This window comes from Trichomycterus rosablanca, chromosome 7, assembly GCF_030014385.1.
Source record: "Trichomycterus rosablanca isolate fTriRos1 chromosome 7, fTriRos1.hap1, whole genome shotgun sequence".
Lineage (NCBI taxonomy): Eukaryota > Metazoa > Chordata > Actinopteri > Siluriformes > Trichomycteridae > Trichomycterus > Trichomycterus rosablanca.
This window is the reverse complement of record NC_085994.1, coordinates 9,352,165-9,424,253: the sequence shown is the minus strand read 5'-3', so window position 1 is coordinate 9,424,253 and position 72,089 is coordinate 9,352,165. Positions and strand designations below refer to the sequence as shown.

Genomic DNA, 72,089 nt, shown 5'->3' with positions numbered 1-72,089 from the left:
CCATCTTTCTGAATGTGGATTTTAAACAAAGTGGGTAGAAAACAGCTACAAGGTTTAAATAATAGCATTTCTGTAAACAAACAACATTTCCCACAGATCCACAGTGTGATTTTAACATGCATTCCTTCTTTTTACTGATACAAAATAGCTTCAGTTTGGTACTTGAATACATAATAGTACTGTTTACAATCTAATGATAGAAATGCCTAATGTTTTCCTGTTCAGGTTAGAACTGCAGAAAGCTCTGTAAAGAGTTGTAGGGGCTGGTAAGGGTGAGTCGTGAATTAAAATTGCACCTGCGCTCTGTACCGCACTGGCATCTGTAGCTCCGCCATGGATTCAAATGGACCCTCAGCTGTTTGAAATGAATTTCAATTACATTCTACAGTGAGCGGCATTTTACAATGACTGATGTGTCAGTTATCGAACAGTCCTTAACATCCCCAGTCCACACAGTTGTGACAAGTATTTACACACAGTACCTAGTAGGGATGTGACGATACACTCTACCCACGATGCAATACGATTCATGATACTGGGTTCACGATACAATTTTGTCCTGATTTTTTAAACAAAATTAAGTTGCAGACAAATGATGACAAAGTTTCCTTTTATTATTTCTCTCTTTAAAAAAATAAAATAAAATACTGTATTTGTGCTCATCTTTTATTTATCTAAATAATGAATGCCCTTTTATTTCCTAAGGTAGGTACAAACTATGCAAAACAATGCTGCACATTTCCCTTTTTGTGTAAAAAAAAAACTGAAATAAAATTTTAAAACAAATCCCACATTAAATAAATGAATAATACACATAGAAAAATTTGGCTGGAAAATTCAGAACCTGGCAACCCTGTAGTGATGTCAACAAGGCAAGGTGAATAGTGCCAGTGCCCTCTGCTATTTAAAGTGAATATCGATTTGAATCGTTACACATGTGGATCGATTTTTAACTGTCTTGTGGTGCATCGTTACATCCCTAATACCTACAATATTATTATAGACATTTATAAGAATAAGAGAAAGATATTTTAGCTGATATTTTTCTAACATTTCCTGTATAACTGATGTTACATATGTGTTGCACAGTGGAGGTTTAGGTCAGAAGATATTGGTTTGAATAAAACAAACCTGCACAGACAAAGCCTTGCCTAAAATAAGTCCATAATATCAAATACAGAGCCCAGGAGAAAAAATTTTTGGGTAAGCATTAAAAGAGTAAGCTGGTAATTCCTGTAAAACAAATGTAAATACATTTCATTTAAACGAAAATGTGAAATTCTAGAGTTCTTTTTTCAAGAAAAGTAACGTATGCACTCCAACCCCATCATGTTTTTACCAGAAAGAAATAAGCAACACAGAAGGAAACTCAAAGCATTACCTTTCTCACCACCTCCTCTTCTTCCTGGCGTTTCTCATAGTGTGAGAAGTCGTCAAAGATGGACGTGGTGTGCTTATAGGTGGCGATGATCTTTAACACCTGCTTGGCCTTTTCCAGTGGCACTTCCTGTGTGTCGCGAGAGTTGGTCACAGGCTTGTTGTCATTGTTCTCCAGGCGGATGTGGCGCAACTGGCTGTTGGGCACATCCTTGACGAAAAGCCAGTCCACGTCGAATTTGCCCTTCCACTTGTCCTGTGCCCAAACGCCAGCACTGGTTCCGTAGTCCACAGGTGAGCGCATCTCAGCTACGCCACAGAAATGCCCGCTGCCGTTTACGCTAAACAGCAGATAGACGGGGCCCCGGCCGTTAAGAGAGCGGAACGCTGCGTCCAGACGCTTGTTGCCGTGCTCTGTGCTGCACCAGATAGAGTACTTGATAGAACGGTGGATGTCGTCCTCAGAGTAGCTCTTGATGATGAACACGCGTCCATGCTTGAGGTTCCAGTCGAAGTCTTTCGGATTGTAGCTGTGCGATGCACGCAGCTTCTCCAAGAGCGGGTGTGGGTCTCCTGTCCCTATGCTGCAGCTGTTGCCCACCATTCCTCCGCCTCCATTGCCCATACCACTACCACCAGAAAGACCACTGCCATCCACACAACCCCCTCCACCATAACCAGGGTTCCTATTACGGGGTGCTACCCATCGGGTCTGAGGGGGTGGAGCTGGTGAATGATTCTGGTATGGCTGTGGAGGGCCAGGAGGAAGTGGAGCCTGGAGGGCCATGTGCTGAGCTAGTGACTGGGCCGCAGGCATGGGTGCTTGAGGATGAGGGGGCAAGTGACCATGAGAAAGAGAAGGCTGCTGCGGTTGCTGCTGTTGGTGTTGCTGCAGAGGCAATGGTGACTGCACTTTGCACCCCTTGTTGTCCCAGGTCCCAATGTCCATGTTATGTTTAATGGGAGGTGGTGGTGGTGCACCCCCTGCCATTGGCATCCCTGCTTTGCTTTTGATCTTTAACTGTTGCGCTTTGGCAGGCTTACTTGCAATGGCTGCCCACGAGGTGGGTTTAGGGGGTGGCATGCCCACCGGTGTTCCCCCATTGCCAGTGGCTACTGCCCCACTGGCACCAATCACTGAGCCAACAGTCTTGACAGCTGAGCCAGTGCCTGTGACGACATCACCGCCAATCTTTAGGCCCAGCATGCCCTGATCCAGACTGTTCATACCTGGTGCTTTGTTTAGGGTGTCACTGTGGAATCCTGTCTGACCATCAGGTACCAGTGTGCCACCCAGGGAGCTGGGTGGGTAGCTGTAGCTGCCACCATAGGCAGAGCTTTGAGTCTGCTGCCCCTGGGAGCCACTGGTGCCCCAGGCTGAAAAGGCAGGGTTCTCTGGGAAAAAGTTAAAACGGTGGGGATAGATGCTGCTACCCAGCCCCCCTGGCTGTCCAAACACAGTGTCATGCATGAAATGATGGTCTCCATTGCTTAGTGGGGCATAGGGGGCGAGATAAGGGATTGGAGGGTCACCGCCAGTAGACCAGGGAGCCTCGCTAAGGGGGTAAGGAAACCCAATGGATGGCGCATAGTAGCTGGACAAGTAGGGGTCAGTCATGGATTGGTAGCTGTTGTTCTGAAATGCAAAAATGACAGTTTGACTTTGTAGTTACATCAGTATATACAAACAATACAAAAAATATTCAGCCTATAAATGAGTAATAAGATTCTTTTTTTGATGCATTTCCCCCAATTTTCTGTCCAATCTAGTTGTATCCGATTACTTAATCACACTTCCTCTACCTGCTGCTGATCGTCACTCCTGGCTGAGGAGAGCTGTGACACTCTGACACGTGCAGTAGCCGACTCTTCTTTTGGGTTCATGTGGAGATTTGTATCATTATCAATCTCCATTATGCCCTGTCTCTATGCAGGCACCAGCCAGCAGACGTTGTAATTGCAGCAGTCATGAAGGATCCCCTCAGGCAATTACACCAGGGGATGAGCCAATCATGAGTATAGGCACCAAGCCTGCCATAATAGAATGACTTTATTTATCATATATACATGTACAACAAAATTCTTTCTTTGCATATCCCAGCTTGTTTGGAAGCTGGGGTCAGAGTGCAGGGTCAGCCATTGTACGGCACCCCTGGAGCAGACAGAGTTAAGGGCCCTGCTCAAGGCCCCAACAGTGGCTGCATGGCAGAGTAGAGATTCGAACTCTCAACTTTTCAGTTGCTAGCCCAAAGCTCTACCCACTAGGCTACCACTGTAGGATTCTTAACAGTGTTGAATAAAGCTGTTTGATTCTAGTCAGCATATTAATTTTCCTTCACATTATTTGATGAAACTGAAACTAGTTTAGTTTAACTTGTGCCACGTTAACAAATCACTTAATATACACTGATCAGCCATAACATTAAAACCATCAGTATATACAAACAATTACAAATATTCAGCCTATTAATAGTAATAAGATTCTTTCTTGTTTCTACACTCACTGTCCATTTTATCAGCTCCACTTACCATATAGAAGCACTTTGTAGTTCTACAATTACTGACTGTAGTCCATCTGTTTTTCTACATACCTTTTTTAACCTGCTTTCACCCTGTTCTTCAATGGTCAGGACTCTCCCAGGACCCCCACAGAGCAGGTATTATTTGGGTGGTGGATGATTCTCAGCACTGCAGTGACACTGACATGGTGGTAGTGTGTTCGTGTGTGTTGTGCTGGTATAGACACAGCAGTGCTGATAGAGTTTTTAGACACCTCACTATCACTGCTGGACTGAGAACAGTCCATCAACCAAAAACATCCAGCCAACAGCGCCCAGTAGACAGCGTCCTGTGACCACTGATGAAGGTCTAGAAGATGACCAACTCAAACAGCGGCAATAAATGAGCGATCGTCTCTGACAGTCGGTGTCACTGCAGTGCTGAGAATGATCCACCACCCAAATAATACCTGCTCTGTGGTGGTCCTGACCATTGAAGAACAGGGTGAAGGGGGGGCTAACAAAGCATGCAGAGAAACAGATGGACTACAGTCAGTAATTGTAGAACTACAACGTGCTTCTATATGGTAAGTGGAGCTGATAAAATGGACAGTGAGTGTAGAAACAAGGAGGTGGTTTTAATGTTATGGCTGATCAGTGTAGAATTTTGTGTAAAACATTAAGTCGTCTCACACAATGCATTCCTAATGCAAGCTTTTGATGACATGAGAAACACTTTGGGTATTATAAACAAGAACTGTTGGTAATAGAATTTTTTCTAAACAAAATTACTTTATTCACTTTTACACCATGTTTGCTAAACAAACAGGACAAATTCTTACCGGATTAGACTGGCCAGTGAGGTACGGTTCAAAGTCATTGTCATGGACAGTTTCCTTTTGGTGAAGCGAGCCATTTTGCACTAATGGAAAAAAACAAAAACAAAAAAATGTGAGCAATTAAAATTTACGGCCATGGTTACACTAGAATATTCAGCGCTAGTCTAAACAATTTAAGGTCCTGAACTGTCTGCGCAAAAGAACAATGCTCCACTGGAGAACCATTACTAGATTTGTAGTCACATATTTAATGGTAAGTTTCGAAATGTACAACTGTTGTTCATTCGTTTCCACTAATTGCTTTATTTTGTGCAGGGCTGCAGTGCCTCACCGCATATTGTCTATTCCTGTTACAGCATGAATCAAAAGATACACAAAACAGCTATTCCTCAAATAAATCACTGCTAATGGGCCATTCGTAATATCTCTAGTAGTGCATGGGCATGTGCATCCTTTCAGTCTAAGATAGTTTATAGCTGCTCGTATCTGCAGACTAAATGCATTACAACACCTCAACAAATGTTTCATTTACCTAATACATGAAGTTCAAATAACTGAAACCAACAAATAGGGATGTGACACAGTAACGTTTAGTTTCTCTTGTATTTACTGTCTAAAAATTTAATTAATAATAATTGTGCAATTGCCTGATAATGCTCCTTCAGCCTTCTCAATGGTTTGCACATTTATCAGTGGATGAATGATACACCAGTTACTTCCACAGGAACCTGGCTTATTTTATCCTATCTGCACAACAACAGCATTATAGATCATTTTAATAAAAACATTTCTATAGATGTCCCTACTTGAGTAAGTAAATGTGTATCCAATGTCCCCATGAGTAACCCATATGGACACAGAGAGGACCTGCCAACAGTTTTACAAAAACCGGAGGCAGAGATCACCCGATCCCCAACACCCACGCTGCTGTGCAACATTTACTTTACTAGCTATGGAAAATAATTCCAGCTGTCTGCATGTGATGCCTGAAAGTACTACCAATTAGAAATACAGGCAATGTTAAGGTTTTCATCTACTGCTAGGCTTATAAACATTTTAGCTGTTTCTTTATATTGCTGCTCCTCCTTCATAAAAATGTAGTTTTCTCTTTGTTAGGAAAAGAGGAACAAATCATTTATCTTTCTATTTTAGGATTAGCATGACTGGCTGTGTGATGTCTCAATAAATATGGTCGCTTGAACTAAGCAAAGCTTTAGTTGCATTACAGACAGACACACTTACATCCAGCAGTTATAAAGCGTAATACTTTCCATTCATAATTTAAACTGTATTATTTATTGATTTTTCTTAAGTGCTTCATTCTGGGTTAATTTGCGATGGGTCTGGCGCCACACGAAAACACTGGGTGCACTTCATGTTGTCCCATCACTCATTTTCATATATATGCTTTGTGTTGGCCTTTTCAATCTGGACATTTACAGAAAAGATAAAGTCTACACATCCCTGTTACAATGCTAGGTTTTTGAATTGTAAAAATCAGACAGAGATAAACAAAGGAATTTGCAAGGAAGAGTGGGTAAACATTGCCATGTCAAGATGTGTCAAGATGATAGAAACCTACCCAAAAACACTAAATTATGTCTAGGGCTGCTGTGATTGGTCGACATTTAAAATCGATGCATCGTTTTTAAAACTATGTTTATAAATTATTCCTTTTCATTTCTACGTCTCCATTCATATAACCATTCATATGATTTCCCACAGCACTACTTGTTGCGTACTACACAGCAGCACTAGCGCGATGTTGCTCAACTATATTGTTTCATTAAGCTTCTTAATTGCGAGATCTTGGGATACCGTATTTCTTAGCGAGTTCGGTTTAGACCGCATACACGTGAGAAGCAACACACGCCGCGCACTTTTGCTGTGTTGGGCTCGCGATTTTTGCAGTTGCCGCGACGCTCAAAGCGCAGAAAGTTTCTCTTGTGAATGTGCCCTAACACTTACCACTTTGTTTACATCACTTACAATTTGAAGTAAGTTTTGAGTGAATGTGTCGGTTAGAATCTGGGCTCATTCTGTATTTACTGTACGTTGGACTTAATAAAGCGTGCCTACCTCTAAGTATTTTATTTCTGCTATAAGTTTAAGCACTTTGCTTTGTGTACGGAACACCATAAACACATGTTGCACTTTTGTTTAATATGGAGCACTTGAAAATTTTATAATGTGGACATAAACCCTGTGTACATTTAGTTTTGTGTCATATTATTATGCCGTACAGTTTGTTGTTAAAATAAAAGAAGCTTAAATGAGATTCTAAATTAATTTTTTTGGAGGAAAATTAATCTAAAGTTTAGATTAATCAACTAATAAATAAAAATAGTCTATAGGTTACTACTAGGTAAAATAGTCTACAGATTAATCGATAGAAAAATAGTCATTAGTGGCAGCCCTAACGATGTCATGAAATCAAAAGGTTATTCAACAAAGTATTACTTTAGGGGTGTGTATATTTAGGCAACCACAACGTTTCGTAATTACACCATACCTCATAACCCCTGACTAAAAGTAATAAATGAAATATGAGATTTTTCACTTTGAATGACTATTATTTCATTATTAAGTGACTTTAGAATGAATATTTGTCTGTCTCTGAATTGTACTGTATACCTAATATTAGCTTTATGTGAGCCATTTGGTTTTTTTCCCTGTTATTTGTGGCTTTCTATGGTCTTTCCTGAGATGATTATGTAACGTAAACACTGTCAGGCCTCGTTACACCCTTGACATTTTAAGACTCTGAAATGTCATACATGTCATGGATTTAATAATTGATTAAATTAAATTTATTAAACAAACCTCATGTTGCTGACTTAATTATAACCCTTCAGTACATGAATTAAATAGCATCTTGAAGTGTTCTTAAACTTTTTAAAAAAGTATCACCTTTAAGTCATCTTGATCTTGCAGGAAACCCCACACACACACACATGTGCAGTGAGTACTTATTTCAATAAAAGTAGTAAGCCTGTTAAGCATTATGACCCCTTTACTAATATGTAAGTCAAATTATCATTATTTATCTAAATTGTACCATCTTGTACTTATTTTACTTGTACCTACTCTTTACACTAGCAGAGATTTGCACCAAATATCTTTAAGCAGGGGCTTTTTTAAATAAACTGTACTTTAATAAACTTTCCTAATAAACCTCCTAATAACCATGTTAATTAAGGGTTTTTGGTACAGGAAGTTGAGATTTTTATTAGTCATGTATTGCATCTCTGTCCCTGATGGCTTTGCCAGACTTCAGGTGCTTTGGGTAAAAATTCTGACCATGCTATGTACACTGTAAACCACTGTGTTTTTCTTTTTAATCCAGAATGACAGTTAATTGGACAGACAGTCTGCCATGATTTCATTTGTAAGCAGTAAAGACTGTGGTGGAGTAAAGTAGTGGTTCACAAACCAAGAACGCCTTCATGTGGAAACAACAAATACCCATGAACCCCTGAAGATTTTTTGAACACAATTATTTAAACATTTATTACGAATATTAAGCAAATATGCATAATTGTGTTTGTGTGTTGACTGTCTTAATTTGTGTCTGCTCTTTTTTTAACTAAAGGCACCTAATAAATATGGCTTTGTAATGCACTCGAGCACTCATGTTTAGCAGGTGGAAGTTTGTTCACCTACGGCAGATGTTAGCATAATCTTAATTAGAGATGTGCCGATCGGGGTTTTTGGCACCGATTCCGATCTGCGATCTCCTTTCAGGGACATCGGCCGATAGCCGATTGCGATCGGGGGGAGGGGGGGTTGGGGGGGTTTAGCAGTAAATAAAATAAATAAACTTAAAAAGAGCCTCACAGTGAAGATAAACCGGAGCAGCTCGCACGCGCGCGTGTGTGTGTGTGTGTGTGTGCCCTTAGAAGATACGCTTTGTTCACAGTATCGCTATAAGTGATTCATTGATTCATGAGTCGATTCATTTTTCGCCAAGCGTAAGTTTCTCTTCTCAGTTATCTCTCCGTGTTTACTGTTATTAATTAAATGTCGTGGTTTTAAATAAACACCAGCTACTACAGAACTTTCTGTGTGACTCTCTTACATTAAAAAGCTTCATTAAAAAGCTTAATTAAACTGCTATTACCACAGATCTGTAACCGAGTCAGACTCGTTCCGTCTAAGGAGCTAAAAGTTCAGCAGATGATCCTGAACTAACGAATTTGGTAATGAATAAACTTTTGCCTCTGATTGGCTCTGTAACGTCTTCTGTTCTCATCTACATCACAAGTAAGAACCGCTTACGATTTACCAAAGTGAACCAGGAGTTTATATAACGTGCTGATAGAATCGACTCAGATGTGACCGGGTTGAATTATCTTTTTAAAGTAAATATTACAATCAGCAAAATTACATCGTAAGTATGATGCACAAAGTTAATGATGTTATTTTAGGTCACGATGGTTTCTGTACGATGGTTGATGAATGGTGATGTGATGGTTGGCGTCTGGATCAATCCACTGAGCTGTTAACTTAACATGGTCTTTATATATCACACGATCGGATCGGCTACTTTTAGGAGATATCGGCCGATCACCGATAGCATATTTTGATTAAAAATCGGCCGATACCGATTCATAGCCGATCGATCGTCCCATCTCTAATCTTAATGCATTTTGCTTCAGTGTCCTTCATTTATATTGTTTTAAAATTTCCACTTCAATTGACCAGCTGTATAGAAAGATTATAATAAGTGACGATGGTAATGGTATAATAATAATGGTACGATATTTAAGTCCTAAATAATATTTTTTTCCTTAACTTGTTACATTCTTGACAACGTGGGCTGCAACATGTTGCTTAAAACTGGTATGTCCTTAAATGCAGAGTTGCAACATATTGAAGCCACATTTTTGCTATTTGGCAGTATTAGATATTTCTCCATTTGCTAATCTAGCTTTTTAGAATCAGATAACTTTATACTTCAGGATTTACATGTGTGTGTACTGACCAGAGGTACAGATCATGTTTCTGTTGGCCTTTTCCCTTAATGTTTTGCTTTAGGAGGGAAAAATGCAGACCCCCAACATTACATTACAGAGCACCAGGGGGCCCTGGACCACAATTTGAGAATCACTGTAATAATATGACTAATATGTCTGTTTACTTCAAGTCTGCCTCTGTTTTATAATGTGCCCCATACATCCCCTTCTTTGCAATAATAATAATTGATGATTAACTGCTTATGACAATTGGAGAAAAATAGATTTTTACGACCGTGTTGCCGTGTGATTATTAAATGTTATTATTATATTTTTAATATATTTTCTTTATGCATTTTCTCCCCCTTTAATCCCCGATTGCACCATGCTTCCTCTCCACCAATGTCGATCCCTGCTCTGATTGAGGAGAACGAAGCTAACCCACGCCCCCTCCGACTTGTGGGCAGCATGCCGTATGCATCTTATCACCTACACTTTGATGACGTAATTGCACGAGTCACGAGAGAGAGTCCCCATCCGGCTTAGTCCCGCCCATATCTGAACAACAGGCCAATCGTTGTTCATGTGGCCGCTCAGCCTTAGACAACAGGCAGAGCTGAGATTCGATACGATGTATTTACAGAGCACCCACATGAACAACGTTCACATGAGATCCCACATGAGATCCCAGCTCTGGTTCCAGCGTGTGTTTTTACTGCTGCGCCACCTGAGCGGCCAGAAAAAAAACAAAAAATTTTATATCTAAAACGGCCATAAATCAGCAATTTACAAGCGTGAACACCAGACATGAAAGTGAAAATAAACGGTAGTGGTTGTTTGTTTTACTTAGTCTATCACAGGTTAATGAAGGTGTGCTTAAAATGTATTAATTTATTTATTAGGATTTTACCATAATGTTTTACACTTTGGTTACATTCATAACAGAACAAGTAGTTACAGGTTACACATGATTCGTTATTTAAGTTCATTATCAAACACCTCACAGGCAATGTTGTATCTCCAATTCACCTTTTGCATGTCTTTGGACTGTGGGAGGAAATCGGAGCTCCTGGAGGAAACCCACGCAGACATGGGGAGAACATGCAAACTACACAGAAAGGACCGGGACTACTTCTTGCTGTGAGGCGCCAGTGCCACCCACCATGGCGCCAGTGCTTATAATTAAGCAAACACTGGCAAGTTATTACAGTAAAGGCAGCAACGCTGTCCGGCTTCATCTGCTTGACTGCGCGTTTCTAATCAGCACAAGGCCTGCTGTGGAAAATTCAAACCGCTTTCATTACGAGTCATGAAAAAAAACACGGAATTCCCCACCAGGCCAGCGCAACCAGAAGCTTCTTATTTCAAACACCCCCGAGAAACGCAGCGTTTACCTCCACCGTGAGCATCGGCATCGTCTCCCTTCTCTAATAATACTGACCGTGCACTAGTTTATTAGCCCTGACAGCTAGTGTTAGCCGTGCTCGCTTACCTTTAGCATCTTGTCCTTTTGATGTCTTCAGGATGTGGCGGTGGTGAAGATAAGCAGGACAGACGCGGTGAAACAAACAAACATAACGTTTAATGGCTATGCATTAAAAAACAGACGCAAACTGCTAGCTACACTTGCATGCAAAACGCTAATTCAACAAGCTAAAGCTGCCATGCTAACGAGTCTACCTGACGTCACGGTATTCCGTACATCATTTACTAGCAAGATTTTTTTTATTTAATTTTTTTTTTTTGTGTGCTTTTTTTGCTTAGCAAGCTTAGCTAGTCGGTTTAGTTACATAAAAGAGCACTGGAAGCTCGGATATGTTAACTTTCGGTCAGCGAGATAAGAATTAAATGCGGTAATATTACTATTACCTCGCTATATGAAACGCTAGTTATGGTAACAGTAATCCGCACAACTCTGGCTAATCTTTCCCCCAAGATAAACACTCGCCTGCCTGGCTGCTGTTTTACTGCACATATGCACGCTGTGCACTTCAATTAGATTCAGAAAAACGGCTTTCAAACAGTATATCACAAATAAAACACGATAAAGATAAATTAAATAAAGCCACGAGGCAGAACGGAATACTGTGACCTTACGTCAGCGCTGGTTTTAATTAAACAGATATGCGTTCATGTAAGTAATGGAAAACAGCTAGCTATGTTTATAGTAAATGAACTTCTGTCTCCAGTATCTCAGTCGATATTTATCACTCCCAGTCTGGCAACCAAACCGATAGCAACGTGCTAGGTCTAAGCTAAGCTGCTAGTATCATTCTGGCGAACTTTGAAAGCCAGTTCCGCGGATTCGTCCGAGTGAGAAGCGAGCGGTGTGGATTTGCAGGCTGTCTGTCCGCAGTAGCTCTTGGCTAACGCTAGCTGAGGACTGGGAGCGCGTTCCCTGGACGAGCCGAGAGGCCTTACCTGCGCTCTCAGCTATCTAAGCACATAAGCACAGATTCCTCCTGCGAATGTATCGCACAGCAAGGCCTACCTGAGGATCAATACTGGTGGCAGACATAATTCATCAACAGAGCTCCTATAGTCCAGTAAGTGTGCAGTGGATGAGAGTAGCAGTCCGGCTTTTCCTCTGCGCTGTTAGCTACACACACACAGCCCGAGCGCTAGATTTTACACCACAAATCCTCAGCAACTTCCAACGCAAGATTCAACCGTTCCTCGCACTTCGGTAGCCTACAATCCGACTCCGGTTGCTTTCCGAGCTTTTAATAAAGTCCAGATTGGTGATCGGAGTCCAAAGCCGTTCGGCGGCGTTTTCTTTTTGGGATTTTTTCCTCACACTCTCCTGCCTTGAGTTATTGTGCAGTCCTGTTCACTTCCCCCAGCTCCATCCGGGATCTGCGCTCAGCGGACTGACGTCACAGGCCGCCGGCCGGCCACGCGGAGAAAGAGAAGCGAGAGCGCGAGGACAGTTAATTATTTAGTTAATTCATTTTAGGTAAAAGAACCGAATAAAGTATTTACACGAGTTTATCTGGTCGTTCTTGTGTAGAAATTTGTGCATTCGTTTGATTGGGTTGTAAAATAAAGATAAAACGAGGTCTTGTTCCTTCGTTAGTAGGAAGTGACACAGATTCCAGTAGATGGATGGCATTAACAGTAATGCATGCAATGCAGTAATGATGACTTGTCTAATAATACACGCACACATTTGCATTCAGGACACCAACCCCACAACCACCACCACTACTGCTGCTACTACTACTAGTACTACTGCTGCTGCTACTACTACTACTACTACTACTACTACTACTGCTGCTGCTGCTGCTACTTCTACTTCTACTACTACTACTACTACTTCTACTTCCACCACTAATTCATTTTTTTTTTACTTTTCACTGGCCCAGAACAGACATGGTGAAACTCCAGCCACAGTAATTGCTAACAGGTGTAATAAATCAATTATATAAAAAAATCATTTGCTTCCAACTTTGTTGCAACACTTTAAGGATGGCTCTCTAACATTAACATTAACAGTAATGCATGCAATGCAGTAATGATGACTTGTCTAATAATACACGCACACATTTGCATTCAGGACACCAACCCCACAACCACCACCACTACTACTACCACCACTACTACTACTACTACTACTACTACTACTACTACCACTAATTCATTATTTCTTTACTTTACACTGGCCCAGAACAGACATGGTGAAGCTCCAGGTTACATATCTGATCTTATTTGCCCCCACTCTACCTTTAGAATTCTAATATCTTCTGATCAATTGCTTTTTTATATATTATTTTATTTATAGTTTTTAAGAAGAAGAACAATAAGAACAAGCAGAACAACAATAACCCATACATAAATTTACACTAAAAGGAAAAATAAGTAAATCAACACATAGACAGCACACTTTAAAAAAAGTCCCTTTATGACCTCCTTACCACATCTATAAACTGATAGATTTTAAGTTTCTTGATGGAATCCTTTCCTCTTGGTTACTTTGCTGAGCTCGGTTTATTTGCTGAGCTCAGGAGAAGACAATGACACAGAGACACACACAGTCAGAGTACCAAAATCTTCTTTATTTGAGATTAACAATAAATAGCTAAAGAAAAGGGAGGGTTGGCAGACAATGAAAGCTGGCAGCTGTTGTACAAAGGTGTGCATATTTTCAGGATGGGGAAGTAACAGAATGATCAAAGGGACAGTAGGAGGAACACATACGTATGGTTGCAACATAACTCATGACTAAAAAGTTGACTATTCTAACATAAACGTACTTCATATTGACTCAGTACTTCAAAGTGTGGCTGCACTAGTACACCTCAACCGCTCCAGCTGAGCGATCTTCAGCATCTCACACAGTCATCTTTGAAAACAGGGGGGTTGGGGAGATCTCCAGCAAAGAAGTATTATCTTTTTACCAGCCACCATACTCGTCATCAAAATCTGTTGTTGCAATTTTGAAAGGATATTTATAGAACCACTATAAAGTGACATTAAAGTAGACTTGTCTGATCAATTGCTTTTTACTGTCCCACTCTCTCGGATGAGGTTCAGAGGTGACCGGGCTTTCTTTTTCAAAAGTTATGGAACAGCTTACCAATTTTTATTAACATGTCACCCACAACTGATAGTTTTAAATCCAACCTGAAGACCTAGTTGTTTTAACAGGCTTTTGGGTTTTTTAAAATTATTATTTTATGTAATTGATTTGTTTTATTATTGTCTTGATTTTACTGTACAGTGCCTTGATTGACACTCGATGTCTTTAAAAGCACTTTATAAATAAACATGACTTGACTCGACTCAACACACACCCTGGACAGTGGGCACAGCCGCAGGGCAACACATGCACATGCTCTCCCAAACTGGAAATTTGGATCAGCTAAGCCAGATCAGCTTTCATGTTTTGGGAGGTAAAGCAGAATAGCTGGAAGAAACCAATGCAGACAGACAGAAGCAGGAGATGAGGATCCCTGTTTTGCTGTGCGTCACCCACTCCACTAACTGTGCCACTGTGCTAACCATATTTAATTCAAGTATTTATTTTTTACCAACTTCTTCATACTAGTCTCAATAGGTCTAGTGCCACCTGAAAATACTGGGTGCAAGGTAGACACCCTGGACCCAGGGGCAATTTGAGACAGCCAGTTCACCTTGTGACTGTATTTGGAAGGTAGCACCCATGTTTCTGTGCACCACCCACTCCACAAGGTGCCAAATACATACATACATACATAAATGAATAAATAAATAAAAATGTATAAACAGCAATGCTTTCTTCACCTACTTTTTAAATTCCATGCGAGCTAATTGCAACGAAATTTCATTCTGCGTACACTCATATATGTATAATGAATGACAATAAAGTTTGTCTAAGTCTAGTTTGCATCACAATAATACAGTTCTCCTGTAAATGCCAGGTCCTGGGTTTGATTGTATTAATGTAACCAAAAAATGTAAAACATGATGTTAAAATCCTAATAAATAAAGTGTAAATGCCAATAACTTATCTATTAATTAATATTTAACCACACTATTCTAATCAAGTTCAAGTGTTAGTTTATCCCAGAGCAACTCGAACACATTCACTTACTGATTTACTCACACCTAAATGTAATTTAAAGTACCCAGGGTACTCAAAATCAACACTCGTTTGACTGTAAACAGTTTTTACACTGGCTAGTTGGCATGGTCACACATTGATTTATTACTGGTCCGTGTTTTATTATTTATTTTAATTATTTAAATATATTGTAAATATTGCCCCATGTTTGTCATCCAGATCCTCCTGCATAACTGGCATGTTAACATGCTGTTACCTGCCTGTTTCATATTTAGAAATAATATCTAGAAAATAGTATAGAAGTCAATGTGTGCTTTACTGCAATATAAATTTATTGTGCCCCACACACTTTTACAACATGCTCTCAGAACTAATGATAAGAAAGTTAAGAAACAAGTCATTATTTACTTCAAAAGAGTTGCTGGATAACTTCAAAACAGCAGGAACAACAGTTACACAAGAGCAGTAAAATGTACAGCAATCATCCTCGGTCCTATACCCTGCAAGACTACACAAGAAATTAAAATGAATTAGAACAAGGGTCAGATGAAACAAAACAAAATTCTTTGGCAATTCTTTGGCAATAATGTTTAGGGAAAAAGTAGAAGAAGCAAAGTGATGCCACAGTTTACCAAAGATCTCAAATGATCTTAAAAAGGTTCTCAAATAAAACATTTTTGCTGTTTAACTACACAGATTAGAAACTAATTCTGATCTACAGTGAACGTTTCATTAAGACAACAAGGCCAAAATAACTTAAGACTGGTTTCTATAAAAGAGAATGCTTACATGGCCCAGTTAATTTACCTGATTCAAATACTATTAAAATGTGTGGAGGATTTTGAAGTGTCTATCAAAGGGACCCATATGGTGTCTAAACACTTTTTTCTTTATGGTCAAAAGTATTGGGACACTAATTTTTGAACTGAAGAAAAGCTTGGTTTAAAGAAACTCCAGTGGCCTACACAGAGCCCTGACTTCAGCCCCACTGAACAGCTTTTAAATGAACTGGAACATTGATTTACACTCTCTTGATCAACATCAGTGCCCAGCAATACAAATGTTCTATTGACTGAACAAATTGCCACAAATATACTTCAAAGTTTTGTGAGAAGTTTTCTCAAAAAGTGGCTGCTGATATAGCTGAAAAGATCACATAGTGGTCACTCTAGGGACAGTGGTAGCCAGGTGGGTAGAGCTTTGGGCTATCAACCGGAAGATTGGCGGTTCAAATCCAGGCTCTGCTATGCAGCCACCGCTGGGTCCTTGAGCAAGTCCCTTAACCCTGTCTGCGCCAGGAGCGCCGTACAATGGCTGACTCTGCGGTCTGACCCCAGCTTCCAAACAAGCAGGGATATGCGAAGAAAGAATTACATTGTACTGTACAAACTGTATATGTATATATGACAAATAAAGGATATCTTATTTTAATGAAATTTGTTTTTGAAATGGGATGTCCAACAAGCTCATGACTTTTGGCCACTAATATAAGTAAAGTAAAATAGTAAAATAGGCATTGTGTGTACATTTTAAGTGGATATATGCCACTTAAAAGTAAAGTAAAAAGAAGTTAAAAATATCTTTGCTTGTCCTGATTGTCATTATTCTATGCAATACAAAACCCTAAGTCCATTGACAACTCCTGTAAAGTTTATGCCACATATGCTTTCCTTGCCTGTGTCTGCCACAATAACTACAGGAGCTTTATAGATTGGATTTTCATGACTGAGCTGCACACTATAAGATCACAATGAATTGAATGAAGCACACTGCCAATGGGCTCTCAAACAGTGGAAAAACCTCTTCAAAGAGACAAGTTCCATCGTGCAACTTGACCTCAGTCTTGAAATAAATCAGAATGTTGAGATAAATCGGAATGTTGACTGTGAGTCAAATCTTATCATCTCAGAACATTAGTGCAGTGATAGGGAGTTGTTGGTTAAAAAGGACATATACTCAAACACATTTCAGAAAGAGAAGAGAAAACAGCCATGATAGATTATTTTGAACTACATAAAGTCAGAGACCAAACCTTAATGTTTATTATGGAACACAGCCCATCTGCCACAGAAGTTGTGTTAATTAAGTTAATGTGGGCATTTGTTCATATGCTGAGTGAAGCACTTTTCAAAGTTTGCTCCTTCAACATTGTAAACCCAGCAAGAGTATGTAATGAAGTACCTGGAGAACTATCGTCCTTTGTTTATGTTGTTTAATTTCTCTAGAGACGAATGTGGGATTTTTTGGATATAAGACAGAACCAATGGAGAAAAGTGGCAATTATCCAGCACCGGATCATTTAACAAACAAAAAAAAACAATAAATAGTTATAAATATCACATAAAAAAAACTTATATAAAGGAGACAATGACTGCAGTGAATATTAGAGGAATGTAGGTGTTCTCGACTGAGATTTCACCAACTAATCAGAAACACAAGGAGGACAAGATTTTTTAAAAAGTTAATTAATAATTTTTTTTTAATTTAGTGCGTCCAATTGCCCGGTTGCTTCATGCTTCCTCTCCACCAATGCCGATCCCTGCTCTGATTGAGGAGAACGAAGCTAACCCACGCCCCCTCCGACACGTGGGCAGCATGCCGTATGCATCTTATCACGATCTTATTGACGAGTGCAGTGCAGCTCAGCATTGTGTACAGAGAGACACACCCTGAGAGCACTTTTATCTCATCTCTGTGCAGGCACCATCAATCAGCCAGCAGAGGTCATAATTGCACCAGTCACTGGAGAGAGAGACCCCATCCGGTTTAGTCGCACCCATATCTGAACAACAGGCCAATCGTTGTTCGTGTGGCCGCTCAGCCTTAGCCGGCAGATTCGATCGGATGTATTCGAGATCCCAGCTCTGGTTCCAGCATGTGTTTTTACCGCTGCGCCACCTGAGCGGCACAAGGACAACATTTAAACATACCAGTGTGTGATACAATTTGTTTACTGTGTTTTATTCGACAGAATCAGCCGTTCACTCTTTTTTAAAGCTATTTAAAATAAAGTCCATAAGACATCAGCAACTTCTAAATCTAAACACAGGAGCCAAGCTAAATACTAAACTAAACAAGAACTAGAATAATACAAACAGGACTTCAGAACATGAACCTTGACTAAACTATACTAAACCCTACGCTAAGCTAACACAAGACATGAGCAAGACAGGAACAAGACTAATCAAGAGCATGGACTGACTAACAAAGGCATGGACTACACTACAATAGCACGGACGGACAGATGGACGAACTAACTAACTAACAAGAGCAGATCAGAGCATAGCAAATCAAATTAAAATCCAAACAGAGTTCAAGGCAAAATAGTCTCTGCTTGCCACTGGTCTCCTTAAATGCCCTCAGCTTAAACAAGTTCAGCTGTGCCTAATTAGCTGGAGACCAATCAGAAAATGGGCGTTGGCTGGAGACTGAGAGTGCTCCTGGAGAGAGGGGCATGGCACATAAGCACTCTCCAGGAGTGATTCAAGGACCAGAGGGGCTGAATTCCTGACAATTATTTGTTATTATAAATGTCCCAGATCCACCACCACACTTATTAATAAGGATTCTTTTCTGTATTGCAGTCTGAGAGTTGCTTAATAGGCCTCATCACACCATGGAACCCTGATCTGGCAAACTCAAGCAAACTTCATGTGCTCACAACGCTTTCTTCTTACAGACCTTTCAACTAGCTTGTTAGCATTTAGCATATTAGCATATTTGCATTGAGGTAGCAATGGATTAAACAGATTTGAATACTTGGTGACCATCTTCAATAAATCCTTAACCATAATTATTGTTTAATCTTTTTACCTTTACCTCTCAATCTAGTTATATCCTATTACCAAGTTGCTTTTTTCCCCTGTATGAGGCAGGATCACACAGAGCACCATCAAACAGCCAGCAGATGCTGTAATTGCAGCAGTTGAGGAATCCCTTCTGGACACCCTTCCTCAGACATGAGATCTTAGCAGTGGTGGTATAGCATGTCTTTATTTGTCATATATAGACCTACATATACACGTGAACAGTACAATTAAATACTTTTCCGCATATCACTGTTTGTCTGGAAGCAGAGAGCAGAGTCAGGCATTGTACGACCTCTCTGGGGCTAAGAGGGTTGTGGGACCCAACAGTGGCTGAATGGCAAAGCCAGAATTCAAACTCCCGAGTCTACCGTTTAATAGCCCAAAGCTCTACCCACTAAGCTACCACTGTCCCTGTTTTACTGCCACTCGAGTGCCCAAACTACAATTCTTATCATCTCCCTCAATCTTATCATCTCCCTTACTGTGCTTGGATACAAAGTTTACTTGCGGTTATTTCCAGACAGATCAATTTATTTTGTTTTAAACATAAAATCTATAGTTGCCTTTACAGTAAATATGGACATTTAAAGGTACAGTATATTGCTATTTTAAAGCAATTGCTTCAATTACATTGGCTGAAACCATTTTGTCTCATTTCTGTACATACTATCTGAATCAACCTGGATTTGACCTTTAGCTGGAATTTAACCTAACAGGTAGAGTGGTTTATCTGAATTGTCCCTAGGTGTAAGTGTGTTGATGGGTGAGTGTGCCCACCCTGTGATGGTCTGACCCCCTTTCAAAGCTCCAGAACCACCCCAATGCTGATCAGGATAAAATGACTACTAAAGAAGAAGTGTAAAACACTGTTATTACAATTCAGGTTAATATAAAATTGCTCTTTAATAAATGTATTTAAAACATTTTATCGCATACCCAGGAACTAAAGAACTAGTTTATTTTTTATTTTGACAGACTGTATCCTGGGTGGCACGGTGGCTCAGTGGGTAGCACTGTCACCTCACAGCAAGAAGATCCTGGGTTGGATCCCCAGGCGTGGTGGTCCGGGTCTTTTCTGTGCGGAGTTTGCATGTTCTCCCCGTGTCTGGGTTTCCTTCCACAGTCCAAAAACATGCAGTCAGGTTAATTGGAGACACTGAATTGCCCTATAGGTGAATGAGTGTGTGTGTATGTGTGTCTGCCCTGCGATGGACTGGCACCCCATCCAGGGTGTTACTGTGTGCCTTGCGCCCATTGAAAAGCTGGGATAGGCTCCAGCACCAGCACCCCGCCACCCCCCGACCCTAATTGGATAAGCAGTTAAGAAAGTGAGTGAGTGACTGTATCCTTTGCATGTTCTCCCCTACATTAGTTTATTGTAATTCATAATGTGATTTCACATTATAGCACACAGTTAGATTTGTTTTTGTCCTATATTGTTTTGCAGCATGACTAGAAACCAGGGGCGGCTCGTTTCTTAGGGCGATCGGGCGACGCACCACCAAAGGTCGAAAGGGAAGAAATTTTTCTATCACAGCTGTGACTGTTCTGGACAGTCTGTCTTGCCTCTGAATATCGTAGTCCAATCAGCGTCGAGTTGTGTTCTGTACAGTACCACCCCTTTGTGGGCGATTTCAGTCTGACTGAAAATCGCCCCGGATTGCTCTCATAGACTCTCTTGTTAAGGCTCTTTTTTTCGAACTGCAGGCGCTGCAGTCCTGTCATTAAGGGAAATGCCATTCAGTCATCGTAGTAATCAGGATAAATTAGCAACTAAAGAATTAGGGCCACCCAGACCATATTTAAACATCAAGCATCTACAAAGGGGGGAAAATCACATAAGTTACAAGTAAATTACAAGTAAGTAATGTAATTTTTAAATTGTGAATTGTGATTGCACTTATTGTATCTCCCCAACTGTTTAATTGTACTTCTTTATTCATTGCACATCAGCCCCGATGCCCCAATCTTTATTCTGGATCTGCTGCACCTAAAATGAAATGCTATCTGATGAAGACTGAATTAAATTGTTAGTGTGAAGGCTTTACTTAATTTTATGATTAATGGTAAAGCTGGTCTCTCTTCATGTTCGAAGTTATTTGTGAGGGCAAACTGACAGATGATTTAAGATGTTAATTCTTTAAGCTTTAATTTACCCATTGAACGGGTCACCTTGGCCATCATCGCAACAATTGCCCCCCCCTGAGAGATTTGCAGGAAACTGTAGGAAACTGCTAGAAACTACGGAGCCCCTAAGGTGACCCCCCCCCCCCCCCCCCCCCCCCCAAAAAAAAAAAGCGTGGCCACGCCTTATTAACTCGTGGGAACGAGATAATTAAGTGGTGGCCACGACTTAATAAGGCGTGGGAACAAGATAGTTAAGTTGTGGCCACCACTTAGTAAGGTGTGGGAACGAGATAATTAAGTCGTGGCCACCATTTACATTTTTACATTTTCAGCATTTAGCAGACGCTCTTATCCAGAGCGACTTACAGAAGTGCTTCTATAGTGAACATTTTATTTCTTAAGTTTAGGTAAACAACAGTCGAAGAACATAAATCTGCTAAAACCTGTTAGAACCAAAGTTTTTTTTTATTTTTTTTATTTTTTTTTAGTAAGGTGTGGTAACAAGATCCTTTTATTTTCACAGCTTACACAAATCATACAGAATCGGATATATGCTGTAGGGGAATTCATGTACATGGCCATCCAAGAACGGTAAGCCTGGCTTTATATAAGCTAATACTTATACAGTTTCAAAACCTTTTTAAGTGTGGCCACGATCTCATTCCCACTCCTTACTAAGTCGTGGCCACGACTTAACTATCTCGTTCCCACGAGTTTTTTTTAGGGGATGTCACCTTAGGGGCTCCGTAAGAAACCCTCAGAATAGTGCACTAAGTATTGCATGGGGTGTGGTTTCGGATGGTGTTTTTTACACATCTGTTCATGTCTAAATCCTGCCTGGTTTCTTTCCACCACTAGATGGCGCACTTAACAGCGTGCAGTAAACAGCTGTCAAACGCGCAACTGGGAGACTGGGAGCAGGAGCAGGAACAGGCTGTGTGATACTAGCATCTAAAAGCGACCACGACCGCGAGCATTCCGATCCAGATCAACTGTCTTCCGAGCTGCTTTTGCCAGAGGAGCTGAAGCTACAGCGGAATGATGGCAGTGCTGAGAGACGGAGGTGATGATGCGGATGTCGGGCGGTTTATGGCAATTTCACGCAACCTGCAAGAGGAGCATTGATTATGGGCTGCGACCGCAAGTCACTACGGTTCATCCGCAACTAGAGGAAGAAAAGGAGGAAAAGAGGCGGACATAAAGCCGTAGATCCTGATTGAGTGAGTATGCAAGCTTCAGCGCTGTGTACTGGATTATCTTTCAGTTCTGGATGAGGTGATGGCGTCTGGTACATAAACAGCGCGTGTATTAATGCTCGGATGTGTGTGTATGTGTGTGATTGTGGCTGCAGGCGGAATTCAGCTCGCGGTGCTTTAGAGATCTCAGGCAGGCGGCGCACGCACGTGCGTATCCGCATCGGCCTTTGTGACGCGGCCACCAATTAACCGATTTCACCGTGGCGACCTTTGATGTGACAGCAAACAAAAAGGCGGAGACGCGTTCTATTTCAAAGCAACGGGCTTTATTACGTAACACAGGCGCGCGATTCCACCGACTTAACACTTATTATGATGTAAAGCGTTGCTTTTTCTGTGGTGACGCGACTGCACCGTGCGGACATTTTGACTTGAGCGTATTTGCAATGCAAAGAAGAGATGTGTATCCCTAGTCCCTAGTGTATTCAGCCCTAATGATGCATGCATGCTCTCTGTCATGCTACACAGAGCTGTATAGTCATGGTGCATGGTCTGTTTGTATCCTGTTGTGTGGTGCTAAGTGAAGAGCTGCAGTCCAGTACAGAACCAGTAGTGATGGTTGATACATGCCAGGGTCAGCTGTAAGGCCAGGGATGACAATGACCCATTCATGTTAAATATGGTATGGGCCATATATATATATAGGGGTAAAAACAGACAATGCTCTCTCTTTATGCGAACATGTAAAATTTAAACAAATGTCTTCAGTTACCAGTGTATTTGTGTAGAACACAGGAAAGCACTATTTTCCAACAACAGGTAAAAGAGAAACACAACCTAATCTGGTCCATAAGAGAAATAGAATGCACCACTATACCAGTGGCGGTTCTGGGGGGTGGGGGGTTGGGGGTTCAGCAGGGGCCAGTGCCCCTGTGACAACCAGCTTGCCCCCCCCCCCCCCCCCCCTCCTACGGCCCCCCTAGGAATACAGTATATGTAACTCAGATTGAATATGAAAAAGAATAAATGACATTTAAGCAGAGCAAATGGCTTAAATGGTGATTCTTTGTTGATCTGTTTACATCAAACTCAAGAAAATGTAGACTGAAAACTGCATAAATAAAATGTTGAATTCTATTAAATATCGACTGTTTCCTCTTAATGCCCACAATGCACATTTGGGCAGAAAGTAATTGGCCCCTCTAACATAGCCTCCGGCCCCTGCCTGGCCCCCCCACCTCACATGGTCTAGAACCACCACATACATGGAATGTATACTTAGCTATATTTTAGTATGTGGTCAGTGCACATAGCAGTATATACATTCGTTCATTTTTTTTTTTCTCCCTTCCTCTCCCTTCCTCCCTTCCATTCGCCCGTCTGTCCATCCACCTGTCCACCCGCCCATCCTTCCATCCATCCCTCATTTATTCAATTTTTTGTCTTCAGTAACAACGTTATCCTGGACCTATACAGGTGTCTTGTTTATCATGTTAGCCCAAATGAGCAATTTAAAGTATATTTATTGGGATTTTAACATCATGTTTTACACACTTTGGTTACATTCATGACAGAAACGGTAGTTAACCATTACAAAAGATTTATCAGTTCACAAGTTTTAATATCAAACACAGTCATGGACAGTTTTGTATCTCCAATTCAACTCATTAGCATGTCTTTGGACTGTGGGAGGAAACCGGTGCTCCTGGAGGAAACCCACGCAGACACTGGGAGCACATACAAACTCCACACAGAAAGGATCCAGACCGCCTCACCTGGGGATCAAACCCAGGACCTTCTTGCTGTGATGCGACAGTGCTATCCATTGAGCCACAATGCCGCCCTATTTAAAGTATATTTAATTTACCTGCTGGCATGTGTTTGAGAGGTTAAGAAAAACAGGGTTCCAGGAGAAAATCCAAATCAGAGGACACTTGAATTGTGAAGAACCACTTTGCCACCTGTGCTGAAATACATATTCATAGTCTAGCAAAATATGAGGATGGACACATGTTTGAGATACCTATTTAACAAACATTATGACAGTTAGTATAATATACCTGGAAGAACTGAAAATTCAACAGATGCTGTCAAATACAGACTTACTGATAAAGGAAGAGATGTGCTAGGCTTAAGTGTACAGCCAATAATGAAAAAGGCATTCATGTCAAACAATATTTACAGAAGCATTGTATAAGTACATTGATGGTTTTGTTTGTTTGTGGTTTTATTAGGATTTTAACGTCATGTTTTACACTTTGGTTACATTCATGACAGGAACGGTAGTTACAGGTTACACATTCTTTATCAGTTCAAGTTCAATTTTATAGACCAAGCAGTTTTGTATCTTCAATTTACCCAATTTACATGTTTTTGGACTGTGGGAGGAAACTGGAGCTTCTGGAGGAAACCCACACAGACACAGGGAGACCTTCTCACTGTGAGTGAACAGTGCTACCCACCTAACTGCCCTAGTAAGTTAATGGTGAATAGAGGAAAGGAACACTTTCTGATGTCTTCAAATTACTGGTCAATATAAGAAATCTATGGGTTAAATGTGTACCTATGTAATTGTGATAAGAGGTTAAAGGTCAGCAACACTGTGATTATGTAGTGTTTAGGTGTTCCATAAAAGTGGGTAGCCAGGGTACATAAAAGCTAATTTTTGGGCTAAAAAGTAATTTGTTTTTTGATTTTTAATAACTACTTTATTCTGAATCTAAAATCCGTCTGTAGTATACCGGGAAACACCTCTGGTCTATAGAGAGTATCCAGTCTTCCAACCAGCATATTTTTGGATGTGGATAAAAACTCTAGGAGTACCTGGAGGAATCCCATGCATACACTGGCAGAACATGCATTACTTTCCACAGCCTGGAGCTGGCTTTTCTGTTACCAGAGAGGTGATGCAGCTGGTAGAGTGGGCACTACATAGCAACCTAGGTCCTAGAGACCTGTTGTTGATCCATGCTTTTAGTCACTGTCTGTGAGAAGTTACGTACATTCCTCCCATGTCCAAATGGGTTTCTTTTAGGTGCTCTGGTGCCACTTTATAAGGTCGGAAGTCCACAAACACTATATAATATGTATTTAGCCAATTCTTGTTGTACGTGATAATCCTTATTACATTGACAATGGGTGAATGTGTTATGCTGTTTATCAGTATTGACATCATGTGTTATGTGTTGTTGTCTCTAAACACGTGTGCATTACTAAGTTAAGTTTATCTAGTCAAGGTTCCATGTTTCCTGTTTTTGGTATCTCTGTAATTTACCTTTCCCGACAACTTAAATCAAAATCTTTACCATCTTGATTCAAAATTTCTTGATCCAGAATTAAGTTCAAGCTATACTTAGACGTAGAGCATGATATGTTTATCTTTTTGTATTTATTCATCTATAATAACCACTTTATGTCCAGTCAATCATAGAGAACAACATGTTTACTCATTTACACACACAATCACACTTAGGAGAACTCAAACAGCCAGTTTACCTTCAGCATGATTGTGAAAGGTCAGAGGAAACATGTAACACCTGAAGAAAAAAAACCTGGCTCACAAGGTTAGAGCATGTAATCCCTTGTGCAGCACACACACTCTGCTGCACTACCATGCCGTCCTTATGGTACGATGTTAATTAATTAATTGTATCTTGAGATACACCTGTCAAAAAGCATCTGCATCAATTATGGATTAATGCAGTCTTTCTCGAGTTGTGGTAATGGGTTGGGTACTAATTATGGATTAATGCAGTCTTTCTCGAGGTGTGGTTATGGGTTGGGTACTAATTATGGATTAATGCAATATTTCTTGAGACCAGGTGGTACTCTAACTGACTGGAGAATTTGCTACCACAGGCACTAAGAATACTAACTGACTAACTAACTATTTAGTTCTTTACTACAACTATACGTCTCATGCCCATTATTTCTCAATCTTTGGCTTTCAATGACCTACCACTGTTTTCTAGAAAAAATCTAGCATTTTGTAATAGCTATAGGAAAAAGATGCCATAAGATGCCAATAATGCCAGCTTTGATGGATTAGACACCTTTTAGCTTTGCAACATTTGTTATTTTTAATTGTAATATTAACAAAATCAGAAACAGCTACATTCTAATCTGAGTTAGGAACAGTGGGATGGAAATAGAACTAGCACATTATGCTAAACAAGCACATTTAGACTACTTTGTATAAGTGTGTGTATGTGGTGTTTGTGTTCATGTAGGTTTATTTAGGTGGTTGAGGTAATTTAGATCAACATGAGTAGTGCGTAGCACTGTTGCCTCACAGCAAGAAGGTCCTGGGTCCTGGAAGGTCCAGGCAGGGCGGCCCGGGTTCCTTCTGTGCGGAGTTTGCATGTTCTCCCCATGTCTGTGTGGGTTTCCTCCGGGAGCTCCGGTTTCCTCCCACAGTCCAAAAACATGCAGTCAAGTTAATTGGAGACACTAAATTGCCCTATAGGTGAATGGGTGTGTGTGTGTGTCTGCCCTGCGATGGACTGGCGCCCCGTCCAGGGTGTTAATGTGTGCCTTGCACCCATAGAAAAGCTGGGATAGGCTCCAGCACCCCCCACGACCCTAATTGGATAAGTGGATAAGACAGTGAGTGAGTGAGTGATCCTATTGTTACTGCACATTTTTGTAACACACCAAGGCTGTATTAATAACAGTCTCTATGATGTAAAGGGTAAAATAGGTAAAGGTGGTAATTATGGGTGATAATTTAGTGGGTGGAAATCATACACTGATGAGCCAAAATATTATGACCACCAGCTTAATATTCTGTCAGAATAGCTTCGACCTACCAAGCCGTGGTTAACAAGACACAGTATCCCCATCAGTATCAAAATTCCTTGCAGTTTAAGCCACAGTAGCCCTTCTGTTGGTCTATTACAGAAGAGCAATATCCTTCATTGTCCTCTGGTATCAATGAATTTTTGATGCCCAACACCCACAGTTTGTGGTTTGTCTTTTCTTAGACCACTGTGGGTACTCGTCACGGCTGCCCATGAGCATTTTCTTGCCTTTTTCTGAAGTACTTTGACCCAGTCATTTGGTCATAATGATTTGGCCCTTGTCAAAGTTACAGGTCTTCACGCCTGCTCACAGACCCTGCTTTCTAAAAGAGGAAAGGGGGTTCACAAACTTTTGCCAGAAAGTTTAAGGGACATAATTAAATTTAAATTTTATTCCACTTTTAGCACATCCAGTTTCTACCCGTCAATCATCCTCTCACTAATGCTGGTCCCTGCTCCTGATTGGGGAGGACGAGGCTGCTCCACGCCCCCTCCGAAACGTGCACAGCAATCGAACATCTTATCACCTACACTTGACGAGTGCAGTGCGGTACAGCACTGTGCACGGAGGGCCACACACCCTACCGCACTCTTTCCCCATCTCTGTGCAGGCGCCACCAACCAGCCAGCAAAGGTCGTAATCGCACTAGTCTGAGAGAGAGTCCCCATCCAGTTTAATCCCGTCCCCTATCTGAACAACAGGCCAATCGTTGTTCATGTAGCCACTCAGCCTCAGCCAGCAAGGCAGAGCCGAGATTCGATACGATGTATTCGAGATCTCAGCTCTGGTGAACAGCACGTGTTTTTCTAATTTATATACCCAATTTTTAGGATAGTTAATAAGGGTGTCCACCTTCTTTTGGCAATATAGTGTACATTATTTAATTTAAGTATTGCAATGCACTAGATAAAGATTTAGTGATGTAAATTAGTGATGCCTATATCCTGTTTGTTTTCTAGCAGATTCTGATGCCAAAGCTTTGACTAAATTCAATAATAACGTAACACAAGCACCCCCACAGTAACCAAGCTGACGTACTGCAGGAAAGTTATTGAAATGTTGAAACAAAGTGTGATGGGGGTGTTCGGTTTGTTTCCTGTGTTTATGTGGGTGAGCTGTGTCATACGAGTTGAAAACACATACATTTAAAGCTTCATCATTACCAGGCCTGTAGGGGGTCTAATTCCTTTCAGAAACTTTGGGAAGCACAATGTGCTGGGTGCCAATTCGTTGCAGGGCTACACACACTCATATACTTACTCACTCACACATAGGGTCAATATGCAGTTGCCATTTGATCTTGTTTTTGGTAGGTGTGATGGTGCATACCTGAAGAAAACATGCATCACAGACATAAAAGGTGATTAAACCTAGGTTCACAGGACCCACATACAAGCTGTGCCATAGTGTCACCCAGAACATCCCTATTTTAATTACACATCAACATACATTGATCAGCCATAACATTGAAACCACCTCCTTGTTTCTACACTCACTGTCAATTTTATCAGCCCCACTCACCATATAGAAGCACTTTGTAGTTCTACAATTACTGACTGCAGTCCATCTATTTCTCTTCATACCTTTTTAGCCTGCTTTCACCCTGTTCTTCAATTATCAGGACCCCCACAGGACCGTGTCCACTCACTGTCCACTCTATCAGACACTCCTACCTAGTTGGTCCACCTTGTAGATGTAAAGTCAGAGACGATCGCTCATCTATTGCTGCTGTTTGAGTTGGTCATCTTCTAGACCTTCATCAGTGGTCACAGGACGCTGCCCACGGGACGCTGTTGGCTGGATGTTTTAGGTTGGTGGACTATTCTCAGTCCAGCAGTGATAGTGAGGTGTTTAAAACCTCCATCAGCGCTGCTGTGTCTGATCCACTCATACCAGCACAACACACACTAACACACCACCATCATGTCAGTGTCACTGCAGTGCTGAGAATGATCCACCACCCAAATAATACCTGATCTGTAGTGGTCCTGTGAACAGCATGAAAGGGGGCTAACAAAGCATGCAGAGAAACAGATGGACTACAGTCAGTAATTGTAAAACTACAAAGTGCTTCTATATGATAAGTGGAGCTGATAAAATGGACAGTGAGTGTAGAAACAAGTAGGTGGTTTTAATGTTATAGCTGATCGGTGTAAACTCCTTCATACAACACTGCTTATACAAAAAATTATAATAGGGCCTCAAGCTGTTTACATTTGTACATACAACATAGCTGGGACCTTAGGGTGGAAGAATGTGCTTCGTTCTATTGGTATGCAACAGGAGCAGGCAACTTTCCCACTGTGGGATTATTACACTGTTTTTTATACTCATCAGATATAAACGTATGAATGGATTCCTGTTCCGTCCTTGGACATAGACACTACAATTACAATCAAATTTTAAGTGGAATGCAGCTGGCTGTTTGAGTGACATTAGGATTACATATATGGGAGTATCCACGCATTTACAAATTGTGCATCCTAAACCATCCAAACGACCTGAAATCAAGAAAACACATTTGATCTTTATATTCAGCAAAGGCAACACAAGCACGACAAGCCCAGCTGAGACATGTCTGACCTTAACAAAGGCAGAGAACTGCTACAGCATCAGCATATCTGATTTGTTTGCTGTTTGCAGTTGTCTGAGGCGTCCAGCCCTAGGGATAAAGCACTTTTCTCATGCCTAATTGTAGAGTTGCAGTCTATAACAAATTAAGTCTCCAATCAAAGTGCGGTAAATAGAGTAAAATCCGTTATTCTTTTGGCCTTAAAAATTGTAAAACTGGAGGAAAGCTACATGGATACATACTCTTTCCAGACAATGACCCTGGTACAAAGAACTATGAATCTGTTTGGCATCCATACCGGCTGAGCCAGACACCCTAACACTCATGACAAAATACGAAAAATATAATGCTAGTTTGTTTTACATTATAATGTGCATCCCTGATGTGTACCTTATATATATTTGTGCCACTGAGCAGATACTTTCATCCAAAGTGACAATTATGACTGAATACATTTAGAGCAATTGAGGGTTAAGGGCCTTGCTCAGGGCAAGTGGCAACTTGGCTATGGTGAGGCTTGTACTGGCAACCTTTCGATTACCAGTCCAGTACCTTAACCACTGAGATACCACTTCTCCCCATGAATTATGGTGTGATTCTTTTCAAGTATGAACAAAGTATGAACCAAAGGCATCTAAACATACCAAACAACCAAACAAGATGTGACACTAACAAGTCACAAGGAAACAGCGTGCATTAAAAATACTTATTAATTTAAAGGTAAATGTGCAGCAGAAGAATTTCTGGTGCTGACTCCTTTAACCATGTTACCACCTCTTGTGTGTCCAGTTGGTAAAAATAGCACTAAGTATACACAACCACAATAAGTGCATTAAGCCCAGGGTGGCACTGACGATTGGCATGCAAAATACAGTATGTCAGATGTGCATCATACGTCACTTTTTTGGTTTTGGTTTGATTGTAAATTTGTGAATGTAAACGCTAAGCAAACCAGGACTAAAACGTACCAATGTATCATTTCCTTGATTGGTTTGGTCAAGGGAATTGAACAATGAGTATAAACAGCCCTAGGTACAAAACAAGGACAGTTAGCCCAGTTTACCATTACTTCTCAGAAACTTGCACCTACACTGATCAGCCATAACATTAAAACCACTACCTTGTTTCTACACTCACTGTCCATTTTATCAGCTCCACTTACCATATAGAAGCACTTTAGTCCATCTGTTTCTCTACATACTTTTCTAGTCTGCTTTCACCCTGTTCTTCCATGGTCAGGACTCTCCCAGGACCACCACAGAAGCAGGTATTATTTGGGTGGATCATTCTCAGCACTGCAGTGACAATGACATGGTGGTGGTGTGTTAGTGTGTGTTGTGCTGGTATGAGTGGATCAGACACAGCAGCGCTGCTGGAGTTTTTTAAATACCATGTCCACTCACTGTCCACTCTATTAGACACTCCTACCTAGTTGGTCCACCTTGTAGATGTAAAGTCGGAGACGATCGCTCATTTATTGCTGCTGTTTGAGTTGGTCATCTTCTAGACCTTCATCAGTGGTCACAGGACGCTGCCCATGGAGTGCTGTGGGCTGGATATTTTTGGTTGGTATACTATTCTCATTCCAGCAGTGACAGGGAGGTGTTTTAAAAACTCCATCATCATTGCTGTGTGTTATCCACTCATACCAGCACAACACACACAGCACACCACCACCATGTCAGTGTCACTGCCGTGCTGAGAATGATCCACTACCCAAATAATACCTGCTCTGTGGTGGTCCTGTGGGGGTCCTGACCATTGAAGAACAGGGTGAAAGCAGGCTAACAAAGCATGCAGAGACACAGATGGACTACAGTCAGTAATTGTAGAACTACAAAGTGCTTCTATATGGTAAGTGGAGCTGATAAAATGGACAGTAAGTGTAGAAACAAGGAGGTGGTTTAATGTTATGGCTGATCAGTGTATGCTCTGATTTTTGCTCTGCATATTAACAAGAGAGAAGGGATCTTTAATCATGTCCCAGTGACCTCATTTACTCTAGTATAAATGTGTTGATGGTCCTAAGAGTATTTAGTGTGTATTGAGGGAGGCAAATTTTTATCCTAAATTCTGTCTGCTGCATCTGCAGTGTATGAGTGATTGTCATTGACAGTAATTTAATAGTGTGTTGATATATAAGAAAACCCACATACTTCAAAATTACTTACAGCGAAGTCAGTACATTCGTGTATTGAAACGACAAAGTGTATTTACATTTGCCTTAAGGTTTCATGTTATCCATGTTATCCATGTTATATCACCCTATTAACTGTTTCACGCTCAATACAGTATATGAAGAAACGTATTGGGACACCCCTTCTATTTTTGACATTTATGTGAATCAGATACCACAATTGCTAGGAGGTGTAATAAACAGGGGCGTAACTACCGTGGGTGCACTGGGGCCCATGGTGGGTGGGGGCCCTCCACGACATGAACTAGACCCCCTCCCTTGGCTGCACTCGCCAGGGTACCAGTTATGCTATATTATATTTATTATATTATTATTATATATTATATTATATTTATATTTTATTATAAAGGAAATTACATGCATTTAACTATGCAACAACAGTTTAGGGAAGGCCCTTTCCTGTTCCAGCATTATGTGCCCCTGTATACAACTCAAGGTCTATAAAGACATTAGGAAAGATCAGTTTAATGAAACTCCAGTGGCCTACACAGAGCCCTGACCTCAGCCCCACTGAACAGCTTTGTAATGAACTGGAACATCAACTGAGGCTTTCTTGACCAATATTAAAGCCCAGCCATACAAATGCTCTTTTGACTGAATGGGCACAAATTCCTACAGACATACTTTAAAGTCTGTTGAGAAACCATCTCAGATCAGTGGCTGTTATAGCTGAAAAGATCACATGAAGGTCACTCTGTACCATTTGGTAAGTACCATTGGTTTTTAAAAGCTGGATGCCCAACAAGCTCATGGTCAAGTGTCGAAATACTTTTGGTCTTTAAGTGTAGGTAGTCCCATCTCTGAAATGGCAAATTAGATTGATTTAGGATGTATTGTAAATGCAATGCTGTATGATTTGCATACTTTCACAACAAGCAAGTTTTAATTGGTCAGGATGTTCCTGTCAGTAACAGAATCAAAACCTGTTTTATTATTGATGTAGAAGTGAAAGTAAAACTCTGGAGTAATGGTGTATGACAGTGATATTTAAACTGTGAGGCAGGAAATTTCAGAGGCAATAAGCAGAAAGGACTGTGTAAAAGGTTTAACACTTAAACTATTTAAAACACCAGAGAGAAAATGTTATTAAATTTTAAACATTTAAATATTTAACATAGGGTTAAATAAAGATGTGTACAGATGATGTACGATGGCTAAAAACAAAATATGGGGCTGCTGCGATTGGTCGACCTAGTCTATGACGTCGATGCATAATATTATAAGTCGATGCATCGTTTTTAAAACTATGTTTGTAAATGATCCTTTTTCATTTCTACAACGTTTCCATTCATTTAAGCGTTTCATATGATTCCCTCAGCACTACTTGCTGCGTACAAGTCGTATTTGGTCCAGTCACTGGTTGCCGGCATTAAGCGCAGTCTTAAAAAATGCCGTCTGCAGCAGAGTCAGAGGCCGATTGTAGAGAGCTTTCAAAGAAAAGCTAAAAGTTTTCCAAGACCCAAATCATCAAAAGTTTGGGAATACTTACAACTGGCACAACACAAAAATGAGATTCTGAATACAATTTTTTGAAGGAAAGTCACCGATCTCTCAGCCTTACTAGACCATGATGTTCCATGCTCGGTATCTATTTTTCTTCTAAATGATTTTCCATCTCTCAACCTCTCAGTCCAGCAGAAGCAAATGGTGCTCTGTACTTTAACATCTGTAAAAAAAACTATTAGCCAACAGATGGAAGCCTCCTCTTGTTGTTTCAAGACGGCAATGGATTTTGTCTACACTGGACATTATTTCGTTGGAACTCTCGGTGGCCCGTATGCATGGAGCTCAGTCAAGAACTATTAATGCTTGGGAGAAGGCGCTCCAATGAATGAAGTGCTTACTAGGCTCCCGTTATAGCGTTTTTTTTTTTTTTTTTCTCTATGCCACATTTGTTTGTAATACGTTTACCTTGTTTAATGGAGCTAGAGTTCGTATTTATATGCCCTGCTATGTGCTGTCTACATTTTATGTTTTTTATTATACTAATTTTCATTTTATTAATTTGATCTTTCGGCCAACGCACCCGGGGGGGGGGGGGGGGGGGTGTTTCTAATTGTATGTATGTCAATATGTACGTCTAAAACCAATAAAACCATTGTTTACAAAAAAGAATTAATCGTTAGATTAATCTATAGAAAAATAGTGGTTAGTGGCAGCCCTAACAAAATAGCACACATGGATTTGTGACTAATGTTGAGGTATTAGGTATCTGCAGATTTTTAGAGCATTAATATTGGTTTCTTATTAAAAATTGTAAAAAATGGGACTTCTTTGCAAAAAACACACAATGCTAACATTTTTGTTTTTTTTATCGCAAACTTTAGAAAGAGGTCAGGATTGGAGAAAAGCTGATTTAACACTATTATAGAAACAGGTATAGGAAAAGACAATTATTACATTTTTCTGTACCACAGAGCAGGTATTATTTAGGTGGTGGATGATTCTCAGCACTGCAGTGACACTGACATGGTGGTGGTGTGTTAGTGTGTGTTGTGCTGGTATGAGTGGATCAGACACAGCAGCGCTGCTGGAGTTTTTAAATACCGTGTCCACTCACTGTCCACTCTATTAGACACTCCTACCTAGTTAGTCCACCTTGTAGATGTAAAGTCAGAGATGATCGCTCATCTATTGCTGCTGTTTGAGTTGGTCATCTTCTAGACCTTCATCAGTGGTCACAGGACCCTGCCCACAGGATGCTGTTGGCTGGATGTTTTTGGTTGGTGGACTATTCTCAGTCCAGCAGTGACAGTGAGGTGTTTAAAAACTCCATCAGCACTGCTGTGTCTTATTCACTCATACCAGAACAACACACACTAACACACCACCACCATGTCATTGTCACTGCAGTGCTGAGAATGACCCACCACCCAAATAATACCTACTCTGTAGTGGTCCTGGGAGAGACCTGACCATTGAAGAACAGCATGAAAGGAGGCTAACAAAGCATGCAGAGAAACAGATGGACTACAGCCAGTAATTGTAGTAATCTACAAAGTGCTTCTATATGATAGGTGGAGATGATAAAATGGACAGTGAGTGTAGAAACAAGAAGGTGGTTGATCAGTGTATATGGCCAAAAGTATTTCTGTCAGTGTATTAGAGTAACAGTTTTATCTACAAGCCCTCAGAGCAGACTGTCACACCATTGCTAAGATGTCACACATCACAATATAAAATATCAGTTGGAAACAACAAGCATTTTGTGGCCAGCTACACTAAATGGTCAAAGGTATGTGGACGCCTCTACTAATTATTAGCTTTGGGTGTTTTAGCCACACAAACTGGTGTGTGAAATGACTTAAATAAAATGTAATATAAGTAAAGTATATTTACTTTTCCTTCTTCATAGCAGCAATTTGAAGAATGCCTATTTTCCAGAGCCTATTGCTCATGTTCCAGCATGACTGCACCCCTGTGCACACAATGGCCAGTGGAAATACCATTCAGGCGTACCTAGTAAACTGTCAATTAAGAACACTTCTGGAGTGAGGCAGTTTTAAAACACTCATTGTTCTTTTTAACTTATGTTTTGTTTTGGAAATTAAATTTTAAAATGTCACGTCTTGCTTGAATGCGTTAGTCACTTCTTTTTTAGGACTGCATATAAAACCTACATGTAGAGCACAGCAGGGACAAGCTTTTGGATTCCCAGCCGTGACTGTGCAATTACGCTGTAGGAAAAATGTCTATTTGCTGCTTAATTAGGCTATCACACTATTCTGTCAGCTCCCGGATATGTGAAGTGGAAATAATAAAGTCCCATCTGCCAACTGCAGAAGATCTTAAGACCCGAGCAACCAACCTGCCTTTACTTTTTTTCCCTACCTCGTTCTAGCCAGATATATGCAGAGGTCTGGCCGTGGGTGATGTAGAAAGGTGTATTTGAACACAGTTCTGACAGCACTGGTGAGAATATGAGGGTTTGAGCGCTATAAGGGAGCTCTGTTGGTGCTGAGAAGTGCATTGGGAGGGGGTATCAGAGTTTTGTTGTGCACTGCATGGGATTGGCAGGCTTTGAGATGCTCAACAGCCTGGCAATTGCAGTGCAGTGGCAAGGTGCCACCCTCCTTAGAAACAAAAAGAGGGCAAATAAAGGAAGGAGAGAGGTTTAGATACGGAAAGAGTGGAGGAAAGGAAATGGAAAGAAGGGCCTGTTTGGGACAGGATGAGAAGGGGAATTCTATACATCTGACTGAGCGAAAGAGTAGGAATGAAGGAATATAGGGATCAGTGAGGCTACACAACATTTGCCAATTGGCTGACTGACATCACAGTGAAGAAACGTTTGATTGAGGGCCACTTCAGTGCCGCGAAGGCATTCCTGTTTGGCACTTTGAAAAGGGTGCATCAGTACCATGAGCTTTATGTTCATAATAAATCTGAAAATAAGTTGCTTTGGGAAAAAATCCAAATGGCATTACTAGGGATGTAACGATACACTCTACCCATGATGCGATGCGATTCACGATACTGGGTTCACAATACGATTTTTTTCCGATTTTTTAAACAAAATGAAATTGAAGACAAATTATGACAAAGTTTCCTTTTATTATTTCTCTTAAAAAAATAAAATACTGTATTTGTGCTTATCTTTTATTTATCTAAATAATGAATGCCCTTTTATTTCTGAGGTAGGTACAAACTCTGCAAAACAATGCTGCACATTTCCCTTTTTGTGTAAAAAAAAACTGAAATGAAATTTTAAAACAAATCCCACATTAAATAAATAAAAAAAAAAATACAAATAAAGAAACTATCCTCCCGCTCAGGTGGCGCAGCGGTAAAAACACGCGCTGCAACCAGAGCTGGATGTCGAAAGAGCGTCGTTTCGAATCCAGCTCTGCCTTCACCGGTCGAAAGGCTGGGCGGCTATATGAACAACAAATTGGCCTGTTGTTCAGGTGGGGGGGCGGGACTTTAGACCGGAGGGGATACTCTCTCAAGAATGGGGCGGTGGCGCCCTCTGCTGGCTGGTTGGGGGCGCCTGCATGGAGACGGGAGGGGGTGCGGCGGAGTGTGTGATCCTCCTAGCACAGTACTCTGACGCGCTCCACTCGTCAAGTGTGGGTGATAAGACGGTGGATTGGCTGTGCACGTATCGGAGGAGGCGTGGAACGGCCTCGTCAGCCCCCAATCAGGAGCAGGGACCGGTATAATGAGAGATTGACTGATGGGATGAAAATTGGACGTGCTAAATAATTTAAAAAAAAGAAAAAAAAAAAAAAGAAACTATCCTCACATAAATAAATTTGGCAGGAAAATTCCGAACCTGGCAACCCTGTAGTGATGTCAACCAGGTGAGGTGAATAGCGCCAGTGCCCTCTGCTGTTTAAAGTGAATATCGATTCATTATATTTGTAAACCGATTTGAATCGTTACACATGTGAATCAATTTTTAACTGTCCTGTGGTGCATCGTTACATCCCTAGGCATTACACTTATATCACCTAGGCCTGTGACCATAATAGGAGTAAAGTGTATTTAGTAATAATGTGGAGCCGGTAGTCCAAGCTAAAAACTGATTGACTGTACTGTCTGGATAGGAAGATCCTCATCTCTGGCTCCCCTATTCATTACATGATGCTAGCCAATCTTGGGAGTCTGTAGGGTAATGTGGAAGTGGGCATGAAGCACCATACTGCAAGCATTTGTGCACAGGGGTACAGTGATGCTGTAACAGGAATAGCCTAAACAGAAAAGAGCCCAAACCGTTGGAAACTAAGAATTTATTTTAAAAATTATATATCCACCCCAACAAATTGTTTTTAAGTGGTTTTCAAGTCAAGTGAAATTGAATTTATTTGTTTAGCTCCTTTTACAATAGACATTGTCTCAAAGTAACGTTACAGCATTCAGGACCTACAGACCCAAATCCCCCCGTTGAGCAAGCCAAGGGTGACAGTGGCAGGGAAAAACTCCCTTAAAATTACAGAAAGACATCTTAAGACAGGCATGTCCAAAGTCCGGCCCGCGGGGCGTCGGATTTTATACGGCTTGCATCTTCTGTCTTAAATTGCATTACTTGTGGCCCGCCAGTACAGTCAAACAAGAAACAAAATATTGTTGCTGTTTGATGAAAAACACGTTTCTCCACTTTTAGTGGTTTTCACTTTTTTACATGTGTTGATGGTGGGTATAAATCTCTGTCTGTACATAGCAGCAAACATCAAATTGACCAATGAAAAGATGAAAAATTACACAATCTCTTTAACGAGTATTTCCATTGGCTGCTAGACCTGTCCATCAAAACCGCTTATCTCCTCCTCCTTCCCCTCCAGTACTGTTTGAGAAAGAAGCGAAACTTGTTGCTAAATGATGTTTCATCTCTACAGTTTATTCAGGTTATTCAATTGCATGGTTGTAAACATGATTTATATTTGTGATGTTTGTAGTTTTTTAAAAACACATTCGTATCTGATATTTATATGGACTAAGCGTTTACACAGACTGTATTAATTAACACAATTGAACTTTTTTATAGCTACAGTAAATAACTTGATTTACAAAGTGAAGATATTGTCTGGTAACCTGACTGTTTCAGGTATTTATAGGTGTTTAAATGGTACAGTACATTTAGAACAGTATTTCCCAGTCATGTTGCTGCACATTACAGTATTAAAAGGTTTTCTTAATAGATCTATAAAATAATCGTATCTGTGTTTTGATGCTTCATTGATGCATAATATTAGATCAAAATATTTTGAAAGCATGATTTCTGAGTTAGCCAGATAACTTAAGCAAAATGTCAAGGATTGTTCAATATGAATTTCTTTTATTCATAAAATTTTATTCATTTTATTTTATGTCTTATGGTTATGTATGCCAGGAAATACTCCAAATGTAGCCATGCATTGTTATAGTTTAAACCCAAACCATGTTTGGCACTTGAATGCTTACATTTGGTTGTTGTTCGCTGTGTGAAAATAAAATGATTAAATAACAGCGTATTATATGCATATTTTATTGTTTAAAATAATGTCATCAGGGACTGTTGGCCCTCTGGCACTTTCACATTATTAAATCTGGCCCTCCTAGAAAAAAGTTTGGACACCACTGTCTTAAGAGGAACCAGACTCAGCAGGGACCCATCCTCATTGGGTGGCCTGGATAATAATTTGAATGGATTGGATTTACACAAACCAAACATACATAAACTATTTAAAACAAAAAGTTGTAACTAGTGAAAAGAAAAAGACAATTTGAGTTCCTCATTATTCAGTCCATTCTGAGAAAAAAACAACACTGACTCGAACCACATCTCATATTCACAGAAATAGCTTCCTGTGACTGTTACGAAAACACAGTATGAGAGCAGTTAGCCCACCATGTTCTTCTGCTGTTTGGGTTTGTGCTAGACTTGCTTGGGCTGATTGACCTGCTACACTCAACACTGATGGTTGTGAAACTGAACTCAGTGCAGCATTTGGTCTCCATCTGCCCAAACTGATTTACAGCGGAGTGGCTTCTTATAGAGCTCATTTATAGATAAGCACAGACCTGTCCACACACTGACACACTTTTTCCAGTATGGGCTCTCACTCTAGGTTTTATCCGAATTTGACCCATATATCCAGAATGCTTCAGATCAGTCATGTTAACTTACGTTATAAGTTTTTTTATGATGAAATTAAATTAAAAACAGGAGTGGCACCGTGGCTAAGTGGGTAGCACTGTCGCCTCACAGCAAGAAGGTTCGATCCCCAGGTGGGGCGGTCCAGGTCCTTTCTGTGTGGAGTTTGTATCGAATCTCAGCTCTGCCTTCCGACTGGGCTGGGCGGCGGCATGAACAACGATTGGCTGTTGTTCATAGGGGTAAAAAAAGTCGGATCATAGGTCCTCATAACTGGTGCAACTGCGACCCCTGCTGGCTGACTGATGGCGCCTGCACAGCGCTGAGGAATAATGCTGATGGATGTGCATGTGAAAAATGCAGTCTGTACTGACTGTACGTGCCGGAGGGGGCGTATGTCAGTTGAGAGGCGTCCTCAGTCAGCGGTGAAGGGTCGAATCAGTATAGAGGACGCAATCAGGGTAATTGGGCACGACTAGATTAGGGGAGAAAATTGAGGGAAAAAAGTGGGAAAAAATTGAAAAAAAATAATAATAATAATCCTAATAAACAAACAAACAAGTTAAAAACACCAGATTAAAGGGTAAAAAGTGTTATAAAATGCTCACAGAACACTGCTGCTGGAAATAAGGTTTATCATCCATTTTTTCTTGTATTACTAGCAGGTTGTCCATGTGTAAAAAGCTGTTTATTTAGTATTTTCTCCTTATTTCAGAGTATCTATTTAGCACTGGAGACCTCTGTGCTTGTTTACAAGCAATACATATGGAGCAAAATGAAGCATGTTTATGTGACTGGCAGGAAGGATGTAAGTAGGCCAGCCTGATTTAAAACCCTTTCAAGTGATTATCTTCACACAGTTCCACCTTATGTACAATAGTACAAACTATTAAGCATTAACCACCTTTTATGTAAAAAAGTAAATGAAATGTGATGTGTGCATGATGGTGCATAAACTGTTTGAATAGCAGATCTAGGTTCTTATACAGAAATATTAATGAATTTTACTAATGGTACGTGTCCATGTTTTTTTTCTACTGCAAATATTAGCTCCACACTACATAAAACTAATGAGAAAAACTGTCAGAAACACCACACTTACAGTCAGCTTTCACTACACCGATCAGACATAACATTATGACCACCTCCTTGTTTCTACACTCACTGTCCATTTTATCAGCTCCACTTACCATATAGAAGCACTTTGTAGTTCTACAATTACTGACTGTAGTCCATCTGTTTCTCTACATACTTTTTTAACCTGCTTTCACCCTGTTCTTCAATGGTCAGGACCCCCACAGGACCACCACAGAGCAGGTATTATTTGGTGGGTCATTCTCAGCACTGCAGTGACACTGACATGGTGGTGGTGTGTTAGTGTGTGTTGTGCTGGTATGAGTGGATCAGACACAGCAGCGCTGCTGGAGATTTTAAATACCGTGTCCACTCACTGTCCACTCTATTAGACACTCCTACCTAGTTGGTCCAACTTGTAGATCTAAAGTCAGAGACGATCGCTCATCTATTGCTGCTGTTTGAGTTGGTCATCTTCTAGACCTTCATCAGTGGTCACAGGACGCCCATGGGGCGCTGTTGGCTGGATGTTTTTGGTTGGTGGACTATTCTCAGTCCAGCAGTGACATTGAGGTGTTTAAAAACTCCATCAGCGCTGCTGTGTCTGATCCACTCATACCAGCACAACACACACTAACACACCACCACCATGTCAGTGTCACTGCAGTGCTGAGAATGATCCACCACCTACATAATACCTGCTCTGTAGTTGTCCTGTGGGGGTCGCATATTCACTCGCCTAGTGTGGGTGACAAAATGCATATGGCTGCTGCCCACGTGTCAGAGGGGGCGTGGGTTAGCTTCGTTGTCCTCAGATCAGAGAGGGGGTTGGCATTAATGGAGAGGAAGCGTGACGCAGTCGGGCAATTGGACGCGCTAAAAAGTTGGGAGAAAAAAGGGGAGAAAATATATACAAAACATATATATAAAAAAAGATGCATACAATGTGTTACATCGATTCTTCTTTTGTAAATAAAAGCAAAATGTTAGAATGTTGTATTTGCTTTGGTCCCTTTGATAGCTCATAGACTTGATGAACATAAATGCTTTTTGCACATGCTCTTTTAAATCTTTACATTTTCACCTACACATTTTAGTGAGGCTGTTATAGCCACAAATTGGGGTGACGGTGGATGAGGCAACTTCACATTAATGATCATAGTTTTGGATACTTTATAGTGCTGTAAGAGATTAATAAGGTCTGCTGAATAGGCGTTCCTAATTCCTCTTAGTCATCACATTTTATTGCATTTTAAACACTGTTTAATTATCATTTAATACGTCTACTCTATTGGGTTTAAATACACATTCCTAACAGATGCCTCTCACTTGGACATTCTTTACACTATATTATTGTATCAATATTCTAAAAATATCATTGTAAAGACCATTGCTTCAGTTGATAAACGAATGTACTGAGTTGTTTGTTTCATATCCATTCTGAACACCATTGCATCCTATAGAAAACAGAATAAACTCCTACATTAAATTGCTGAAATTTGAGAAAATGTACATTGTCCAAGAGTTATATAATTAAATGAAAGATAAATGTGCTCACCATGGCCAGCTGAGCGAATCAGTAAAAGAGATAAGCCACTGTGGAAATAGATTGAGCTCAATGTTCAGAACATCTCTATCTTCCCTGGAGTGTCTCCTTATAAGCAGGCAATTAAATGAAATGCTGAATGTCTAAATTTATTCAGAGGCAATAAGAAAAACACTGAAACTGTGGAAGACTCCTATACAGAGTTTTTACTCTATATAGGAAAAAGTCATTTAATTAACAGTTTTAGTAATTTAATTTAGTAATTTAATTAATGGTAGAATTAAGTAATGCTGTGATTAAAAACGATGTGAATTTCAGCTTGATTTTGTCTGATTTTATTTGCATGTGAGAGGATTCTTGAAAACCTTCTGCATTTCACTCTGGCAAAAGTTTGTTACCTGTTTAGCATGACAGTGTTACTATGCACAAAGTAAAGTCTATAAATAACGGATTTGATTTACCAACTACGATTTTTGTCAGTTAGCTGACAGTAAACAGTCTAAGCAATTGAGGGTTAAGGGCCTTGCAACTCCATATAAAAGCTGTTTTAAAATAAAAAGTGGCAGAGTTGCTTTGTGGTGGCACTGTTACCCAATGCTGCTTCATTTTTATGCCATATAATATACTGCTGAGCCAAAGCATTATGACCATCCCTTCAAAAATGCAATTGGAATTGCATATTTCATAACACTTGTGCACTTCATATTCAGGGATATATTAAATGTTGGTAGTTACTCACAGGGCACATGTTGACTGCAGCAGACATGGGCAGCTATAAAGACCTGAGTGACTATAATAAGGGCAAAATTATGCTCAGATAACTGGGTCAAAATATCTCAGAAACAGAAAGTGGTGCTCACGCAGCTGCAGGAAGCACTGACCAGCAGTGGTCTGAGGAGGGTAAACCATGAACTACTGACAGGGTATTGAGTGGCCAAGGCTTCTTGTAATAATGCCAGAGGATAACAAGGGCTGTTTTGTGTGGTACGAACTAACAGAAAAACTACTGACTCAAATTGCAGTTGTTTTTAATTGTCACAACATACAGTGCATCAGCCCCTCTTGTGTATGGGTATATGCCAGTTAAAGTGTCCCCGCTATCCACTGTCGATAGTGCCTACAGTGGGCATTGCTTGATCTTTCTAAATCTTGTGAATGACCAGACACATGTATGTTGTTTGCCCAGGGAAGAGATGGCACCAGGTTGAGCTGTAGGAAAGTCCACCTTGCACCTTGGTACAGTAGATGAAGGAATTTTGTGTGTCCTTGTCTCAGTGGGTCAGAGCTCTTTTGACAGCATATTAGGTGGGTGGTCATAATGTGTTGGCTCATCATGCATGTCCCTGACCCTTTTTATGTATTTAATAAGTAAATAATCTAATAATTCATTGGGTAGTTACAATGTTCCCTGTAATTAATCAACATTCTAACAAACCCGTGGATAACACATCATTACGTTGCATGAGCATGAACCCCGGGTTGAGCAAAGCAGCAATTTGATCCTGACTTTTCAATGAGCCAAGAGCAAAACTGACTGCAGTCTAATGGTTTTGAAATGAGATGTTCAATAAGCAAGAGTGCTGTTTGGGTGTCCAAATACTTTTAAGCTTGTAGTGTATTTGATGGAGAGGGCAAATAAAAAAAATGGCTTGGGAGGCATGTTTTGACTTTTTAATAATATTATTTACTTTTGTAGGATGCGTATATTATATAGTTGTAGCTTTTTTAGAAGTAAGTTCTCCAGTACATGCTTGCATCGATCTAACGTTCTGTCGATGCAACACAGGCATACAGGATGTACAAACAATCTGCCTGGAGGGTCGATAATGCTGTACTCAAATTCCCACGTGATCCTTAAGAGGTTAAGTTGATGTATCGGGGAATCAAGTTTCTGTGCTCAGGTGTTTTTGTTCTGGGATGGATGATATGGCAAACTAAATTATTTTTACAAGACTGATATTTAGGGATGGACATTTTAATTAGTGATCAGTGTTGCTATTGAAATGTCAATTTTGGTAAATAAATAGAATTCTAATACTAATATATACACCGATCAGCCATAACATTAAAACCACCTCCTTGTTTCTACACTCACTGTCCATTTTATCAGCTCCACTTACCATATAGAAGCACTTTGTAGTTCTACAATTACTGACTGTAGTCCGTTTCTCTGCATGCTTTGTTAGCCCCCTTTCATGCTGTTCTTCAATGGTCAGGACCACCACAGAGTATGTATTATTTTGGTGGTGGATCATTCTCAGCCCTGCAGTGACAATGACATGGTGGTGGTGTGTTAGTGTGTGTTGTGCTGGTATGAGTGGATCAGACACAGCAGTGCTGCTGGAGTTTATATACCGTGTCCACTCACTGTCCACTCTATTAGACACTCCTACCTAGTTGGTTCACCTTGTAGATGAAAAATCAGAGACGATCGCTCATCTATTGCTGCTGTTTGAGTTGATCATCTTCTAGACCTTCATCAGTGGTCACAGGATGCTGCCTACGGGGTGCTGTTGGCTGGATATTTTTGGTTGGTGGACTATTCTCAGTCCAGCAGTGACAGTGAGGTGTTTAAAAACTCCATCAGCATTGCTGTGTCTGATCCACTCATACCAGCACAACACACACTAACACACCACCACCATGTCAGTGTCACTGCAGTGCTGAGAATGATCCACCACCCATATAATACCTACTCTGTGGTGGTCCTGTGGGGGTCCTGACCATTGAAGAACAGCATGAAAGGGGGCTAACAAAGCATGCAGAGGAACAGATGGACTACAGTCAGTAATTGTAGAACTACAAAATGCTTCTATATGGTAAGTAAAGCTGATAAAATGGACAGTGTGTGTAGAAACAAGGAGGTGGTTTTCCTCCAATGTTTCTCCCAATCTTTTTGTATCTAGTTGCCCGATTGCATTCTGCTTCCTCTCTACTGCTGCTAACTTCCACTCTGATCAAGGAGAGTCATGACTAACAGACGCCCCTTCTGACACATGTGGAATAGCCAACTACATCTTTTCACCTGCACTGGCGAGTTCATATGGGGCTCATTCTCATACATAAAGAGTCACTCACTGATTTCTATCAAACCCCGTCTCTGTGGAGGCGCCATCGATCAGCCAGGAGAAGTTGTAACTGCATGAGTTATGAGTAATCCCCTCTAGCATCCAACCCTGATAGATGAGCAAATCATTGTCTGTGTAGGCGCCCAGTCGCCAGAAGCAGAGCTGAGATTCCAACTCGTGAGCTTGAAATGTCTGCTGTGTGAGTCACTTGATTGCGTTCGAGGAGGGTATATTGCTGCTCACGTGCCCTTCGAGGCGTGCGTCTTCCTAGCGGACCCTTTGAAGCACAGGCACCTCGGTCTGCTAACCAGGGTCCTTGCACAGCGTTTGAAGACCCCACCCACTTAGACCGGTCATTTCCCCAACCCAGCAGACATGGTGGCCAATTTGTGTCTGCTGCAGGCACTGCCAATTGTGCCCGCTAGATGGCGCCCAGCTAATTTGCACAAGAGCCGAGATTCAAATTGGGGTGCCCAAAATATCCATATTTTTAATAACTAAAAGCAGTCAGTGATCTTTAATCAGAAATTATTTTAATATTTAAAATTATTCTGGGTGACACACTAGCGCAGTTGCCTCACAGCAGGAATTGCCTGGAATCGATTCCTCAGGGTCCTTTCTGTGTTAAATTTGCAACTGTGTCCATGTGGGTTACCTATGGGTACTCTGGTTTCCTCTTATACCCCAAAGATATGCAGTCAGGCCAGTTGGAGATACTAGAAGTTGCCCTGAGTGTGTGTGTGTTTGTCCTAGTCAGCACAAGTTGGCATTTTACACCAATCATGCTTTGGGGTCGTGGTTTTGGCGGAAGGGAGAAGGGAGTGGCTAAATAAACATAAGAGCTAAAACCTTGTCACTGGACCCACAGTGAACCATATTAAGATACAGTGGTACCTTGTAACTCAACGTCCCCTAAACTCGAAATATTAGAAACTCGACACCCTTTATGGAGTAATCTGTACCCTTAAACTTGAAGTTTACCTTAAACTCAACTCAAAATTATTTATTTAATTTCAAATTAACAATGAACAGCCGAGCCGCTCAGGTGGCGCAGCGGTAAAGTACGCTAGCACACCAGAGTTGGGGTTTCGAATACATCGTATCGAATCTCAGCTCTGCCTTCCGACTGGGCTGGGCGGCTGCATGAACAACGATTGGCTGTTGTTCATAGGGTTAGAGGGTAAAAAGTCATTGTTACATTCATGACAGAAACGGTAGTTACTCGTTACACATGGTTCATCAGTTCACAAGGTTATATAGAACACAGTCCTGAACAATTTAGTATCTCCAATTCACGACTCAAATTTTGTTTTTGTGACATTCTATTTCAAACAAACTAGCTTTGTAGACACTGAGCCCTCTCCGACTGAGCCCTAATCCCAAAATCTGTCTGTGTACTGAATATTTTTAGCCTTTATTATGACTCACTGTGCTGTTTGATACTACAGCCTCCTGCACAATGATTAAAACGTGCCTGTTTTGGTTTCATCATCTCATCCCTGCCAAATTTTAGCAAGATCAATAAACAACCAAGCAGACAGACACAAAGCACACATCTTCCTCCTACACAATCCATTTTCAGTCCAGATATGTCACGTGATATGTCATTTTCTAACACTCATATTTCTGTTTGTAGTACTATGGGTAATGCTACAGCTTGCTATCATGAATAAAAAGCTGGTACATTGAACTGTGAACAATCTGACCATACAAGATGATCTCATTCAGGACTGTTCATTTAGATGGCCAGCTGGTGTTTAGACTAGAAGGAAAATACTAAGAGAGCATTAAGAGAAAGGCCTGTCTAGACTCTGCGATGTCTCGTATTGAAAATGTGAAGAATCCTTGTAGTGTTGGAGTGGAATGGAGGGGATTGTGGGGATGAGACTGAGATTTTGGTGGAGAGATGAAGTTATAGTTTATGGTCATGGTTACCCAGGGGCATTACAGTCTAGGCAAAACAAAGGGGGGAGGAGAAGTGGATCATTTAAGGGTGTGTTCACTGTGAATAGTAAAGTCTTAGTTGCTGTGGGCAGCAGTCCCAGTAGTTTTTCATGTCTGACCATATATTATGAGGTTAACTTTGTGTAGTTAATCGACACATACACTGATCAGCCATAACATTAAAACCACCTCCTTGTTTCTACACTCACTGTCCATTTGATCAACTCCACTTACTATATAGAAGCACTTTGTAGTTCTACAATTACTGACTGTAGTCCATCTGTTTCTCTGCATGCTTTGTTAGCCCCAAGGTTCATCACTTCTCAAGATTATATCGAACACAGTCATGGACAATTTAGTGTCTCCAATTCACCTCACATGCATGTCTTTGGACTGTGGGAGGAAACCCACACAGACACAGGGAGAACATGCAAACTCCACACAGAAAGGACCCGGACCGCCCCGTCTGGGGATCGAACCCAGGACCTTCTTGCTGTGAGGCAGCAGTGCTACCCACTTAGCCACTGTGCCGCCCACATATTGCTGTGTAATGTTTCATCACATAATTGCTTCCGGTTCTATAAACCTATAAACACTGAAATTAGCACAGAGAGCATAGAGAAAAAGGTTTATTATGTCAGCTTTTTTTCTCCCCTAGCAACAGAAACTCCATTCCATTATCTTGCTAGAGTCAGGGCTCAGTCTGCATTTTTGTAAGCAAGCATACCATTTCTTTCCCGGTAGAAGAAGCTTTGGGCAGGTTTAAGGCTTGACGCTTGTGAATCTGTCAACATGAAAAGATCAAAAATTGCCCCCTGAACAGAGGCAGCCTTGAAAAATAGTGGCAGCCAGGGGCTGAGTGACAGTCAGAGGGAGACGAATGGAGTTAGATGGAGCTGGGGTTTCCTCTCGTATCTCCCACGTCATTCATTCACAGAATTCACATAAAGCTTTGAAAATGATGAGACAGATGGCTGCAGGGAATCATATTATTGAATGTTGCTGTTTGGTATCTTAAAAACAAAAGTGTGATTAAGTAGAACTTATTGAAAGCTTTTTGCTCTTTTTCCTCAGATCCTGTGAAGTGTCTGTGTGCGCCGGTGACAGAAAGTGGGAGTGAACGAGCGAGCGTGCGTGAGCACTTTCACATGGCCTCGATGCAGGACGGGGTGAACTTCACTGCTTCCCCCTACGGCAAAGTGTTGCTGCTCGGGGCCATTGCTGCTGCCTCGGCCTTCGTCGTCACCATCCTCATTGTTGTTTTGTGTGTGGGCTGCCACAGGTGAGTGATGTGCTGAATAATGCGCTAACACTTACATACTGAAAGGATTGTACTAATTACATTTAATGTACTAATAAGGGCCGCTCAGGTGGTGCAGAGGTAAAGTACGCTAGCGCACCAGAGTTGGAGTTTCGAATACATCGTATCGAATCTCAGCTCTGCCTTCCGACTGGGTTGGGCGGCTGCATGAACAACGATTGGCCTTTGTTCAGGGTCAGGGGTAAAAAGTCAGATCATAGGTCCTCATAACTGGTGCAACTGCTGGCTGACTGATGGTGCCTGCACAGGGCTGAGGAATAATGCACACAGTGCCCGTCGGTGTATGAACTCGACTCGTGCAGGTGAAAAATGCAGTCTGTACGTGCCGGAGTTGTCAGTTGAGAGGCGTCCTCAGTCAGCAGTGAAGGATCATAATTGCACAAGACTAGATTAGGGGAGAAAATTGGGGGAAAAAGTGAAAAAAAAAAAAAAAAATGTACTAATTACATCTATTTAACTAATTACATTTACGCATTATTTTAATTATTCTTTATTAATCATTAAATCATTTTTATCTTGTCCTAAAATTGCCTTTTGCTCTCGATATAAGTAAAAAACAGCATCAGGAACATTCTGCATATCTAATCTTGTAAATAAAACACCCTCTTTCTCATCTCTCAGAATCTAACACATTCAGAGGAAGACTCAGTTTGTGAAAGAAACTCCCTCTGTTTCTTTCACCCACCCTTCTTATGCTTAGTTCACACTACATGATTTTTGCCCTGATTTTCGCTCGCCGACAGGTCGGTGCTAGATGCGCCAGCTCGGAGGCAAATCGGCGTTCACTCGGGGCTTGAAAATCGGTTCTTGATCATCTATGTGCGAACTGTTCAACAACTTGATCCGAGTGGCTTGCAGATCGTTTACGGACTCAGGAACAATCTAGCATGTTAACTATCTGGACCAGTTGGCGCCTTAAAATCATGTAGTGTGAAAGGTGTTGTAATCAGCTTGTAATTGTTATGAAAGCAGGATACAGAAGGGAAACCCAGTAGAAGAGTTGTAAATTTGTGGAACAGGGGCATAATATATTTTCTACCAGAATACATTGACACACACACAAGCTTTACAGTATTTGTGACTTATCGTCTAGTGGTGTGCGATACTGCAAAATTTGGTATCGATCCGATACCAATAAAATACAGGGCCAGTATCGCCGATATCGATCCGATATGATACTTTTTAATAATTAAGGTAGATGCATCATCAAATTGCTAAATCTGAATGAATTTTCATGACATTTAAGTGTATTATTGTAATACATACATTTTTGTAAGTAGCTGCTCTCAGTAGGGTTGTAAATAAATTCAGTTGTTTAAAAGAATAGAATCTTTATTGTCACTATACACAAGTACAATGACATTTCGAGTGGCATCTCTCCAATAGAGTAGCAGCAGTAGAAGAAAGAAAGACAGTAGTAGTAATCACAAGTAATTAAAATTATTTACACAGAAAAATTATTTACACTCTAAAAGATAAAAATAAAAATCTTTGCACTCTTGTAAAGTGAATTTACATTTTTGCTTTAAATATTAAATATTAAGCGGTTTGATTTTCTTGTTTCTGGTGCTTTACTTTCTCACAAAGTTATCATCATGGCGTATCACCACAAAGCGGCTAACTCACACCACGTAGTTGTGTTTGCTGGGTAAATACATTTGTAGATTTTTAATAGTGACCGAATATATGTGTCCTTGTTAATTTAAAATAAAAAATCAATGCTATTCTGTTTACATTTATAAGCACAAAGTCAAAAGAAAAGAGCTCTCATTCACCAAAACATGGAATAAGACCCTCACTATATGCTCCGATTTATTTGCGTTGGGTGTGCAATGTGAGTAAGGTGCGTTTGTACTTTACGTACGTATAGTTTACACTATTATTTCCATAAAATTGCCCCTATTTCTGTATCTGCAAAGCAAAGTATTCAAAAACTTACAATCTTCCAATGCCTACCAATGTACTGATGTCTGTTAGGATTTTAACAACATAACGTGACGGTACCACAGCAGAGCAGGAGGGGAGGAGCGAGGTGAGCATGTAAGATGTAAGAGGAGCGAGTCTGTACAGACAGTCTTTACTTTCTGATGAAACGGGAGAAACGTGCTGAATATTGTGGAGAAAAAGTAAAACTAAAGTATCGATCCCATCACACTAGTATCGATCCGATACCAATACCAACGTTGCTTTCGATAATATCGATATTTGGATCGATCCACCCACCACTATTATCGTCCACACCAACCATAATACCAACGTTGCATTGCGAAAAATATTTATTTGACTTCCAACTCTATCTGCAGAACAGACAATCCCTGCTGGCCAAATCCTCTCCTTCACCCAGGTTCATTTATTTTTTCCTACTTGTGTTTATGCTATACATCAGCTCTCAAAGAACTTCGATCACTCGCTTCTTGTTGACGTGCACTTCTGGACGTGGTGTCATTATACCCCTTGTCACTTCTCACTTGTGTTTTCGTGACAAAATGTAGTTTGCGAGACCAGACAGACTCGTCTGAGATTCCTCATGGTGATAGATCATGTAGTGTGGAACCCCCTATTGTTGATCAGTCGTGTAGTGTGAACTACACAACGACTTAAAAAGACTCCCGATTATAAGAGATCAAGTTGTGTAGCGATCTGAACAACTTGAAAGTCGTGTAGTGTGAACTTGGCATTATTGGAATGCAATGAACGCACGCACCCTCTTTGATTAGGCCACACATTTTACACACACTTGTTTGTCTTTGTACATATAAACCTTGTCTATCAATAAAGCTTTGGGTCAGCTTGAAACTTTGTATCTGAGTGATTGCTGTGTCTCCTGACATCACTTTACCTGAATTTATTCACTGAGGTACAAGTCCACAGGGGTCTTAGTTCCAAAGTTCCTATCATGTACCAGTGTAAAGTTGTTTAAATTGTTTAAAGTTGTTTAAATAAAAAAATATAGAATATAGAATAGTTGAATGGTTTATGATTAAAACAATTTATCAGTCTATCAAACTGTATTATCAAATAAATTATGGATTTGCACCCTTGCCTGCTTGCAATTCATCCGAGGAATCTAGGCTTTAATGTCTAGGCTTTAGAAATCTGGAGCATCAGCCTTGCAACCCAGATTCTTAGCTAATTGGTGCAGGGGAATACAGAGGTGACAGTTGACTGATAGTTTCCAACTGAGTAAACATATTTCTACTCGAATACAAAAAGATCTGTGAAGTGAAGAGGATGAAGTGAAGGTGGGGGTGTGGTAAAAAAAAAAAAGCCCTGAAAGTGTATTTTTAACCCAATGAATTTTGTTAGCACTAATTTGTCACAGGTATAGAAAACTGAATTTTAATATTGTACATTTAATTTGCATTATAATATTCTCAGTGATTTATTTAATGATAACCTTCCGGTTTAAGTATACAGCACTCTCCTATCCAAAGCATCCACTCTTTTGACAATGACCTAAACTGCATGCATGTGTTCTAAAAGTTATGTTAATTCCATCCGTAGCATGCTTGGTATTAATTCGAAAAATCATATTTTTAGGGATTTAATAATAGTAGCTTTTACACATGTTCATACTATATTTATATATGGTTCTCCGCTATGGATTGGCACCCTGATCCTGTGTCCAGTGCTTTCCGGATGACCTCCAGATCCACCTCAAGCCTAAGCAGAATGAACCAGTAATAAAGATTATGAAATAAATGAATACTGAATGTCTAATTGAATTATTTGAATTTAATTAGTGGTTACAGCTAAAGGCGTATACTCTATTTTTGTCTTTGGAGGAAATACCTGTTAACAGTAAAGCTCTGCAGCTACAGTTATACTCAAAAGTTTATATACACTTGTAAAGAACATGCAGGTCATTGCAATCTTGGGATTCCAGTTACTTCTGTAACTGTTCTTTTCCTGTGACTGAAAGATTAGTGACTTCGTGATTTAAAAAAGTAGGCTCCAATGTTACACATTTAAGTTTCTTGGAGAGTTTGATAAATTTGATGTTGAAGGTTCTTTAATGTCATTGTGGCATGGCCTCATAATTCATTGTCAGATATTATGATTGACTAGAACAGGTGACTTTTCTGTGCAAATAGGGCTAGTTTGACTGCATTTGTAAAAAAAAAAAAAAAAAAGAAGAAGAAGTACATGAAACTGTGGTCCTTTGCAAAGATCAAAAAGACAAACTTTTACTGTATGCTAAGAGAAAAATTGTCTGAATGGTCAAATGTAATTGAAGAACCATTTAAAACTGATCTGCCATGAATTAAAAGCCTTAAAGTCTAACTTTAGATTGGTGCTGATCACATTTACAAAGAAAAATATGTTTTAGTTGCAAATCAGCCTCTAGCAAAGTGGCTTGCAATGGGTTAAAACAGATGCTTTAAAGCATAAGATTAATAGGTATGGATTTATTTTTGCACCTCCATGTTTCATGGGCCACACATTAGGAACTACGTCCATATTGATTTTAAGCTTGCCTGACTATGGACAAAGTCACCCATGTTCCAGCAGCTCTTAATCAATAGCAGACTTTTTTGGTGGCAACTGAATAACATCTGACCATCCTGAAAAAAATTCCCTTCAGCAGAAGATGAGAGTTTAAATTGTCTGCCAGACCTTTAAAACAAACTGTTTTATACACGTTTGAATAAATGCAGTAAAATTAGCCCTGTTTATATGGGTATAGAGAATGCACCAGCTACATTAAATCATAAACAAAGCTGCTGTACATATTGTACTATTGGTGTGATGATGCCACTCTGGACTGGACGCTGATTGGATATAAATAGTTGGGTAGCGTTACTTTTGTGAATCTCCTCTTTGTGTATTTCTTGTTGGGTCAAATCATACACTTATCTCATGAGCATCCTTTCCTACTGTGTGCCTTTACTTGTTATATAAAAGCCTAGTATTTTGTATTCAGACACACTCACCCAACACTTATTCATTTCATTTATTTTGTTTTAATAAACACTTTATCTTAGTCAGAGCTGCGATGGGCCTGGTTTCATTAGGAAACACTGGGTGAAAACAGGAATATCCTAAACAGGGTGGCAATCCATTACAATCCATAACATTTAACCTCAACTGTATTTATTATTACTTTATTATTATTTATTATTACTTTTATGTTTGGATTTAACAGTAGGTGACTGGTTTGTGTGCATTGTTTTTTAACAGGAAGGGGAAAAGTCAGAATGGTACTGGTGAAGAGAGGAAGCACAGACTCATGGACATGGTGATCTTCTATTCTTAACTTCATTTTTCGAAGTGTTGTGTGTGTTTTTGTATGCATTGACAGGTGAGAAGATTGGTGTCTGCTGTATTTGTGGAATATGTCAGTGTTTTTTTCAATCTAATGTCTAGCTTCCATCTCTAAACCATATATGATTAACATAGGTAACAGTTTTGACACTATTTTTTCCCTAAAATAATTACAATTTATTTACACTGGATGACTTAGAGCAGTTGGTTTTTAACTACAATTCACCTTAAATTTCAAACATCTTGTCTTTGCCAAAATAAATGTAGACTCTTGCTAATATACACTGATCAGCCATAACATTAAAACCACCTCCTTGTTTTTACACTCACTGTCCATTTTATCAGCTCCACTTACAATATAGAAGCACTTTGTAGTTTCTACAATTACTGACTGTAGTCCATCTGTTTCTCTGCATGCTTTTTTAAACTTCCTTTTACTCTGTTCTTGAATGGTCAGAACCTCCACAGGACCACTACAGAGCAGGTATTATTTAGGTGGTGGATCATTCTCAGCACTGCAGTGACACAGACATGGTGGTGGTGTGTTAGTGTGTGTTGTGCTGGTATGAGTGGATAAGACACAGCATTGCTGCTGGAGTTTTTAAATACCATGTCCACTCACTGTCCACTCTATTAGACACTCCTACCTAGTTGGTCCTTGTAGATGTAAAGTCAGAGACGATCGCTCATCTATTGCTGCTGTTTGAAATGATCATCTTCTAGACCTTCATAAGTGGTCACAGGACGCTGCCCACAAAGCGCTGTTGGCTGGATATATTTTTGGTCGGTGGACTATTCTCAGTCCAGCGGTGACAGTGAGGTGTTTAAAAACTCCATCAGCAATGCTTTGTCTTATCCACTCATACCAGCACAACACACGCTAACACACCACCACCATGTCAGTGTCACTATTCTCACAGTGCTGAGAATGATCCACCACCCAAATAATACCTGCTCTGTAGTGGTACTGGGAGAGTCCTGACCACTGAAGAACAGCATGAAAGGGGGCAAACAAAGCATGCAGAGAAACAGATGGACTACAGTCAGTAATTGTAGAACTACAAAGTGCTTCTATATAGTAAGTGGAGATAAAATGGACAGTGAGTGTAGAAACAAGGAGGTGGTTTTAATGTTATGGCTGTCGTGTTATGGATATTACCTATTTGACACCTCACTGTGTAGTTCAGGCATCCAAGGTTGTCAGGTCTTTTTCTGAGTAAAGCTCTTAGGGCATAAGTTTTATTCCTATACAACAAGCAAAATGTACCAATTGTCAGGTATTTGCAATAAACCAATCAAACATTTAACATGAAACACCACTTTTAACGACTACTGGAGTCTCCGAAATATTCAATCCCCCTGAACAGAACACCTCATAACAGCAAACATTAGCAAATCCCATGCTGTCTTAAGCACACCTGACACAACAAATCAAGCATTTGAAATAAAACCCATCAAATGCCTGCACTGGCTAATGGTTTTGTTGACTGTGAAGTTTGACAGTATGTTAGTATTATGGCTATGTCAAGAGATTTCACTGCAAAAGACCTGCAGCAAGATTTGGTGGCAGCAGGCAGTGAGGTTTCAGTTTGCACAGTAAGGCGCATACTAAATGCTGAAAGTCTCCATGCCCGAACTCCAAGACTTACACCTCTGCTGACCCAAAAACACCATATACAGTAGACCCTTGAGTTACGAACGGTTTACCATACAAACATTTCGGGTTACGAACGATCTTTTTCAACTTAACGCACAAACAAATTTCGGATTACGAACAGAAATTCGCGAAACACGTGACGTCACGAACAAGTTGACACAGAGCGTCTCTCTCTCTCTCTCTATATATATATATATACAGTATATACAGTGAGCGATCATTCGGACAGCGGACTGTGTTTTTCCGGTGTTTTCTTTATATTTTGTAAAATTCTATACTAAAATGGCCCCAATGAATGTGCAAAGAAAGCATAGTGTTCAGAAAATGTACAAATCTATTACATATGTTGTTGTATAATTACTCCTGCCAGTAGCTGTCACTGTGTATCAGACAGAGGGGACAGTGAGTGAGAGAGAAGAAGGAATTCGGCTCAGTTAACTATTCTTTCTTTCGTGCAATTACACCTACAAAATACAACACTATTGAAATAAAGAAAGAAATAATAGAGAAATATGAGAGTTATTGTTGTTTCTGGTAGATACATTTTATAAAAAAAGAAGGAAATGTATTATGGTGTATAGTAAAGCACACGCACTATACTGAAATGTGGTGTGTGTTGTATGTACAGTACTACTGTGTATTGTTGTTTATTAGTTTATTACAGTAATGTCTATTCTATCATTCAAGATTTAAGGGACAATATACTTGTATTTCTAACAAAAAAGAGCATTTAAGACATTAGAGAGGTTAGGTAAGGGGGTGGTTTGGGAGGTCTGGCACGGATTAATTCTATTTACATTATTTCTTATGGGAAAAATAGGTTTAACGTACGAACATTTTGACTTAAGAACAGCCCTTTGGAACCAGTAGTCAAGGGTCTACTGTACATAACCCACAGAAGTTTTGGGATACTGGTCTGTGAAGCGATTAAACAAAATTGGAACCTGTGGATATTATAAAAACACATTCCTGCATAATGTTAGGATCCCCCCAAATGCTTAATTGCATGGCCACGGCACTAAGCCCAAGCATACCTTAAAGTCCAGCTAAGCTTGGTTTCAGAGAAAGTCCTGGAAAATTCTGGAATGACCATCACAGTTGCCTGACTTGAACCCCATAGAACAGCACGTAAACATAAAATATTGGTGAACTGGAGGTCATTGCCCATTAATGAATGAGCTAAAATTCCTAAGGAATGCTGCCAGAAGCTGGTTTCTGTCTATGCTTTCTGTATTTGCAGCAGGACATATCAGCAAAAGAGTGATGTACTAAGTACTAAAGACACTCGTCATGAAGAGTTTTAATAACTCATTACAAGGGGCATTTTGTGTTGAATTTGGAGAAACCACTTGTAAGTTGGTCTATAGGGCTAATATAATGCAGACACAAGCTCATCTGTCAAAGAAGCTTAATGCTATAATGTAAATTGTGCCTTATTGTAATCTCACATGCTGAATTTGGTTGTGCATTGTGTTGATGTTTTTCTCTGTATTTTTAGAGTATATTGCGACAGTCCAAGCTACGCTCCATCAGTAAGTCAGACACCAAGCTCCATGAGATGAACAGACTCAACTGCAATGGCAAAAGTATGTACATTCGCTTCTCGCACTGCTTGATAGCATTACAGAGGTCACCAGAGTGCCTCAAATTCGGATGTAGAATCGGGGTATAAGTTTCATTTTGGGGAACGATCCTTTTCTCTTTTCTTTTGTAGTGGTGCCACCCGTAGATTTGTTTTCACTCAGTGAGGGTTGGCGCCGTATGTGCCACCTTTGCCTCTGCAGTTTAGCCCACAAAGTCTAGTTCCTTCTTTATATACCGCTCACTTTAAATTACACAGCATTAAAATGATCCATGTTAAATCTTCAGAATCGTCAAAGAAGAACCGTCCGGCCAGCATGGATCTCCTTTTGCTGCCAAGCCGGCGCTCTAATTCAGATCTGCGAAACTCACAGGGTCGCCAGGGGACCCAGATGCCTGCAGGAGAGGACGGAGAGCACACATATGCAGAGGTGGGGCGCCGACCGTCCCCCACACGCTGTCCCGAGGCTGCGCTCAGAGGGCGGGCTGGGGAGACGGACACCCCGGCCCCACCAGCCGTGCCCGCCAATACCCCGGCTCCACCTGATCCAGATGGGGACAGCCTGGATGGCGGGATTCCCGAGCCTGAGACTCTTCCCCCGGTCATGAACCCTCCTCCACAGCCTCAAGAAACAGCCGAGTATGCATGCATCAGAAAAGTGCGCAAAGTGGAGAAAGCTGCCCAGAAAAGGGACAACGGCACTGAGACAGACGAGGGCCTCGGGCAGGCTCAGCGGCACAGCGGTGGAGAGATTCGACATGCCCCACCTAGTCATCCAGCTCCACCCCCACCACACCCGCACAGTATGAAGTTGCCACGCAAGAATGTAGAGGCCTTCAACTTGCCTTTTTTCCCAAAGGTACCAACATATACTATTTTACTTTCATTTTATTATGAGATTTATAAATATACACGAACATGCACAAATAAGTTTTAAAACATCGCATGTTCTCCTGTCATCCCAAAATAACAGGTCAACTAACTTAATGCTAACTGGTTTAAAATCGGAGCTTTAATAAAATGCCTAGAAGAGAATGCAAGTTCAGTCGCCATGCACATTTTCATTGAACTTTTCATACCCTCCACTGCTGACTGAGGAGCGCCGCAACTGACACACGCCCCCCCTCCTTTTCATCTGCACGAGGCGCGTTTATATGTGGATCAGCTTTGTGTACGGAGAACCACACCCTGGTCAACGCATTATTCCCCGCCATCAATCAGCCAGCCGAGGTCGTAGCTGCATCAGTTACGAGGAGCCCTGGTCCGGCTTTCCCACACTGTGTGAACAACAGCCATTTGTTGTTCCATGTAGCCGCCCAGCCCAGCCCGATGGCAGAGCTGAGATTCGAAACGATGTGTTCAAAATCCCAGCTCTGGTGTGCTAGCTTGTTTTACCGCTGCACCACCCGAGCGGCTTGAACTTTATTTTTATCAGCTGCTTTATCCGGGTAAAGTTCATGATCTAGTTTCACAAGGACTCACCGGGTTCCAGGCAGGAATACCCTTAAGAGGGTGCCAATCAATCAAGGGCTTTGTCCACACCTGCAAGGCCCTTACAGTGCATTTTCGAGCATATAAGTCATTTCTCTAGCCAAAGGTCAAAGCACTTTTGTCCTATTTTATTTGTGTAGTCTACAATTTACCGCCCTATATTTACTCCCTAGTATAACAGGACATCGCAGAAAATTCAGTTGAGTCAGGAAACACTTGAGTAAAACATACATTTAAAAATTATTTTAAAAAAATCTCTAGAAATGCATGTAATTGTGAGACATTTTCTTTTCTTAAGAATACATTTCACGAATAGAATTAAGCTAATTAACTACAAAGGCTTTATATCTGTAACAAAGGTGCCCTTAATACTGGAGATAGCTGTAAATTATACAGTGTTACTAAGTATGCTTAAAATAGTTAGCCCTGTTAAGTACAATAAATACATTTAAAGTTATGCTTATAAATGTTTTCTGTACATCTGCTGAGTAATAATTTCAAAAATAGTTGAATTATTTTAGCACAATTTTAATTTGCAAATTATTAGTATATTTAGGGTAGTTAGGAAGACTTAAATGTGTGTACTTAATCTAAAAAACCATATAGAAATGTAGGGACAATATGTGAAAAGCTAATAACAACAGAACAAAGCACTGTCTGTATTCACTTCATTAACTGAATTCTCTTTTTTTTTTAAATAAATATATGCTAGCCGCTCAGGTGGCGCAGCGATGGAACACAATAGCGCACCAGAGCTGGTATTTCGAGTACATCGTATTGAATCTCAGCTCTACCATCTGGCTGGGCTGGATGGCTACATGAACAACGATTGGCTGTTGTTCAGAGAGTGGGAAAAGCCAAACCAGGGTTCCTCATAACTGGTGCAATTACGACCTCTGCTGGCTGATTGATGGCGCCTGCGCAGAGTTGAGGAGTAATGCTGATCAGGGTGTGGCTTTTCATACACAAGGTTGATCCACATATGAACTCGCCTCGTGCAGGTGAAAAGATGTGTCAGTTGCGAAGCCCCTCAGTCAGCAGTGGAGGGTTGTATCGGTAGAGGTGAAGCGTAACGCAATCAGGGTAATTGGATACGACTAAATTAGGGGAGAAATTTAGGACTAAGACAGTTTATCATTAGGAATGGTGTGAACTGTTCCTGCACCTTAAACCCTTAATAAATTCATGCTATTCGTTTTAGTTCTCATGACATGAGAAAATTCAGTGAAGACAACATTAATCCTGAAGTAAATCTGCATGATTTGGAGTAACATGTGCTGCCTTCTGATGTTTTAGTAAATAGTTTTCTCACAGTTTAATTTTTTTTCTTTTTTAACAAGGGTATACAATTAGAATTTCTTGCAAATTAACAAAGTATTATGTTTTGAGTTCAGGGAGACTCTAAAGTTATTGTGGATGCACAAGACTCTTCTAAATTACTGGCATAAGAAGGGATGATAATCTGCACTGCTGCTTGATAATTACAAGCTTTAATAAAAAGTCCTGACACTAGTTTGTTCCACTTCTGACATTCCTGCTGAGATACACAGAAGCTCTTTGACATTATGATGCAATAACTCGCAGTCAGGGTGTAATAGCCTTCATTCAGATTCATGTGATGGGAAACTAGAGACTGCATGGACACACGGAGAATGTTACTTAGCTTGCCTTAAAAATCCAGACTTATAGTTTAACGTGACTGCAAAGAGTAAAACAGATTGTTGAACAATGCAAAACAAAGGGGAAATGACTGCACTTTTAGTACAACCCCAAATCAGAAAAAGTTGGGACAGCATGGAAAATGCAAATAATAAAAAAACAGAGTTTCTTACATTTACTTTGACTTTTATTTGATTGCAGACAGGATGAACCTGAGATATTTCATGTTTTGTCTGGTCAACTTAATTTCATTTATTAAAAAACATCCATTCCTGCATTTCAGGCCTGTCACTTTGTATTGTGTGCAGCATGTGGTTTTACATTGTCTTGTTGAAAAATGCTGGACGTCCCTGGAAAAAATATTGCATTTTCTCACTGCCCCCCCAAGCGCAACGCAAGCAAAGCATTCCGTGTACCTTTGGTCATTCGTGTTTTTACTTCAAATCCAAAAATTTAAAAAAGTTTCAGTTTTCAGTTTCGTTTCAAATAACAGACAAACAGAAATTGAAAAACGGGTCGTATTTAAATTTTCCGAAATCAACATTTTCTATCGTTCAACCGAAAGTAAATGCACAATGCGTCCCCTGTTGTTCTGACTTTTGTTTTTGTATATTCAACGTGCATATACTGTATATGCTCTATCTGCAAAAAAATTAAACAATATGGGGAAGTGATTTCTGTACTGGACGTTGTACACCGCCGTGGTCATGTTAGTTTTATACTGGATGATCACTTATTTATTTTCTTGTTTTATAGTATTTCTTTGTTCTCCGTCAATAAACATCCAAGAAAGAATAAAATTGCATGAACTAACTCTACAGTAAACAAGGAGCAACAACAATCAAATATATTTCAAAATGTTATTTAGTAAATTTTTAGTTAAAGCTGTTTCTTAAATGTGAGGTTCATCAAGGAAGCGTCTAAAAAGTGCATGAAGCAGAACGCTGATTAAAATGCATTGTGTTGTAATAGTTACACAGTGACATGTACAATTAGTTATGCCTGTATTACAGAATTGAGTCCTATACACAGTTAAAAAAAAAAATTATATATATATATAGTATTTAGTCAGCCACTGATTGTGCAGGTTCTTCTACTTAGAAAGATGAGAGAGGTCTGTAATTTTCATCATAGGTACACTTCAACTATGAGAGACAAAATGAGAAAAAAAAATCCAGGAAATCACATTGTAGGATTTTTAAAGAATGTATTTGTAAATTATGGTGGAAAATAAGTATTTGGTCCATAACAAAAGTTCAACTCAATACTTTGTAACATGACCTTTGTTGGCAATGACAGAGGTCAAACGTTTCCTGCAAGTCTTCACCAGGTTTGCACACACTGTAGCTGGTATTTTGGCCCATTCCTCCATGCAGATCTCCTCTAGAGCAGTGATGTTTTGGGGCTGTTGCTGGGCAACACGGACTCCACAAATTTTCTATGGGGTTGAGGTCTGGAGACTGGCTAGGCCGCTCCAGGACCTTGAAATGCTTTTTACGGAGCCACTCCTTCGTTGCCCGAGCGGTGTGCTTGGGATCATTGTCATGCTGGAAGACCCAGCCACGTTCCATCTTCAATGCTCTCACTGATGGAAGGAGGTTTTGGCTTAAAATCTCACGATACATGGCCCCGTTCATTCTTCTCTTAACACGGATCAGTCGTCCTGTCCCCTTTGCAGAAAACAGCCCCAAAGCATGATGTTTCCACCCCCATGCTTCACAGTAGGTATGGTGTTTACTCAGCATTCTTCTTCCTCCAAACACGACGAGTTGAGTTTTTACCAAAAAGTTCCATTTTGGTTTAATCTGACCACATGATATTCTCCCAATCCTCTTCTGGATCATCCATAAGCTCTCTGGCAAACTTCAGACGGGCCTGGACATTAAGCAGGCTTAAGCAGGGGGACACGCCTGGCACTGCAGGATTTGATTTGGTAGCCTTGGTACTTTGGTCCCAGCTCTCTGCAGGTCATTCATCGGGTCCCTCCATGTAGTTCTGGGATTTTTGCTCACCGTTCTCATGATTATTTTGACCCCACGGGATGAGATCTTGACCCCAAGGGAGATTATCAATGGTCTTGTATGTCTTCCATTTTCTTACAATTGTTCCCACAGTTGATTTATTCACACCAACCTGCTTGCCTATTGTAGATTCACTCTTCCCAGCCTGGTGCAGGTCGACAATTTTCTTCTTGGTGTCCTTCCACAGCTCTTTGGTCTTGGCCATGGTTGAGTTTGGAGTCTGACTGTTTGAGGCTGTGGACAGGTGTCTTTTATACAGATAACGATGTCAAACAGGTGCCATTAATACAGGTAACGAGTGGAGGACAGAAGAGCTTCTTAAAGAAGAAGTTACAGGTCTGTGAGAGCCAGAAATCTTGCTTGTTTGTTATTGACCAAATACTTATTTTCCACCATCATTTACAAATAAATTCTTAAAAAATCCTACAATGTGATTTCCTGGATTTTTTTTTCTCATTTTGTCTCTCATAGTTGAAGTGTACCTATGATGAAAATTACAGACCTCTCTCATCTTTCTAAGTAGGAGAACCTGCACAATCAGTGGCTGACTAAATACTTTTTGACCCCACTGTATATATATATATACACACACATATATATATCGGACTGGATCGAGATTTCTAACATTTAAATATCTCAATCTGAGTTGCACAACTGGCAATGAGTGCTATGTCGAACAGCCAATGAGAACACAAGATACAGCGTGAGGAGAAACGCAGGGGAGGAGTGTGGCTGTACAGGGGCTTAATACAGTTTATATCATAATACACCGGCACACACACGTTTTACAGTATTTCTGACCTTTGCATTGCAAAAATATTTATTAACCTCCAACTCACTATAGAACAATCCAAGCAAAATCCACTAAGATTCATTAGTTTTTTCTCTTTGTTTTTATGTGCACAAACTTTGATCGCTCGCTACTTGTTGACGTGCATTTTTGGACATGGTATCATTAAGCCCCTCTCCTCCTATCATTAAGTCACTTCTCGTGTTTGTTTTCGTGACAAAACGATATTTGGGAGACCCGAGAAGCTTGGTGATAGATCACCGATCAGTCGTGAGAAAGTGGTGTGAAATATACACCGACTGAAAAGGCTCCCGAGTGCAAGAGATACAGTTGTGTAGTGTGAACTGTACAGCGACCCGGCAAATCAGAAAGTCGTGTAGTGTGAACTTGGCATTAGGGTGTATTAAAAAAAACCAGATTCCCTTCACTGTATGAATTGTTAAAAATAGAAAGGTTAGGCTAAAACACAAAGATGCTTACTTTACTTTTACTTTATGAAGCGGAAAATGCAAAGCTAGTGGGAGGCTGTTGTTCCCCTTCTTATCACTGGCAGGTTGTGGAAACTCATTAAGATTTATGCCATTAGATTCACTAAGTGGTTATAGATGAGCCAGTCAGTCAGCAGGAAGAAAGCCAGCTGCATCACATTGACCTTACCACTCCAGTAGAGGACACGTTTAGCAAACTGGTCTTTCAACTATAATGACAAAGTACTTTAAAATAATCATCAGTGTACTAATTTATTCAGGAAAACTACATTTAAATGCAAGCAGAATAAACTTCCATGGGGTAAAACATTAAACAATGCGAAAATGTGCATACATTATTTATTTAGAGACTGTTAAGTATGATGCATATACACTGATCAGCCATAACATTAAAACCACCTCCTTGTTTCTACACTCACTTACCATATAGAAGCACTTTGTTGTTCTACAATTACTGACTGTAGTCTATCTGTTTCTCTACATACCTTTTTAGACTGCTTTCACCCTGTTCTTCAATGGTCAGGACCCCCACAGGACCACCACAGAGCAGGTATTATTTAGGTGGTGGGTGATTCTCAGCACTGCAGTTAGTGTGTGTTGTACTGGTATGAGTGGATCAGACACAGCAGCACTGATGGAGTAAATACCATGATCCACTCACAACACACACTAACACACCACCACCATGTCAGTGTTACTGCAGTGCTGAGAATGACCCACCACCTAAATAATACCTGCTCTGTAGTGGTCCTGTGGGGGTCCTGACCATTGAAGAACAGCATGAAAGGGGGCTAACAAAGCATGCAGAGAAACAGATGGACTACAGTCAGTAGTTGTAGAACTCCAAAGTGCTTCTATATGGTAAGTGGAGCTGATAACATTGACAGTGAATGTAGAAACAAGGAGGTGGTTTTAATGTTATGGCTGATCGTTGTATGTCTGCATGTTTTGGATGGCTGAAATATGAGGTTGACTGGAAATGATTCCTGACAATGCATAAACCATCTGTGATCGAGAGCTGGGAGATTACTGGCCGAGCTCTAAGTAAAAAGAATTACATTCCGGTCTCTCCATCAATTATGCGATGATGGACAATCTATTGTGAATGTGAGGTGGACAAGGGCAGTTAGCATCCTCCTCAAAGTGTGGTGATCTGCCCAATAAGATTACACAAGACACAGCTTATCATGCATTAACTGTGCTCATGTATTTCTCAAGAAGCTTCTGGCAGCCTTAACCTCTTGGTCATGTTATACTGGAGACTAGTGGGTAAAAACTGAGGATAAATAAATGAAGATAAAATGTAGCATTGCCAAGTTCTTGTATGTTACTTACATTATTGGTGTATTTCTGACACGTCTCTATTTTTTATGTTTGAACATTTCTGTTGAACACAATTTTATGCCTATTTACAACGAATTTAGAGATTTCACAATCTACAGTTATTATTAAAAGGTTTATAAAATTTAAAAACGTTTTGTACATAAAGGAAAAGACACATATGACAACACATTAAAGACCAAGAATGAAATAAAATATATTTTAGTTAGAAAAATGAGAGCCAATACTTGAAACATTCATTCACTGTCTGTTTTACCGCCACTTATCCCTGGAGAGGTTGCCAGTCCATTACAGGTCAAACACAGACACACTCACACATTTTAGTAGCTCTAATTAACCTGACTGCTTTTCTTTGGACTGTGGGAGAAAAGTCCCGGAGGAAACCCATGTGGACATGGGCAGAACACACAGACCCTAATCCGAAAGGACCCAGGCCGCTCCACCTGGGAATGGAACCCAAGGACATTCTTGTTTTGTTGTGAGAAAACAGTGCAACCCGCCAAGCCCATTTGCCACCCTAACTGAAACATGATATAAAAATATATATACAGTATACTGATACAGCCATAACATTAAAATCACCACCTTGTTTCTACACTCACTGTCCATTTTATCAGCTCCACTTACCATATAGAAGCACTTTGTAGTTCTACAATTACTGACTGTAGTCCATCTGTTTCTCTGCATGCCTTGTTAGCCCCTTTTCATGCTGTTTTTCAATGGTCAGGACCCCCACAGGACCACCACAGAGCAGGTATTATTTGGGTGGTGGGTCATTCTCAGCACTGCAGTGACACTGACATGGTGGTGGTGTGTTAGTGTGTGTTGTGCTGGTATGAGTGGATCAGACACAGCAGCACTGATGGAGTTTTTAAACACCTCACTGTCACTGCTGGACTGAGAATAATCCATCAACCAAAAATATCCAGCCAACAGCGCCCTGTAGGCAGCGTCCTGTGACCACTGATGAAGGTCTAGAAGATGACCAACTCAAACAGCAGCAATAGATGATCGTCTCTGACTTTACATCTACACACACTGGTGGTCCTGTGGGGGTCCTGACCATTGAAGAACAGGGTGAAATCAGGCTACTAAAAAAGTATGTAGAGAAACAGATGGACTACAGTCAGTAATTGTAGAACTACAAAGTGCTTCTTCATGGTAAGTGGAGCTGAAAAAATAGACAGTGAGTGTAGAAACAAGGTGGTGATTTTAATGTTATGGCTGATCGATGTATATCTCCTCAAATATAATATCATAATATTGTTTAATCAAAAACAAACTATTTGTGTCCCGTGTTTAGACTGCTTTCTCTCTGTACTGTTTCCTCAGGAGGCAGTGTTTATTGGAAACGGAGAGGAGTACATATGGAAGCCTCCAGAAGATGATGACTTCATGTTCCAGCCCAAGCACATAGGCCCTCTGAGCCCTCATATGGGAGACAGCATGGCAGCTGGGGTGCGTGAGTGCTTTTACTTTAAATACTTTCTGCTTTATAAGGTTTTAAAGGGTTTACAGTGTTTTAGGACTTTTAATTTCTAATACGCTTAACATAATGTATGAGTGGTGGTGGTGCTAATCTGTATCCAGAACTATCTCCTCCCTGGCTGAGTAACTGTATCTATATCACATTATATTAATACATATTAAAATTCTCTGTATATTGTCTAGTGTTAATGTATAATTCTCACTGGTTTAACATACATATATACATATTAATACTGTGGTGTTCTTCAGATCTCAGATATGTACTCTAAAGTCTGCAAACCAGGAAAGAAAAAAAGAGGCGTGCCCGGGTCACCAACAGCTCCAAGAGAGATTGGAGGCTATCGGACCTTGGCCCGTGGTGACCGCGATGGTGGCTTTAACGTGGTGGTAAAACCACAAACATGGGCACCACAGGAGGCAAAAATATCCAGAATGCCCCCTGGCTCAATGGAGGAGCACTGCTACGAAGCCATCGGCACGGAGGAGAGTGCCGTGTCCTACGAAGCCGCGGAAGCTGGAGGAGGCTGGAAGCGAGAAAGGCCACCGCTCAATGCAAGCGCAACCCTCCGGCCCAAGAAGAAGAAACCCCAGCAGCCTCAGCATCAGCCACCTCCACCACCTACACAGTCTCAGCATACACCTAAAATGCAGCACCTGCCAGCCAAAGCTCTTCTGCTGCCGGGAGAAAATCTTTACGAGAGCATCCCTGACCTGAAACAGGGCTCGACCAGCTCTAGTACCACCACCATCTTTACTTTTAATGATGGAATGGAAATGTACGTCACTGGCCTGTAGGGTTCACACTTTACAAGGATGTAACAAGGCAACTGACAAACAACTTGCATCCAACTTGCACCCATTCACACATCTTGTTTACATTTCAGCCCGATGGTTCCCAAGTAGCCCCACACATTGCCTTACAGACGCGGTTCTGACAGAGGGGAATTCTTTTACAAAAGATAATGGGGTTAAGTCTTTAATGTGGATTCCATCATGTCGTACATTAGCTTGGTATTTACACGTTGCATTACCACTTAATGTTAAAGGTGTACCAGTATTAACTGCAGATTGATTGAGTTTTTTATAGGTGGTAGGCTGTCATTAATAAAATTCCTAGTGAATATTTAGGTAGTGACTCAGTTGTTTCACTCATTAACATTTCTCTGTTAGGAAAAGTAGCAGGCATCAGAATTTACTGATCAACATATCACCATAGGTATACTATATGGCCACACGTATGTAGGCACTCCAAATGAATAAATTCTAGAGATTCAGCTACACCAATTTCTAAAAGGTGTCATAAAATAAAGTATATTAAATATAATAATGTAAAATCTATAATAATATAAAACAGTTTATGCACAATCAATTATAAAAATCCAACTTTGTGGCAGCAGTTTGTGAAAGACCCTTTTCTATTCCAGCAGATAATAAAGATGTGGTTTGTTGAGTTTTGTCTGAAGGATCTCCAGCAGTCTGCACAGATCCCTGACCTGAATCAGACTGAACATATTTGGGAAGAAGTGAAACACAGATTAGGAACCAGGCCTTCTAATTCAACAGCTTTTTTTATCGCGTCCAATTGCCCGATTGTGTCATGCTTCCTCTCCACCAGTGCTGACCCCCGCTCTGACTGAGGAGAACGAAGCTAACCCATGCCCCCTCAGACATGTGGGCAGCAGCCGTATGCGTATATCTTGTCACCTACACTTTGACGAGTGCAATGCGGATCAGCACTGTGTATGGAGAGACACACCCTCACTCTTTTCCCATCTCTGTGCAGGCGCCATCAATCAGCCAGCAGACGACGTAATTGCATTAGTTATGAGAGAGACCCTATCTGGCTTTTTTTTTTTTTATATATCCCACCCCTATATGAACAACAGGCCAATCGTTGTTCATGTGGCTGCTCAGCCCAGCCGGCAGGCAGAGCTGAGACTCAATATGATGTATTCGAGATCCCAGCTCTGGTTCCAGCGTGTGTTTTTACCGCTGCGGCACCTGAGCGGCCCTAATTCAACAGCTTTTGACTTAATGGGCACACATTTCCTGTTCTAGCAATAATGTATTGTTTAGGACAGGAGCTCGTGGTCAGGTGTCTACATACTTTTGGTCATAGGGTGTAACTACACTCAATACACCAAAATCCTGTTTTTGATAGCACACGTACTATAAGCTGTATTCAGAGTTGGGTTACACGTGCCAGCCAGTTAAGCTAAATGGTGCATGAGAGATTTTAGAAAGCAGACAATTGATTAATTGGTGTAAAGAGATCTGTAATATTATTTAATTTTGTGGCATGACCTGCTAATGTGTTGTTCATTACTGAAATGATTGAATACTGGTGACGTCTCTGTACCTGTATAAATAGGGATAGTTGATCTGCACCCATCAGTCAGAAGCATTAAAATGGAATAAAAAGCTAAGCTACAGATCTTAAATAGATGATTATAAATGATCTAAAGATAGGACAGTCACTTAAAGCCATTTCTGAACAACCTTAGGTTCCAAAATTATCAGCACTAACAAACATGTACTTCTGACATGACCTAAACTTTTACCTTAAGGTAAAATGAAAAAAAAAAGGAAAACACAACAGAAACAAAAACGTTTGCCATGCATTCATAAGTCACTGGAATACAGGTGTCCACAGTCAAGTGTTACGTTGCTATAGGTTACATGGGGTTATTCCTGCCATTCTAGAACATTCCTGTAATATGAACAACTGATGGGAACACTCACAGATCATTTATGGAAGCATTAACATTATGCAAATCTAAAGAGTGGAATATGTTTATTTATAAAAATATATCAATATATCATGTGATTTTAGTCATGCATTAAATAGTACTAAAGAAATGGCTCTACCAACTCTACCAATCCAATCTGCCAAAGTAAAGTAGTCAAAGATCCAACAGGAGTGACAGATTATAATAAAAAGAGCCAAGGGCCACATAAATTATTTGACCCACTAGCTTTTTTAGTAAACCCCTAATAAGATTTGAAAGGATGTAGTAAAAAACAATTAATTAAACGTAGTTGCAAATATAATTAAAAAGTTGATGACTGCAATGACATGCATGTCCCAATATACAAGTCTATGTAAACTCTTAACACTGGACTTCTGAACTCCACTCAGACATGCATGGGGCAAGGTTTCCCAAAACACAGTTGTGCTAAACCTAAGGACAAAGCCAGTCCTGCTGTTTGATTTTGTGTGGTGTCCACAAAATGTGTCCATGCAAATTAAGTTTAGTTTGATATGCCATTTAAGTGCAGTTTATTCTGAAATGTAACAGTATATATATCATATTCCTTACATTTATTTAATAACTTCATGTAAGCTGGGTTTGGCTCTCGAGTAAACAGTGTCATCACTTATACTTATTCTTCAGTGCTTTAGATTAACACCTCTATTACGAAGATTAAAACTTACAGAAATTCTTCAGTCTGCATAAATCAAACTTTGAGGGTGGACTTACACACATACATACACACACACCTGGAAATTTAGTCCAGAATTTAGTCTAAATTCTAAAATCCAGTGTGTAGAACAGAAGCATTACTATATAAAACTATAAAATGGTCTCACAGTATCCTAACTCTATTTAACTAAAAAACATATTAAATTTTTTTTCCTGTAAGTGGTGCAGCAGTCTTTACATGAATATGTATTATTATGCATTTTTAAAAGCCCCCAACTCTGAATGCGGCCCTTAAACGTTTCATCCAGGTAATAATTGGGGTTGCGGGTCGAATGTTATTTAATTTTTGACGTACTCCAAAGGAAAGAGCACAACCATACTGAGAATATTGAATCCTGAAATGGCACAAAATACTTTCTACTGAATATATTAAGATATTAAGGTAGAAAATGAACAGGCAGGAAAACAAGGCCCTTAGTATGGGGGGGATTACAAAGGAAAACAGTTACAACAAAGCTGACTAAAAGAGTTGTTGTTGATTATTAATGAAATAATAAAATATTTTGAAATAGTTATAAAATAACTGAATTAAGAAAATGTGTGGCAATATTTTTGTAAAAATAAAGTCTTTATTTCTGTAAAAGAATTATATAGAAAACGTGGATATCATGCATTTCAATCTTAATGCCAAGTTCACACTACACGACTTTCCAAGTCGTCAGGTCGCTGTACAGTTTACACTACACGACTGGATCTCTTGTAATCGGGAGTCTTTCAAGTTGGTGTGGCTTTCACACTACACGACTGATCGGCGATAGGGGGTTACACGTTACACGATCTATCACCAACTGGAATCGCAGGCGAGCTTCTCTGGTCTCCCAAACTACATTTTGTCATGAAACAAACGTGAGAAGTGACAAGGGGTTTAATGAAACCACGTCCAAAAATGCACGTCAACAAATAGCGAGCGATCAAAGTTATTTTGCGCGTAAAATCAAAGAGAAAAATAAATGAATCCGAGTGGATTTGGCAAGGCGACTAGCAGGGATTGTTTTGTTCAGTAGCGAGTTGGAGGTTAATAAATATTTTTTTGTAATACAGTGTTGGTATTATGGTTTGGCGTGGACGATAAGTTCACAAATATTGTAAATGTTGTGTGTGCTTATGTATTCTGATAAAAACTATAGTCGCAACCGACTGATCCAGATATTCAACATGCTAGATATCTCTCCTCAGTCGAGCCGTTGAGCAGTTCACACATAGAGAGATTGAGAGCCGAGTTTAGATCGCCGAGCGAACGCCGAGTTGCTCCCGAGTTGCTGCCACATCCAGCGGCGACCAGTCGGCAAGCAAAAATCAGGGCAAAAATCGTGTAGTGTGAACTACGCATGAATTGTTCTATTCAAAAGCACAGAATTATATACTACTAAATGTATCTTTTAGCACTTAAATTATTAAAGATCCCTTTTAAAAGTGACGAGAGTAAATTCACTGAAATTTGTAGCAATTAATCAAATCATAAAGAGAATTAGTGAAAGCTCAGGGACGGTGCAAAACATATAATGTAACTGAATTTGGTGTACACTGCAACTGTTGTTGTCTAAATGACATAAAAAGAGTTATAAAGCTCTAGCCGTACAATTTAGACATTCCCATTGAATATGTTTTTCTTTAATTATTTGTGTTTTCATGATGTTTTTTGTTGTTGTAGCTCATGAAGATCATGACGAACACCTATCTAGTTGTGTACTGAGTCACCAATGCCATACAGTACAGTACAATAAGTGTTTTACTTTGTTTCTAATGTTGATGCACTTTGCCTGAGAAAAAGATGCATGCTTCAAAGATAAAAAAAAAAATACAGAAAAAGGGATAAGATAAAAGTACTGTTATTGGTTTACGTACAGAATGGTTGACTTCGTGATGTTGTTGGTTGCTTTATTGATTTAAATGCCTTTTCATCCATTAAAAAGAGAGAAAAATGATTTGCTACAGAACTGATGAACTCATTTTAGGACCAGTACTCAAGAAGAACTTGCAGCAGGATGCAGAACGTGGCTGGTCATAGTAAACATATCATAGACAATTCACATTTCCAACAGGATGGACCAATCAGGTTGCTCGTGTTGGCGTATTCATCTGTAAGATTTGGGTGAAATCAAATTTTACCCAACAGTGCTATAGCACAATGCACAGCTGTCAAAACTCTGCTGTATAATAATTGGAAGTTAAGTGACCTGACACTCTTGAACTGATGGTCACCCTGTGGTATATCTGTAGTGCACTGATGTGGTTTAATGTGGACCGTGTCACCGAGGCTCCTTAAGAAAAGAAAAGAAGAATAAGACTTGCTCTTGACTAACAATTAAACATGTCTTCAAAAAGAAGTCTCAGTTTCAGTCTCTGACTCTGGTACAGTCATGTATGTTGGAGCAATGTTT

The 72,089-nt window shown here is 40.3% G+C and overlaps 2 protein-coding genes across 3 annotated transcripts in view; one reads left to right on the top strand and one right to left on the bottom strand.

Annotated features, from left to right (window-relative positions):
• The window catches only part of ythdf1 (YTH N6-methyladenosine RNA binding protein F1), a 23,672-nt gene extending 11,083 nt beyond the window's left edge, over positions 1–12,589 (bottom strand). The window contains exons 1-4 of one of the 2 annotated variants that reach the window (XM_062998944.1): positions 12,161–12,589; positions 11,162–11,186; positions 4,718–4,797; positions 1,382–3,013 (exon numbers count right to left, since the gene is read on the bottom strand). In XM_062998944.1, coding sequence (XP_062855014.1) covers positions 1,382–3,013; positions 4,718–4,797; positions 11,162–11,186; positions 12,161–12,187 — 1,764 coding nt within the window. In that variant the 5' untranslated portion in view covers positions 12,188–12,589. Of the gene's footprint in view, positions 1–1,381; positions 3,014–3,180; positions 3,316–4,717; positions 4,798–11,161; positions 11,187–12,160 lie in introns of those variants that run through there. The other variant, XM_062998945.1, reaches the window with a different exon arrangement.
• Positions 12,590–22,233: 9,644 nt separating this feature from the next.
• Positions 22,234–67,294, top strand: si:dkey-70p6.1 (uncharacterized protein LOC570575 homolog). The gene is made up of 7 exons (XM_062998332.1): positions 22,234–22,367; positions 48,195–48,402; positions 53,623–53,680; positions 56,862–56,895; positions 57,233–57,804; positions 66,068–66,193; positions 66,473–67,294. The coding sequence occupies exons 2-7, from the start codon at positions 48,269–48,271 to the stop codon at positions 67,016–67,018; spliced, it is 1,470 nt and encodes a 489-aa protein (XP_062854402.1). The 5' UTR covers positions 22,234–22,367; positions 48,195–48,268; the 3' UTR covers positions 67,019–67,294.
• The last annotated feature ends 4,795 nt before the right edge of the window (positions 67,295–72,089 follow it).

What these genes read in the sequence shown, in the direction of transcription:
- si:dkey-70p6.1 (XM_062998332.1), top strand. Translation starts at nt 48,269, where the DNA reads ATGGCCTCGATGCAGGACGGGGTGAACTTCACTGCTTCCCCCTACGGC. An exon ending in AGCACAGACTCATGGACATG is followed by an intron (nt 53,681 to 56,861) that starts GTGATCTTCTAT and finishes CTGTATTTTTAG; the next exon opens with AGTATATTGCGACAGTCCAA. An exon ending in GTCCAAGCTACGCTCCATCA is followed by an intron (nt 56,896 to 57,232) that starts GTAAGTCAGACA and finishes TTAAATCTTCAG; the next exon opens with AATCGTCAAAGAAGAACCGT.